Source organism: Syngnathus scovelli, unplaced genomic scaffold (genome assembly GCF_024217435.2).
Source record: "Syngnathus scovelli strain Florida unplaced genomic scaffold, RoL_Ssco_1.2 HiC_scaffold_46, whole genome shotgun sequence".
Classification (NCBI taxonomy): Eukaryota; Metazoa; Chordata; class Actinopteri; order Syngnathiformes; family Syngnathidae; genus Syngnathus; species Syngnathus scovelli.
In genome coordinates, this window is record NW_026061560.1 from 146,938 (window position 1) to 219,026 (window position 72,089).

At 47.5% G+C, this 72,089-nt stretch overlaps 3 protein-coding genes, 1 long non-coding RNA gene and 1 pseudogene across 4 annotated transcripts; all 5 read left to right on the top strand.

Moving 5' to 3' along the window:
* The first annotated feature begins 6,388 nt into the window (after positions 1-6,388).
* On the top strand, positions 6,389-7,559 carry LOC125968179 (janus kinase and microtubule-interacting protein 3-like). The gene is made up of 4 exons (XM_068649846.1): positions 6,389-6,463; positions 6,520-6,751; positions 6,831-6,956; positions 7,326-7,559. The coding sequence occupies exons 1-4, from the start codon at positions 6,389-6,391 to the stop codon at positions 7,409-7,411; spliced, it is 519 nt and encodes a 172-aa protein (XP_068505947.1). The 3' UTR covers positions 7,412-7,559.
* An 8,442-nt stretch (positions 7,560-16,001) lies between these two features.
* On the top strand, positions 16,002-24,303 carry LOC125968180 (janus kinase and microtubule-interacting protein 3-like; annotated as a pseudogene).
* Positions 24,304-27,588: 3,285 nt separating this feature from the next.
* On the top strand, positions 27,589-30,052 carry LOC125968187 (uncharacterized). The gene is made up of 3 exons (XR_007481109.2): positions 27,589-27,748; positions 27,872-27,949; positions 29,818-30,052. It is a non-coding gene; the product is annotated as an uncharacterized lncRNA (long non-coding RNA).
* Positions 30,053-41,556: 11,504 nt separating this feature from the next.
* Positions 41,557-42,727, top strand: LOC125968181 (janus kinase and microtubule-interacting protein 3-like). Its single transcript, XM_068649849.1, has 4 exons — positions 41,557-41,631; positions 41,688-41,919; positions 41,999-42,124; positions 42,494-42,727. Exons 1-4 carry the CDS (start codon positions 41,557-41,559, stop codon positions 42,577-42,579), a joined length of 519 nt encoding a protein of 172 aa, XP_068505950.1. The 3' UTR covers positions 42,580-42,727.
* Positions 42,728-60,543: 17,816 nt separating this feature from the next.
* Positions 60,544-61,661, top strand: LOC125968184 (janus kinase and microtubule-interacting protein 3-like). Its single transcript, XM_049719275.2, has 4 exons — positions 60,544-60,618; positions 60,675-60,906; positions 60,986-61,111; positions 61,481-61,661. The coding sequence occupies exons 1-4, from the start codon at positions 60,544-60,546 to the stop codon at positions 61,564-61,566; spliced, it is 519 nt and encodes a 172-aa protein (XP_049575232.2). The 3' UTR covers positions 61,567-61,661.
* Positions 61,662-72,089: the final 10,428 nt, after the last annotated feature.

A 72,089-nucleotide genomic window follows, 5' to 3' on the forward strand; every position in this document is an offset into this window, starting at 1 on the left:
GGGAATGTGCAAGTCATCTGGCTGGGGTCATCACAGACATTTTTAACACCTCGCTGGGCCAAGCCACAGTGCCGGCGTGCTTTAAGACTGCCTCCATCATTCCGGTGCCGAAGAAACCTCAAATCACCTCATTTAATGATTACCGGCCTGTTGCACTGACTCCGGTTATGATGAAGTGCTTCGAAAGGCTGCTTAAAGGTCACATCGTTTCCAGACTCCCCCTATTATTTGACCCGTTCCAGTTTGCCGACCGGCAAAACCGCTCCACTCAGGAAGCCATCTCCTCCGTTCTTCACCTGAGCCTGGCTCACCTGGAGGAGAAGAACACCCATGTGCGGAGGCTGTTCCTGGACTTCAGCTCAGCGTTTAACACCATCATCCCACAGCATCTGGTAGGAAAATTGGAACACCTGGGCTTCAACACCCCCCTTCGCAACTGGCTGCTAGACTTCCTCACCAACAGACCTCAGTCAGTCCGGGTCGGACAGAACACCTCTGATGTCATCACCCTCAGCACAGGCTCCCTTCAGGGCTGCGTCCTGAGCCCCCTGCTGTGCACCCTGATGACACACGACTGCGTCCTCAGGTTCACCACCAATCACATCGTGAAGTCAGCAGACGACACAACGGTGGTGGGGCTCATCAGAGACAACAACGACCTGGACTACAGAGAGGAGGTGGAGCAGCTGGTGGGCTGGTGCAGAGAAAACAGCCTGATCCTGAATGAGGAGAAGATGAAGGAGATCATCGTCGACTTCAGGAAAAAACAGCCTCACCACGCTCCACTGATCATCAACAGCTCAGCTGTGGAGGTGGTCAGCAGCACCAAATTCCTGGGGGTCCACATCACAAAAGACCTCACCTGGACTATGAACACTACGGCACTGGTCAAGAGGGCACAGAAGCGCTTGTACTTCCTGCGGAGGATGAGGAGAGCCCACCTGCCCCCACCCATCATGAGGACGTTCTACAGGAGCACCATAGAGAGCATTCTGACAAGCTGTCTCTCTGTGTGGTGTGGAGGCTGCACCGCCTCCGATTGGAAGAACGTGAGGAGAGTGGTGAGGACAGCAGAGAGGATCATAGGGGCTCCTCTTCCCTCCATTCAGGACATTTCATCTCAGCGCTGCATGTCCCGTGCCCGTAACATCATCAATGACCCATCACACCCCCACCATGGACTGTTCTCCCTGCTGCCCTCTGGGAAGAGGTTTGCAGCATCCGCTGCAGGTCCACCAGGTTCTGCAACAGCTTTTTCCCTGCTGTCATCAGACTGTTGAACACTAGAACTGTTGAGCTCTAAACTGAACTCTGCATCACACATTCACAGAACTGTACTTTATGACACTACGGACCTCTATCTTGCACTATCTCGCACTACCAACTTTACTGAACTTGTATAAACCCTTTAAATAGAAGTTTAATACATGGTTTAGCATTCCTCTGCACACTCTTGAATACTGTTTTGCCTACTTGCACTATTGCATAATTATCACTGCTGCACTTTATACTTATTTTTAATATATATATATATATATATATATATATATATATATATATAGTATATGTATATATATACATTTTCATAGGATATGTTACTTCTATTCAACTGCAATATCACTACTTTGTTGTAAGACGTATGCAACGGAATTTCGTTTTGTATGCACCATGTGCAAGATGACAATAAAGTTTGTCTAAGTCTAAGTCTAAGTCATGTCAGGTCAGCTGTCTGGAGAGAGAGAGAAGTCAGGACCTGCGGGCGGAGCACCACCGTGCCACCGCCGCCATGACGGAACTCAAAAGCAAACTCCATGAGGAGAAGCAGAAAGAGTTAGCCATTACCAGGGAGACATTACTGCGGCAGAATGAAATGGAGCTGATGAGAGTGATCAAAATCGAAGATGGAGAGATCCAGCGACTGAATGCCTTGGTCCTCAGCCTGAGGGACGGCTCCATGGACAAGGTGATCCGCTCTATCCGTGTCTGACTATCCGCACGCCACGTCGGGCTTCGATGCGGCCGCTACCGTATTGTGTAGCTTGTCCCCAGTAAGCGTCGCGGCGCTCCGTTGCGGTCTCAACGGCCCGGTGTGGCGCAATGTCTGCTCAGGTGAGGAGGGGGGGCGCTTTGCTGGCGGAGGTGGAGGAGACGCGGCGGTGTCGGGAGACCGAGCGGTGTCGCCTCCACCAGGAGCGCGGAAGAAGCCCTGGCAGCGGCCCAGCAGGCCTGGCAGTCCCGAGCGGCCGAGCTCCGATCGGCTCATCACCAGCATCGGGAGGAGCTGAGCCAAACCAAGAGAGACTGCGAGAGGGAGATCCGCCGACTGGTAGGACTGATCAGATGCGCGGTGCGTGGCTATGTTCCCAATTTCGTTGTATACCTGCAGTGCAATGACACCTAAGGCATTCTATTCTATTCTATTTCACAAGAAGAAAATGTCCGGTTGCTCGCTTCGCTTTTGTCACAGCAAAGGTGTTCTAGTCGATTCAAGAAAAAAATTGGCCGGTTGCTCTCTTTGTTTTTGTCACAATTCTGGCAAATGAGTTTGCCCGCCTGCCTGAGCGCTCCCCGTTTGTACATCCAGACGGATGAGATCAAGCTGAAAGACAGAGCGGTTAGTGTTTTGGATGAAGCCCTGGGGCCGGCCACGTCCACCGCCTTCAGCTGCAGACTCAGGCTGCCGAGCAGCAGATCGCTGCCCTGAGGGATTCCCAAAGGGCGGGCCTAAACTACCCTGGAAGTGGGGTCAACGCCGCTACTAGCAATCCTCTTCATTGCATAAGCCACCTCATCACACACTTGCAGTACGCATGACTTAGTTCGTTGCTGGAGGAAGGTAGCACAAAAACAGTTTTGAACTTTGAACGAGTGCTTGTGTGTGTGTGTTGCGGGGCGTTTTCAGTCTCAGGAGGATCGGGACACGCGACGGTTTCATCTGAAAATCGCTGAGCTCAGCGCAGTCATCAGGAAACTGGAGGATCGAAACGCCCTGCTTTCTGAAGAGCGCAATGAACTGGTAATTTATTGACGGCACGCTTGAAGGTTTGCGCTACGTTTGATGCGCGCCATCCAGCGAGGCACCCATTGCGCTTGCTTATTAGTTGAGCGGCGCGGCGAGTCGGTTGCCTGGTAGATGTCTTTTATTGGGAGCCAAAGCCACGATTCCGTTCAAACCGATGCAAAAGGAATGGATACGTTCCGGCCCGCGTGTTGTGCGTCTTTCACATCCCGCACTTCATGCTTGCAGCTAAAGCGACTGAGAGAAACAGAAAGCCAGTTTCTGCCACTCCTGTACAAAAACAAACGCCTGAGCAGGAAGAATGAAGAACTCTCGCTGGTGCTGTGTCGCCTTGAAAACAAAGTGCGCTTTGTCACCCAGGAGAACGAGGAGATGGCAAGCTTGGTAAGTCGACGCGGACAACGGCGGCGTGCCAACAGAGTCCACTGCATTTGTGTTCCACAGAGAAGGCCTAGTTCGCTCAATGACCTGGACCGCGGTTGCGGCCAGCAGGACGGTGAAATGGAGTTCCTTCAAGTTGTGGAGCAGCGGCACATCATCGACGACTTGTCCAAGGTCTTCAGGCAGGCGACTCGGTGCACGTACGGCAGCGCCGCGCTCGCTCGCTGTCGCCAGGAAACCTTTTCCGTCCAAAGCTTGGCCGGCGGCCGCCATCCAAAAAATTGGCCCCTTAAATTCCGACCTTTCAAGCAGGAGCATTGTGCGCACGCGTTTGAACACGCTTTAGACTTGTTTTGCCGTTTTCAGCAGCTCAAAGCTCCCGTTTTGTCAGCGCCTTTGCCACTCGCTGTGCGCTGAAAACGACGGACTTGCCCGGCTGCTCAGCCCGTCAACCATGAGCCGCGAGCGCGACGTCATTGTCCGTAGGCAGCTAGTGGCAAAATGCACCCTGTTAGAGTTGCGCTCGCTCCAACTTATTTTGCAAGAACCACACGGGAGACAAGTAAGTTCTTTTGGACACCTGCAGGTGGAGAGTCCATCCGTTGTACGAATGAAGTCTGACTCTCGGCTCCTGCACGAGCATTTTAATTAAGAGAAACAGGGTGGGTGTAAGAGTGGATTGAATAGAGGAAGCCCTTGACCTCTAGTCAAAACATAGCAAGGGGTGTTTTACGACTTTGTGTAGGAAGGGATAAGCGATAGGGATAAATAAGGGATAAATAATATTATTTATTACAGGTCGCAGTCAAAGTCAAAGCAACACAATGATACGATAAAGATAATCTGGAAAACCCTGACACACCCTGTAGTTGTCACTTTTGGAAAAGACGAGCGTCCCTCCAATCATCGCCGGTGACGTGTTTTTCAGGCTCTGGAGACAGGAGCTCATGTCAGAAATGTCATTGTGAGTCGCGTTTGTTTCTGCGCCGGAGCCGTTCGTTCCCTTTGCATCCAAAGAATCTCAAAGGCGGATTATTTGTGTCGACAGGAGAGAGATTTGCTGCTACGATACCGACGTCGAGAATCTCTGAGGAGGAACAAAGCGTGAGGTCCTGCAAGGTGAGTCTGTTTGTTTGCGGCTGCTTGGTGTTGCGCAAGATGAAATGGCCTTTTTCTCGCTATCGTTCCTCTCGTCGATTCATCGTGAGGTGTCGCTTCAGTTTGTTCAGAGAGATGTTTGCTTCCGCGCCCGCAGGTCATCGAAACATTTTACGGCTACGACGAAGACGTGTTGGTGGACCCGGACGGATCGTCCTTGTCTTTTCACACCGACAGAACCCCCGACACGGAACCCGAAGAGGTAGCCCGCCATTTCTGCCAGCGTATTGGCACCAAACATTCCTCTTCAGCCTGGAATCGGACTCGTCTTTGCGTCGCGGGTGCTTTGTCGCCGGTCTGACTGATTCTGGTACTAGTGCTGTGTTGCATTGGTGTGCGCATGAAGAGGCGGAGCTTCGCTACCGCCAGCTGACGCAAGAATATCAAGCGCTGCAACGAGCCTACGCTCTGCTAGCCCAGACCAGCGAAGGGGACTACGACGCCGAGAAGGAGATCAAGGTGGCGCCCCTTCCCGCAACCCCCGGCCGGGTCGCAGCCTCCCCGTTCTCACCCAGCCTCGGGTGTTCTCTGGTCTGAAAGGAGGAGGAGGAGCCTCCCTCCTCCTCCTTTCAGACCAGAGAAAAGCTGATGGTAGAAATGGGTCACTATCAAAGCAGAGTAGCAGATCTGGAGTCAGCGCTGAAGCAACAAGGACAGGTAAGCTCATCAATGAGCACACCTTTTTCTCAGACAAAATAGCTACATTCTTCAGTCACTCATTCGTCTGGCATTACTGGACCAACCCCCCCCCCCGAACGTGGCTGGGAAAACGCGGAGAAAAGCAAATGTCATTTTCCAGTCAACCAAAGAATTTGTGGATGAAAATGACACAACATTCCAAAGCTGTCCACGCGTTTGTCTCTTCTAGAATGTCAAGTGGGTGGAGGAGAAGCAGCTGCTGCGTCAGAGCAATCAGCAGTTGGCCAAAAAGGTGACGGAAAGAAAGGCGCTGGGCGGAGTCGCTTGGCGTCACACCCGTCGGGAAGCCCCGCAGATGAGGTCTGACTGTCTTTTCAGGTCAGGCGGATGGAGGCGGAAGAAGCGCGTCTGAAAGAGGACATCCAGGATATCCGAGACCAAAACGAACTGCTTGAGTTCCGCATCCTGGAGCTGGAGGTGGGAAGACTCGCACAAGCGTGTTGAGGCCAGAGATGTGACGGACGGACGGACGGACGGACGGATGCATGCCTCTGCCTTTCAGGAGAGGGAGTGGCGCTCCCCCGTCTTGAAGTTTCTGCAAGTCCTTTTCCCAGACGGCCTCAGCCCTTTGCAGATCTACTGCGAGGCCGAGGGCGTGAGCGTACGTAAGGCGTCCCTCGCAACCCTAACCTTAACCCGAGGTCCCAGAACACCTTACATTGCTCCTTGCGCCTTTCCCCCGGACATCGTCATCAGTGATCTGATGAAGAAGCTGGACATCCTGGGCTATAACGCCGTAAGTGTATGTCGAACTCCTTATGTTCGCACTCCACGAGACTCGGCGGCTCAAATGTGACTTTTGGAAGGCTTTGCGCTGAAAGAAGCTTGTTGACGCTGTGCCTTTGGGCTCTTGCAGAATCTCACCAACGAGGAGCAGGTGGTCGTGATTCACGCCAGGACCCTTCTCACCCTAGCCGAGAAGGTAACGCGCACGTCCACGCACGCTCTCGCATTCTGCTTATGTGACAGCAGCCTTTCCTCAGTGGTTAGAATACATCAAAGTGACCAAGTCAGCACTTCAACAGAAGATGTTGGACATTGAAAGTGAGAAGGTAGACAGACACGCGACATCAGCCAAGGGGAACTCCGGCAATGTGCCCCAACAATTCTGACCTTGAGCTGTGCTAGGATATGTTCTGCAAGCAGAAGGGCTACCTGGATGAAGAGTTGGACTTCAGGAAGTGTTCCATGGACCAGGCTCATAAGGTAAGCCGCCCTCAAATCTCCCGCCGGACCACTGATGGACGAGGATTGCGGCCCAGAGGATCCTGGAGCTGGAGGCCATGTTGTACGAGGCGCTACCGCAGCGGGACTGCCCCGCCACGGACGGCGAAAAAGCCAGCCACGCTGGCGTGAATGACGTGCTGACGGCGGATCAGAGAGAAGAGCTTAGGAGCGCCGTGGACCAATGGAAGCGAGCCCTGATGTGCGAGTTGAGGGAGCGCGACGCTTGCATCCTCCGAGAGAATGGATCTGCTGCACAGCGCGCAACAGGTAAGGGCCCAAAGCCAGCCCGGCACTTACTTGCACGCTTACTGGCTTTTGAATGCCACTTTCCATTTGTCCGTCCTAGAGGAACAAAGAGCTGAAAGAATTCATCGAAGCTCAGAAGAGACAAATCAAACAATTGGAGGAGAAGTTTCTGTTTCTCTTTCTATTCTTCTCCTTGGCCTTCATTCTGTGGCCCTAACACCAGCTGGTGAGTGAGCTCCAGCGGCACCGCACTCGACACCTCCGATACACTGCCAGCCGGTCTCAGACGTTGGCAGACGCTCCGATGCCAACGTATACCCCCCGCCACGGTGACAAAGGCACCGCGTCACACCGGCGCTCATCCAATCAGAAGGCAGGAAAAGCAAATTCACATGCAGGGCACTTTTGAACCAGAAGAGAGCGCCACAAAAAACGGTTGTTGCCCCAAACGCGCACTAAAAAGGGTCAGAATAACAAGAGTCCCACTGGCCAGCCGGGGCCACCCGTCCAGCTGTTTCTTCAGGGGGGAAAAAAATTGGAGTCACCGGTGAGTACATTTTGCATTTAGCTCTGCTTTTCTGCTTCTGTCTTCAAGTGTGTGGCATCCTGCGATCAAAGATTCAGCCAACCCCAAAGCGGTTGACCTCAACGTCCCACCACCATGCCTACCAGAGCAGGTGACGTGATGCTTTGGACATCCTTCCGTCTCAGATGCCCAAAAGTACTCTTTGCCACATCTGCGGCAATACGGTGTCTTTTCAAAGGTGCAAATAAATCCAGCGTGGGCGGAACACGCACGTCTTCGGTTTTTCCCGCTTTGTTTGTGTGACAGCTGTTGTGAAAATTTTATACAAATAAAGTTGTATAGTACAGGTTTGGCCAAGCCGCAACTCCCGAACCGCATGCGGCTCTTTTATGTTCATATCAACATTTGTGTGTGTGTGTGTGTGTGTGTGTGGGGGGGGGGGGTTGTGCGTGTTGGCTTCACTTGAGTTCAATTTGGTATTTTGGTCAAAAGCGCATGTGGTGAAATTCCACAAAGTAGGATGGGCAAACACATTTCTTTAAACTATGAGTGTCAATTGGGCTCTCGAAATGGCAGGGAAAAGATGCACAGCAAAACGAAAATACGTAGATGAACACAGGACGTTTTAATCAGAGTGGGAAAGTTTCTATTTTTTGTTGAACGTGATGGCAAACCATTCTGCCTGATATGTCAGACCTCAGCGCATTTCAAAGATTCAAATCTTCAGCGCCATGCACTTCAGCTCACTCCATGCTAACATTGATCAGGCGTCGAACCCGCAACATCATGCTTAAGAGGTGGCCATGCTAACCAGTGCGCCATTATGTCAACGCATAATAACTAAGTCTACTGATCAAAACAGCGGTTACTATATGACGTCGCTACGTCGTGGTCACGTGACGCAGACAAGACGTCAATGGACGTGGGCAGAGTTAACTTGTTTAAAAGGGAGTGGGCAGAAGAAATATTTAATTTATTTAAATCTATTTTGAGTGCACACCATTATGCCAATGCATAACAACTGTAAATCTACTAAACAAAACAGCGGTTGCTATATGACATCTGCCACGTCGTGGTCACGTGACATACGTGACGTCGATGGGCGTAACTTTCGCCGGAATTAAAATCCGCGGGGAGAGTTAACTTGTTTAAAAGAGAGTGGGCAGAAGAATTATTTAATTTATTTAAATCTATTTGGTGTGTGCGCCATTATGTCAATGCATAACAACTGTAAGTCTACTAAACAAAACAGCGGTGGCTATATGACGTCTGCCACGTCGTGGTCACGTGACGCGGACGTGACGTCGACGCCTACTTTACATCCCACCGATCACAGGACCCCTCGGCTGCATAACCGTGCCCCCTTCCCAACCAATCGGATTTGCTATACGCGAAAACGACGCCAATGGAAAGAGCTTCCGCCCAAATTTAAATCCGTGGGCGTGGCTCGCAGCAGGAAGTAGGAAAATGGCGGCGATGTTGACAAAGACACAGCGGATGGTAACATACGACTAACAAGAGAAATATTTTTATTTTCTGCTTGCAACTGGACCGTCCAGAGCGTACACGGTAAGTACAACTCATCGTTTTTAAAAAGAAGTACTTTTGTTGCCCTGAAAAGCGAGTGAGCGTGGCGTTTGTGGGGGACGTCGAATTTCGACGATTCTTTCTGGTCAACGGTTGTAAATGATTGTGTTGATTAAAAAAGAAAACTTGATGTAACTCTACTTTTAACTGCCGTTTCAGATAGATTTGGAATTGCATCACATCCAATTTTGCCTAGAGCGTACACGGTAAGTAACACTCGTTGTGTTTAAGGAGATTTACGTTTGTAATAGCAGAAGTGTAGCCGCGTTGCGTTGTACGTGTGAATGTTTGTCCAGGCGAAATGTTAATGTTTAATTTCATTCCTTTAGGTTCCACGGTGTTTGTTGGCTGCAAGTTTTCCACTGCAAGAAGAGGCTCATATCATTGACCAGGAGCGAGCTACAATGGTGAGTAGCCATAACATTTATGTTAAACACTTCCTATTTCATGTCTAACAGTACTTGATTTAACAAATAACCATAAATAAATACAGTATGGGCACTGAAGTTAACATATGTGATTATACTGCCTAATCTGTCACCGAGTAGAATGTTGCAAAGTAATATAAGATCCAAAGTTGTAATTCAGAATAGTTTTCAAAAGAAGGCCATTAGAATTATATACAAGTCTGATTACCCTGAACAAGCTATTAATTAAATCACAAATTCTTCAATTCAAAGATTTGGTAGATTATCAGACAAATAATGTCTAACAGTAATTGATTTAACACATCACGATAAGTAGATTGAGTGTGGGCACTCTCAAGTTAACATATGTGATTATACTGCCTAATCTGTTACAGAGTATGTTGTTGCCAAGTAATGTAGAATAGATCCAAAGTAGTAATCCAGAATAGTTTTGAAGAGGCCATTAGAATGATAAACAAATCTGATTACCTTGAACATAATAACAAGCTAAGTGTTTAATATGTCCTATGAAGTCAAATTTGGGCACCATCATGTGGTGAAATTTGGAATTGCATCACATCCAATTTTGCCTGGGAACAAACAGATTACATAAATCTTAGTTTTGAATAAGCCACTCCTTCTCAAACAAGTAAACTCTGCCCATTTCGCGCAGTAGATGTTCTGTTAATATCTAGTATTTATACAAAGTCATAATTTAAATTGCTTTCAACCTTCATTCATCGGTTCAACCAACATTACTCGCTCTTATTACCAACTTGTATTGATTTAACTAAGCGTTTAATACTTCCTATCAGGTCTCAAATCGAGATTTGGCAAAATACAATTTCAGCAAATCCAATTTTGCCAGGGAACAAAAATAGATTAAATAAACTAAATAAGTCCTCTTCCCATTAAATAAATCAGAAAAGTCTGTCTTGTAACCAGTCCTCTTCAAACAAGTAAAGTCTGCCCATTTTGTGCCGTAGATTTTGTGTCCATGCCTAGTATTTAAACAAAATCATAATTTAAACGACTTCTTGCCTTCATTCACTTTGGAAATTTGGAATTGCAGCAAATCGAATTTTGCCAGGGAACAAAAATAGATCAATTAAACTAAGTCTTCTTCCCATTAAATAAATTAAAAAAGTCTGTCTTGTAACCAGTCCTTTTCAAACAAGTAAAGTCTGCCCATTTTGTGCCGTCGATTTTGTGTTAATGCCTAGTATTTATACAAAATCATAATTTAAAGGACTTCATTCCTTCATTCACTTTGGAAATTTGGAATTGCAGCACATCAAATTTTGCCTGGGAAGAAAAGTAGATTAAATAAATTTAATAAGTCTTACTACTTCCCATTAAATAAATTAAATACGTCTTACTTGTTCCCACTCCTTTTCAAAACAGTAGTTTAAAACGAGGGCCCTTCACTCAACCTTTAACCCTATTTATTCACCTTCTAGGCTAAGTGTTAAAGGCTAAGTGTTAAAGGCTAAGTGTTAAAGGCTAAGTGTTAAAGGCTAAGTGTTAAAGGCTAAGTGTTAGAGGCTAAGTGCCAGAGGCTAGGCGCCAGAGGCGAGTTTTTGTGGGCTGAAGTTTTAGTGGGGTTAGTGTGAATACAATCCAAAAGAATACAACAGAATACAATACAATAGAATATAATACATAGATTAAATTCAATAGCTCTTACTACTTCCCATTAAATAAATTAAATACGTCTTACTTGTTCCCAATCCTTTTCAAAAAAGTAGTTTAAAACGAGGGCCCTTCACTCAACCTTTAACCTCAACCCCGCACGTCACATTGTGTTGTATCTGTGAATGTTGGTTGTGGCCAAATGATAGTTTTCTTTCATTCGTTTAGGTTCCACGGTGTTTGTTGGCTATGTTTTCCACTGTCAGAAGGATGAAAATACAAAGTACAACGCTTGGACGTGGGCGAAGACGTCACCGGTGAGTCCTTCCTTCCTATTTATTTACCTTCTAGATGCTAGAGGCTAAGTGTTAGAGGCTAAGTGTTAGAGGCTAAGTGTTAGAGGCTAAGTGTTAGAGGCTAAGTGTTAAAGGCAACACAATACGAACAACACAACACAATACGAACAACTCAACACAATATGAAAAACACAATATGAACAACACAACACAATACGAACAACACAACACAATACGAACAACACAACACAATACGAACAACACAACACATTACGAACAACACAACACAATACGAACAACACAACGATACTGCACTGAACAACACGATACCGCACTGAGAAACACGATACCGCACTGAACAACACGATACCGCACTGAACAACACCATGCCGCACTGAACACCATGCCACACTGAACAACACCATCCCGCACTGAACAACACCATGCCGCACTAAACAACACCATGCCGCACTGAACAACACCATGCCTCACTGAACGACACCATGCCGCACTGAAAGACACCATGCCGCACTGAACGACACCATGCCGCACTGAAAGACACCATCCCGCACTGAACACCATGCCGCACTGAACAACACCATCCTGCACTGAACAACACCATCCCGCACTGAACAACACCATGCCGCACTGAACAACATTATGCCGCACTGAACAACATTATGCCGCACTGAACATTATGCCGCACTGAACAACACCATGCCGCACTGAACAACACCATGCCGCACTGAACAACACCATGCCGCACTGAACAACACCATGCCGCACTGAACAACATTATGCCGCACTGAACAACACCATGCCGCACTGAACAACACCATCCTGCACTGAACAACACCATTCCGCATTGAACACCATGCCGCACTGAACAACACCATCCCGCACTGAACAACACCATCCCGCACTGAACAACATTATGCCGCACTGAACAACATTATGCCGCACTGAACAACACCATGCCGCACTGAACAACACCATGCCGCACTGAACAACACCATGCCGCACTGAACAACATTATAACGCACTGAACAACACCATCCCGCACTGAACAACACCATGCCGCACTAAACAACATTATGCCGCACTGAACAACATTATGCCGAAATGAACAACACCATGCCGCACTGAACAACACCATGCCGCACTGAACAACACCATGCCGCACTGAACAACACCATGCCGCACTGAACAACACGATCCCGCATTGAACACCATCCCGCACTGAACAACACCATGCTGCACTGAACAACACGATGCCGCACTGAACAACACCATGCCGCACTGAACAACACCATGCCGCACTGAACAACACCATTCCGCACTGAACAACACCATTCCGCACTGAACAACACCATGCCGCACTGAACAACATTATGCTGCACTGAACAACACCATGCCGCACTGAACAACAACATGCCGCACTGAAAAACATTATGCCGCACTGAACAACACCATGCCGCACTGAACAACACCATCCCGAACTGAACAACACCATGCCGCATTGAACAACACCATGCCGCACTGAACAACACCATCCTGCACTGAACAACACCATCCCGCACTGAACAACACCATGCCGCACTGAACAACACCATGCCGCACTGAACAACACCATGCCGCAATGAATAACACCATCCCGCACTGAACAACATTATGCCGCACTGAACAACATTATGCCGCACTGAACAACATTATGCCGCACTGAACAACATTATGCCGCACTGAACAACATTATGCCGCACTGAACAACATTATGCCGCACTGAACAACATTATGCCGCACTGAACAACACCATGCTGCACTGAACAACACCATGCCGCACTGAACAACACCATGCCGCACTGAACAACACCATGCCGCACTGAACAACACGATCCCGCATTGAACAACACCATGCCGCACTGAACAACACCATCCCGCACTGAACAACACCATGCCGCACTGAACAACATTATGGCGCACTGAACAACATTATGCCGCACTGAACAACACCATGCCGCACTGAACAACACCATGCCGCACTGAACAACACCATGCCGCACTGAACAACACCATGCCGCACTGAACAACACGATCCCGCATTGAACAACACCATGCCGCACTGAACAACACCATCCTGCACTGAACAACACCATGCCGCACTGAACAACACCATGCCGCACTGAACAACACCATGCCGCACTGAACAACACGATCCCGCATTGAACAACACCATGCCGCACTGAACAACACCATCCTGCACTGAACAACACCATGCCGCACTGAACAACATTATGGCGCACTGAACAACATTATGCCGCACTGAACAACACCATGCCGCACTGAACAACACCATGCCGCACTGAACAACACCATGCCGCATTGAACAACACCATGCCGCACTGAACAACACCATCCTGCACTGAACAACACCATGCCGCATTGAACAACACCATGCCGCACTGAACAACACCATCCTGCACTGAACAACACCATGCCGCACTGAACAACACCATGCCGCATTGAACAACACCATGCTGCACTGAACAACACCATCCTGCACTGAACAACACCATGCCGCATTGAACAACACCATGCCGCACTGAACAACACCATCCTGCACTGAACAACACCATCCCGCACTGAACAACACCATCCCGCATTGAACAACACCATCCTGCACTGAACAACACCATGCCGCACTGAACAACACCATGCCGCACTGAACAACACCATGCCGCACTGAACAACACCATGCCGCACTGAACAACACCATGCCGCACTGAACAACACCATCCTGCACTGAACAACACCATCCCGCACTGAACAACACCATGCCGCATTGAACAACACCATCCTGCACTGAACAACACCATCCTGCACTGAACAACACCATGCTGCACTGAACAACATTATGCCGCACTGAAAAACACCATGCCGCACTGAACAACACCATCCCGCACTGAACAACACCATGCCGCATTGAACAACACCATGCCGCACTGAACAACACCATGCTGCACTGAACAACACCATGCTGCACTGAACAACACGATCCTGCATTGAACAACACCATGCCGCACTGAACAACACCATCCTGCACTGAACAACACCATCCTGCACTGAACAACACCACCCCGTACTGAACAACACGATCCCGCATTGAACAACACCATCCCACACTGAACAACACCATGCCGCACTGAACAACACCATTCCGCACTGAACAACACCATGCCGCACTGAACAACATTATGGCTTACTGAACAACATTATGCCGCACTGAACAACACCATGCCGCACTGAACAACACCATGCCGCACTGAACAACACCATGCCGCACTGAACAACATTATGCCGCACTGAACAACATTATGCCGCACTGAACAACACCATGCCGCACTGAACAACACCATGCCGCACTGAACAACACCATGCCGCACTGAACAACACCATGCCGCACTGAACAACACGACGCCGCACAGAACAACACGACGCCGCACAGAATAACACAATACCGCACAGAACAACACAATACCGCACAAACAGTTTTAGATAATATTACGTCGCAGTCATGTGACGCGGACATGACGTCAATAGGCGGAACTCACGGCAAAATTATAATCCGTGGGCGTGGCTTGCAACAGGAAGTAGGAAAGCGGCAATTCTGGCAAACAAGACACAGCGGTTAGTAACACGATGACTTACAAGGCAAATATTTTTTTTTTCAGCTTGCAACTTGACCGTCTAGAGCGTACAAGGTAATTACAACTGTTTTTTTTTAGCCCTGAAAAGCGAGGGAGTGTGGCGTTTGGGAGGAATGTCGAACTCGGCGTCTGCTTCCAGCCACAGACGCCAAATTTCGACGATTATTTCGACTGGTCAACGGTTGTAAATTATTGCGTTGACTAAAAACTTTATTTAACTCTACTCTTAACTTTGCCGTTTCAGATATGCGGGTATTACACCGCGGAAATGACGTCAATAGGCTGAACTCTCGCCAAAATTCAAATCTGTGGGCGCAATGGCCTTGAGCGAGACACCGGATACAAACACGACGATTATCAACAGAAATATCTTTATTTTCTGCTTGCAAGTGGACCGTCTAGAGCGTACACGGTAAGTACAACTCATTGTGTTTAAAAAGATTTACGTTTGTGTAGTTTGCGTTGCGTTGTATCTGTGAATGTTGGTTTAGGCTAAATGTTAATGTTTAATTTCATTCCTTTAGGTTCCACGGTGTTTGTTGGCTGTATGTTTTCCACTGCAAGAAGAGGCTCGTATCATTGACCAGCAGGAGCTACAATGGTGAGTACCCCTTTCGTCTTCCATTTATGTTAAACACTTCCTATTTCATGTCTAACAGTACTCGATTTAACAAATAACCATAAATAAATACAGTGTGGGCAGTCACGTTAACATATGTGATTATCCTGCCTAATATGTTTATCACAAATATGTCACTAATCACTAATATGTTTATTTGTTTATCACAACACCTTTGGACCTTCAGCAATCGATTATTTCCCTTCATCTACATAGAGACAGAACGATGGTGTCTTAAACATCTCATTCATTTCACCAAATAACTTCACGCAGGTGGATAACGGCCGTCTCGGTCACGCTATGTTGCGTGATGCAGTTTTGAAGAACCAAATGCATTTATTCAATGAATAAGTCAAGCTAGTTCTATGTTTATGATGTTGTAAGTTACGGTACCGATTGAAGTTGAGTTCGAAGCCAGTGGAAAACAGCGCTGCGTTTGTGCTCTCCAGGTACAAATGTTGTGATCTCTGACTGACGACCGGGCGAGACTCGAGTAAGAGATGTCCAAACGAGCTCCGGCAGGGCGGGCCAAGGCGGAGCGAACGGACGCCCTTCAGGCCGCCAATGACGAGCTGAGAACCAAACTGATGGACGTCCAGTTAGAACTTCAGCAGGAGAAGAACAAGGTGAAAACCTCAACAGACAGACACTGCCTGCCTCCCTGCCTGCCTCCCTGCCTGCCTCCCTCCCTCCCAGTTTTCCCGATGTAGATTAGACATGCGTGTGCCATGACTGTGTCAGCCTACATCAACAAATGCACCGAGGACGTCAGCACCACTAAGAATATCATCACCCGGGGCAACCAACGACCCTGGATGACTGAGGAGGTACGTCAAACGCTACGAGCGCGGAACTCTGCCTTCAAGTCTGGCGACAAGGAGACACTGAGGACAGCGAGAGCCAACTTGAACCGTGCCATCAGAATAGCGAAGCGAGACCGCAGTCGAAAATTTCAGGATCGTTTCCACGACGTCAAAAACATCAGGAGTATGTGGCAAGGCATACGGGCGATTACAGACGACAACTCACCCTCCCCCCCCCCCCGGTGGGTGTAGTTGATGCTGACTTTCTAAATGGTCTAAATAACTTCTTTGGGAGGTTCGAGGCACTAAACGGCACTCCAGCAGTTAAAACTGTCCCCCATCAGGAAGAGGAGGTACTCTGCCTTGACTCCGCCGATGTGTTGAAGACCCTGAGGAGAGTCAACCCCTGTAAGGCCCCTGGCCCGGACAACATTCCTGGGCGTGTGTTCAGGGAATGTGCAAGTCATCTGGCTGGGGTCATCACAGACATTTTTAACACCTCGCTGGGCCAAGCCACAGTGCCGGCGTGCTTTAAGACTGCCTCCATCATTCCGGTGCCGAAGAAACCTCAAATCACCTCATTTAATGATTACCGGCCTGTTGCACTGACTCCGGTTATGATGAAGTGCTTCGAAAGGCTGCTTAAAGGTCACATTGTTTCCAGACTCCCCCTATTATTTGACCCGTTCCAGTTTGCCGACCGGCAAAACCGCTCCACTCAGGAAGCCATCTCCTCCGTTCTTCACCTGAGCCTGGCTCACCTGGAGGAGAAGAACACCCATGTGCGGAGGCTGTTCCTGGACTTCAGCTCAGCGTTTAACACCATCATCCCACAGCATCTGGTAGGAAAATTGGAACACCTGGGCTTCAACACCCCCCTTCGCAACTGGCTGCTAGACTTCCTCACCAACAGACCTCAGTCAGTCCGGGTCGGACAGAACACCTCTGATGTCATCACCCTCAGCACAGGCTCCCTTCAGGGCTGCGTCCTGAGCCCCCTGCTGTGCACCCTGATGACACACGACTGCGTCCTCAGGTTCACCACCAATCACATCGTGAAGTCAGCAGACGACACAACGGTGGTGGGGCTCATCAGAGACAACAACGACCTGGACTACAGAGAGGAGGTGGAGCAGCTGGTGGGCTGGTGCAGAGAAAACAGCCTGATCCTGAATGAGGAGAAGATGAAGGAGATCATCGTCGACTTCAGGAAAAAACAGCCTCACCACGCTCCACTGATCATCAACAGCTCAGCTGTGGAGGTGGTCAGCAGCACCAAATTCCTGGGGGTCCACATCACAGAAGACCTCACCTGGACTATGAACACTACGGCACTGGTCAAGAGGGCACAGAAGCGCTTGTACTTCCTGCGGAGGATGAGGAGAGCCCACCTGCCCCCACCCATCATGAGGACGTTCTACAGGAGCACCATAGAGAGCATTCTGACAAGCTGTCTCTCTGTGTGGTGTGGAGGCTGCACCGCCTCCGATTGGAAGAACGTGAGGAGAGTGGTGAGGACAGCAGAGAGGATCATAGGGGCTCCTCTTCCCTCCATTCAGGACATTTCATCTCAGCGCTGCATGTCCCGTGCCCGTAACATCATCAATGACCCATCACACCCCCACCATGGACTGTTCTCCCTGCTGCCCTCTGGGAAGAGGTTTGCAGCATCCGCTGCAGGTCCACCAGGTTCTGCAACAGCTTTTTCCCTGCTGTCATCAGACTGTTGAACACTAGAACTGTTGAGCTCTAAACTGAACTCTGCATCACACATTCACAGAACTGTACTTTATGACACTACGGACCTCTATCTTGCACTATCTCGCACTACCAACTTTACTGAACTTGTATAAACCCTTTAAATAGAAGTTTAATACATGGTTTAGCATTCCTCTGCACACTCTTGAATACTGTTTTGCCTACTTGCACTATTGCATAATTATCACTGCTGCACTTTATACTTATTTTTAATATATATATATATATATATATATAGTATATGTATATATATACATTTTCATAGGATATGTTACTTCTATTCAACTGCAATATCACTACTTTGTTGTAAGACGTATGCAACGGAATTTCGTTTTGTATGCACCATGTGCAGACAAGATGACAATAAAATTTGTCTAAGTCTAAGTCATGTCAGGTCAGCTGTCTGGAGAGAGAGAGAAGTCAGGACCTGCGGGCGGAGCACCACCGTGCCACCGCCGCCATGACGGAACTCAAAAGCAAACTCCATGAGGAGAAGCAGAAAGAGTTAGCCATTACCAGGGAGACATTACTGCGGCAGCATGAAATGGAGCTGATGAGAGTGATCAAAATCAAAGATGGAGAGATCCAGCGACTGAATGCCTTGGTCCTCAGCCTGAGGGACGGCTCCATGGACAAGGTGATCCGCTCTATCCGTGTCTGACTATCCGCACGCCACGTCGGGCTTCGATGCGGCCGCTACCGTATTGTGTAGCTTGTCCCCAGTAAGCGTCGCGGCGCTCCGTTGCGGTCTCAACGGCCCGGTGTGGCGCAATGTCTGCTCAGGTGAGGAGGGGGGGCGCTTTGCTGGCGGAGGTGGAGGAGACGCGGCGGTGTCGGGAGACCGAGCGGTGTCGCCTCCACCAGGAGCGCGGAAGAAGCCCTGGCAGCGGCCCAGCAGGCCTGGCAGTCCCGAGCGGCCGAGCTCCGATCGGCTCATCACCAGCATCGGGAGGAGCTGAGCCGAACCAAGAGAGACTGCGAGAGGGAGATCCGCCGACTGGTAGGACTGATCAGATGCGCGGTGCGTGGCTATGTTCCCAATTTCGTTGTATACCTGCAGTGCAATGACACCTAAGGCATTCTATTCTATTTCACAAGAAGAAAATGTCCGGTTGCTCGCTTCGCTTTTGTCACAGCAAAGGTGTTCTAGTCGATTCAAGAAAAAAATTGGCCGGTTGCTCTCTTTGTTTTTGTCACAATTCTGGCAAATGAGTTTGCCCGCCTGCCTGAGCGCTCCCCGTTTGTACATCCAGACGGATGAGATCAAGCTGAAAGACAGAGCGGTTAGTGTTTTGGATGAAGCCCTGGGGCCGGCCACGTCCACCGCCTTCAGCTGCAGACTCAGGCTGCCGAGCAGCAGATCGCTGCCCTGAGGGATTCCCAAAGGGCGGGCCTAAACTACCCTGGAAGTGGGGTCAACGCCGCTACTAGCAATCCTCTTCATTGCGTAAGCCACCTCATCACACACTTGCAGTACGCATGACTTAGTTCGTTGCTGGAGGAAGGTAGCACAAAAACAGTTTTGAACTTTGAACGAGTGCTTGTGTGTGTGTGTTGCGGGGCGTTTTCAGTCTCAGGAGGATCGGGACACGCGACGGTTTCATCTGAAAATCGCTGAGCTCAGCGCAGTCATCAGGAAACTGGAGGATCGAAACGCCCTGCTTTCTGAAGAGCGCAATGAACTGGTAATTTATTGACGGCACGCTTGAAGGTTTGCGCTACGTTTGATGCGCGCCATCCAGCGAGGCACCCATTGCGCTTGCTTATTAGTTGAGCGGCGCGGCGAGTCGGTTGCCTGGTAGATGTCTTTTATTGGGAGCCAAAGCCACGATTCCGTTCAAACCGATGCAAAAGAAATGGATACGTTCCGGCCCGCGTGTTGTGCGTCTTTCACATCCCGCACTTCATGCTTGCAGCTAAAGCGACTGAGAGAAACAGAAAGCCAGTTTCTGCCACTCCTGTACAAAAACAAACGCCTGAGCAGGAAGAATGAAGAACTCTCGCTGGTGCTGTGTCGCCTTGAAAACAAAGTGCGCTTTGTCACCCAGGAGAACGAGGAGATGGCAAGCTTGGTAAGTCGACGCGGACAACGGCGGCGTGCCAACAGAGTCCACTGCATTTGTGTTCCACAGAGAAGGCCTAGTTCGCTCAATGACCTGGACCGCGGTTGCGGCCAGCAGGACGGTGAAATGGAGTTCCTTCAAGTTGTGGAGCAGCGGCACATCATCGACGACTTGTCCAAGGTCTTCAGGCAGGCGACTCGGTGCACGTACGGCAGCGCCGCGCTCGCTCGCTGTCGCCAGGAAACCTTTTCCGTCCAAAGCTTGGCCGGCGGCCGCCATCCAAAAAATTGGCCCCTTAAATTCCGACCTTTCAAGCAGGAGCATTGTGCGCACGCGTTTGAACACGCTTTAGACTTGTTTTGCCGTTTTCAGCAGCTCAAAGCTCCCGTTTTGTCAGCGCCTTTGCCACTCGCTGTGCGCTGAAAACGACGGACTTGCCCGGCTGCTCAGCCCGTCAACCATGAGCCGCGAGCGCGACGTCATTGTCCGTAGGCAGCTAGTGGCAAAATGCACCCTGTTAGAGTTGCGCTCGCTCCAACTTATTTTGCAAGAACCACACGGGAGACAAGTAAGTTCTTTTGGACACCTGCAGGTGGAGAGTCCATCCGTTGTACGAATGAAGTCTGACTCTCGGCTCCTGCACGAGCATTTTAATTAAGAGAAACAGGGTGGGTGTAAGAGTGGATTGAATAGAGGAAGCCCTTGACCTCTAGTCAAAACATAGCAAGGGGTGTTTTACGACTTTGTGTAGGAAGGGATAAGCGATAGGGATAAATAAGGGATAAATAATATTATTTATTACAGGTCGCAGTCAAAGTCAAAGCAACACAATGATACGATAAAGATAATCTGGAAAACCCTGACACACCCTGTAGTTGTCACTTTTGGAAAAGACGAGCGTCCCTCCAATCATCGCCGGTGACGTGTTTTTCAGGCTCTGGAGACAGGAGCTCATGTCAGAAATGTCATTGTGAGTCGCGTTTGTTTCTGCGCCGGAGCCGTTCGTTCCCTTTGCATCCAAAGAATCTCAAAGGCGGATTATTTGTGTCGACAGGAGAGAGATTTGCTGCTACGATACCGACGTCGAGAATCTCTGAGGAGGAACAAAGCGTGAGGTCCTGCAAGGTGAGTCGGTTTGTTTGCGGCTGCTTGGTGTTGCGCAAGATGAAATGGCCTTTTTCTCGCTATCGTTCCTCTCGTCGATTCATCGTGAGGTGTCGCTTCAGTTTGTTCAGAGAGATGTTTGCTTCCGCGCCCGCAGGTCATCGAAACATTTTACGGCTACGACGAAGACGTGTTGGTGGACCCGGACGGATCGTCCTTGTCTTTTCACACCGACAGAACCCCCGACACGGAACCCGAAGAGGTAGCCCGCCATTTCTGCCAGCGTATTGGCACCAAACATTCCTCTTCAGCCTGGAATCGGACTCGTCTTTGCGTCGCGGGTGCTTTGTCGCCGGTCTGACTGATTCTGGTACTAGTGCTGTGTTGCATTGGTGTGTGCATGAAGAGGCGGAGCTTCGCTACCGCCAGCTGACGCAAGAATATCAAGCGCTGCAACGAGCCTACGCTCTGCTAGCCCAGACCAGCGAAGGGGACTACGACGCCGAGAAGGAGATCAAGGTGGCGCCCCTTCCCGCAACCCCCGGCCGGGTCGCAGCCTCCCCGTTCTCACCCAGCCTCGGGTGTTCTCTGGTCTGAAAGGAGGAGGAGGAGCCTCCCTCCTCCTCCTCTCAGACCAGAGAAAAGCTGATGGTAGAAATGGGTCACTATCAAAGCAGAGTAGCAGATCTGGAGTCAGCGCTGAAGCAACAAGGACAGGTAAGCTCATCAATGAGCACACCTTTTTCTCAGACAAAATAGCTACATTCTTCAGTCACTCATCCGTCTGGCATTACTGGACCAACCCCCCCCCCCCCCCCGAACGTGGCTGGGAAAATGCGGAGAAAAGCAAATGTCATTTTCCAGTCAACCAAAGAATTTGTGGATGAAAATGACACAACATTCCAAAGCTGTCCACGCGTTTGTCTCTTCTAGAATGTCAAGTGGGTGGAGGAGAAGCAGCTGCTGCGTCAGAGCAATCAGCAGTTGGCCGAAAAGGTGACGGAAAGAAAGGCGCTGGGCGGAGTCGCTTGGCGTCACACCTGACGGGAAGCCCCGCAGATGAGGTCTGACTGTCTTTTCAGGTCAGGCGGATGGAGGCGGAAGAAGCGCGTCTGAAAGAGCACATCCAGGATATCCGAGACCAAAACGAACTGCTTGAGTTCCGCATCCTGGAGCTGGAGGTGGGAAGACTCGCACAAGCGTGTTGAGGCCAGAGATGTGACGGACGGACGGACGGACGGACGGACGGACGGACGGACGGATGCATGCCTCTGCCTTTCAGGAGAGGGAGTGGCGCTCCCCCGTCTTGAAGTTTCTGCAAGTCCGTTTCCCAGACGGCCTCAGCCCTTTGCAGATCTACTGCGAGGCCGAGGGCGTGAGCGTACGTAAGGCGTCCCTCGCAACCCTAACCTTAACCCGAGGTCCCAGAACACCTTACATTGCTCCTTGCGCCTTTCCCCCGGACATCGTCATCAGTGATCTGATGAAGAAGCTGGACATCCTGGGCTATAACGCCGTAAGTGTATGTCGAACTCCTTATGTTCGCACTCCACGAGACTCGGCGGCTCAAATGTGACTTTTGGAAGGCTTTGCGCTGAAAGAAGCTTGTTGACGCTGTGCCTTTGGGCTCTTGCAGAATCTCACCAACGAGGAGCAGGTGGTCGTGATTCACGCCAGGACCCTTCTCACCCTAGCCGAGAAGGTAACGCGCACGTCCACGCACGCTCTCGCATTCTGCTTATGTGACAGCAGCCTTTCCTCAGTGGTTAGAATACATCAAAGTGACCAAGTCAGCACTTCAACAGAAGATGTTGGACATTGAAAGTGAGAAGGTAGACAGACACGCGACATCAGCCAAGGGGAACTCCGGCAATGTGCCCCAACAATTCTGACCTTGAGCTGTGCTAGGATATGTTCTGCAAGCAGAAGGGCTACCTGGATGAAGAGTTGGACTTCAGGAAGTGTTCCATGGACCAGGCTCATAAGGTAAGCCGCCCTCAAATCTCCCGCCGGACCACTGATGGACGAGGATTGCGGCCCAGAGGATCCTGGAGCTGGAGGCCATGTTGTACGAGGCGCTACCGCAGCGGGACTGCCCCGCCACGGACGGCGAAAAAGCCAGCCACGCTGGCGTGAATGACGTGCTGACGGCGGATCAGAGAGAAGAGCTTAGGAGCGCCGTGGACCAATGGAAGCGAGCCCTGATGTGCGAGTTGAGGGAGCGCGACGCTTGCATCCTCCAAGAGAGAATGGATCTGCTGCACAGCGCGCAACAGGTAAGGGCCCAAAGCCAGCCCGGCACTTACTTGCACGCTTACTGGCTTTTGAATGCCACTTTCCATTTGTCCGTCCTAGAGGAACAAAGAGCTGAAAGAATTCATCGAAGCTCAGAAGAGACAAATCAAACAATTGGAGGAGAAGTTTCTGTTTCTCTTTCTATTCTTCTCCTTGGCCTTCATTCTGTGGCCCTAACACCAGCTGGTGAGTGAGCTCCAGCGGCACCGCACTCGACACCTCCGATACACTGCCAGCCGGTCTCAGACGTTGGCAGACGCTCCGATGCCAACGTATACCCCCCGCCACGGTGACAGAGGCACCGCGTCACACCGGCGCTCATCCAATCAGAAGGCAGGAAAAGCAAATTCACATGCAGGGCACTTTTGAACCAGAAGAGAGCGCCACAAAAAACGGTTGTTGCCCCAAACGCGCACTAAAAAGGGTCAGAATAACAAGAGTCCCACTGGCCAGCCGGGGCCACCCGTCCAGCTGTTTCTTCAGGGGGGAAAAAAATTGGAGTCACCGGTGAGTACATTTTGCATTTAGCTCTGCTTTTCTGCTTCTGTCTTCAAGTGTGTGGCATCCTGCGATCAAAGATTCAGCCAACCCCAAAGCGGTTGACCTCAACGTCCCACCACCATGCCTACCAGAGCAGGTGACGTGATGCTTTGGACATCCTTCCGTCTCAGATGCCCAAAAGTACTCTTTGCCACATCTGCGGCAATACGGTGTCTTTTCAAAGGTGCAAATAAATCCAGCGTGGGCGGAACACGCACGTCTTCGGTTTTTCCCGCTTTGTTTGTGTGACAGCTGTTGTGAAAATTTTATACAAATAAAGTTGTATAGTACAGGTTTGGCCAAGCCGCAACTCCCGAACCGCATGCGGCTCTTTTATGTTCATATCAACATTTGTGTGTGTGTGTGTGTGTGTGTGGGGGGGGGGGGGGGGGGGGTTTGTGCGTGTTGGCTTCACTTGAGTTCAATTTGGTATTTTGGTCAAAAGCGCATGTGGTGAAATTCCACAAAGTAGGATGGGCAAACACATTTCTTTAAACTATGAGTGTCAATTGGGCTCTCGAAATGGCAGGGAAAAGATGCACAGCAAAACGAAAATACGTAGATGAACACAGGACGTTTTAATCAGAGTGGGAAAGTTTCTATTTTTTGTTGAACGTGATGGCAAACCATTCTGCCTGATATGTCAGACCTCAGCGCATTTCAAAGATTCAAATCTTCAGCGCCATGCACTTCAGCTCACTCCATGCTAACATTGATCAGGCGTCGAACCCGCAACATCATGCTTAAGAGGTGGCCATGCTAACCAGTGCGCCATTATGTCAACGCATAATAACTGTAAGTCTACTGATCAAAACAGCGGTTACTATATGACGTCGCTACGTCGTGGTCACGTGACGCAGACAAGACGTCAATGGACGTGGGCAGAGTTAACTTGTTTAAAAGGGAGTGGGCAGAAGAAATATTAAATTTATTTAAATCTATTTTGAGTGCACACCATTATGCCAATGCATAACAACTGTAAATCTACTAAACAAAACAGCGGTTGCTATATGACATCTGCCACGTCGTGGTCACGTGACATACGTGACGTCGATGGGCGTAACTTTCGCCGGAATTCAAATCCGCGGGGAGAGTTAACTTGTTTAAAAGAGAGTGGGCAGAAGAATTATTTAATTTATTTAAATCTATTTGGTGTGTGCGCCATTATGTCAATGCATAACAACTGTAAGTCTACTAAACAAAACAGCGGTTGCTATATGACGTCTGCCACGTCGTGGTCACGTGACGCGGACGTGACGTCGACGCCTACTTTACATCCCACCGATCACAGGACCCCTCGGCTGCATAACCGTGCCCCCTTCCCAACCAATCGGATTTGCTATACGCGAAAACGACGCCAATGGAAAGAGCTTCCGCCCAAATTTAAATCCGTGGGCGTGGCTCGCAGCAGGAAGTAGGAAAATGGCGGCGATGTTGACAAAGACACAGCGGATGGTAACATACGACTAACAAGAGAAATATTTTTATTTTCTGCTTGCAACTGGACCGTCCAGAGCGTACACGGTAAGTACAACTCATCGTTTTTAAAAAGAAGTACTTTTGTTGCCCTGAAAAGCGAGTGAGCGTGGCGTTTGTGGGGGACGTCGAATTTCGACGATTCTTTCTGGTCAACGGTTGTAAATGATTGTGTTGATTAAAAAAGAAAACTTGATGTAACTCTACTTTTAACTGCCGTTTCAGATAGATTTGGAATTGCATCACATCCAATTTTGCCTAGAGCGTACACGGTAAGTAACACTCGTTGTGTTTAAGGAGATTTACGTTTGTAATAGCAGAAGTGTAGCCGCGTTGCGTTGTACGTGTGAATGTTGGTCCAGGCGAAATGTTAATGTTTAATTTCATTCCTTTAGGTTCCACGGTGTTTGTTGGCTGCAAGTTTTCCACTGCAAGAAGAGGCTCATATCATTGACCAGGAGCGAGCTACAATGGTGAGTAGCCATAACATTTATGTTAAACACTTCCTATTTCATGTCTAACAGTACTTGATTTAACAAATAACCATAAATAAATACAGTATGGGCACTGAAGTTAACATATGTGATTATACTGCCTAATCTGTCACCGAGTAGATTGTTGCAAAGTAATATAAGATCCAAAGTTGTAATTCAGAATAGTTTTCAAAAGAAGGCCATTAGAATTATATACAAGTCTGATTACCCTGAACAAGCTATTAATTAAATCACAAATTCTTCAATTCAAAGATTTGGTAGATTATCAGACAAATAATGTCTAACAGTAATTGATTTAACACATCACGATAAGTAGATTGAGTGTGGGCACTCTCAAGTTAACATATGTGATTATACTGCCTAATCTGTTACAGAGTATGTTGTTGCCAAGTAATGTAGAATAGATCCAAAGTAGTAATCCAGAATGGTTTTGAAGAGGCCATTAGAATGATAAACAAATCTGATTACCTTGAACATAATAACAAGCTAAGTGTTTAATATGTCCTATGAAGTCAAAATTGGGCACCATCATGTGGTGAAATTTGGAATTGCATCACATCCAATTTTGCCTGGGAACAAACAGATTACATAAATCTTAGTTTTGAATAAGCCACTCCTTCTCAAACAAGTAAACTCTGCCCATTTTGCGCAGTAGATGTTCTGTTAATATCTAGTATTTATACAAAGTCATAATTTAAATTGCTTTCAACCTTCATTCATCGGTTCAACCAACATTACTCGCTCTTATTACCAACTTGTATTGATTTAACTAAGCGTTTAATACTTCCTATCAGGTCTCAAATCGAGATTTGGCAAAATACAATTTCAGCAAATACAATTTTGCCAGGGAACAAAAATAGATTAAATAAACTAAATAAGTCCTCTTCCCATTAAATAAATCAGAAAAGTCTGTCTTGTAACCAGTCCTCTTCAAACAAGTAAAGTCTGCCCATTTTGTGCCGTAGATTTTGTGTCTATGCCTAGTATTTAAACAAAATCATAATTTAAACGACTTCTTTCCTTCATTCACTTTGGAAATTTGGAATTGCAGCAAATCGAATTTTGCCAGGGAACAAAAATAGATCAATTAAACTAAATAAGTCTTCTTCCCATTAAATAAATTAAAAAAGTCTGTCTTGTAACCAGTCCTTTTCAAACAAGTAAAGTCTGCCCATTTTGTGCCGTCGATTTTGTGTTTATGCCTAGTATTTATACAAAATCATAATTTAAAGGACTTCATTCCTTCATTCACTTTGGAAATTTGGAATTGCAGCACATCAAATTTTGCCTGGGAAGAAAAGTAGATTAAATAAATTTAATAAGTCTTACTACTTCCCATTAAATAAATTAAATACGTCTTACTTGTTTCCACTCCTTTTCAAAACAGTAGTTTAAAACGAGGGCCCTTCACTCAATCTTTAACCTCAACCCCGCACGTTGTGTTGTATCTGTGAATGTTGGTTGTGGCCAAATGATAGTTTTCTTTCATTCGTTTAGGTTCCAAGAAAACTTGATGTAACTCTACTTTTAACTGCCGTTTCAGATAAGCGGGTATTACGTCGCAGTCATGTGCCGCGGATATGACGTAATTGCCGGAACCTCCGCCAAAATTCAAATCTGTTGGCGCAATGGCCGTGAGCCACTGAGCAGCGACGATTATCAACAGAAATATCTTTATTTTCTGCTTGCAACTGGACCGTCTAGAGCGTACACGGTAAGTAACACTCATTGTGTTTAAGGAGATTTACGTTTGTAATAGCAGAAGTGTAGCCGCGTTGCGTTGTACGTGTGAAAATTGGTCGAGGCGAAATGTTAATGTTTAATTTCATTCCTTTAGGTTCCACGGTGTTTGTTGGCTGCAAGTTTTCCACTGCAAGAAGAGGCTCGTATCATTGACCAGGAGCGAGCTACAATGGTGAGTAGCCATTACATTTATGTTAAACACTTCCTATTTCATGTCTAACAGTACTTGATTTAACAAATAACCATAAATAAATACAGTGTGGGCACTGAAGTTAACATATGTGATTATACTGCCTAATCTGTCACCGAGTAGATTGTTGCAAAGTAATATAAGATCCAAAGTTGTAATTCAGAATAGTTTTCAAAAGAAGGCCATTAGAATTATATACAAGTCTGATTACCCTGAACATAACAACAAGCTATTAATTAAATCACAAATTCTTCAATTCAAAGATATGGTAGATTATCAGACAAATAATGTCTAACAGTAATTGATTTAACACATCACGATAAGTAGATTGAGTGTGGGCACTCTCAAGTTAACATATATGATTATACTGCCTAATCTGTTACAGAGTATGTTGTTGCCAAGTAATGTAGAATAGATCCAAAGTAGTAATCCAGAATAGTTTTGAAGAGGCCATTAGAATAATAAACAAATCTGATTACCTTGAACATAATAACAAGCTAAGTGTTTAATATGTCCTATGAAGTCGAAATTGGGCACCGTCATGTGGTGAAATTTGGAATTGCATCACATCCAATTTTGCCTGGGAACAAACAGATTAAATAAATCTTAGTTTTGAATAAGCCACTCCTTCTCAAACAAGTAAACTCTGCCCATTTCGCGCAGTAGATGTTCTGTTAATATCTAGTATTTATACAAAGTCATAATTTAAATTGCTTTCAACCTTCATTCATCGGTTCAACCAACATTACTCGCTCTTACTACCAACTTGTATTGATTTAACTAAGCGTTTAATACTTCCTATCAGGTCTCAAGGCAAGATTTGGCAAAATACAGTTTCAGCAAATCCAATTTTGCCAGGGAACAAAAATAGATTAAATAAACTAAATAAGTCTTCTTCCCAATAAATAAATCAGAAAAGTCTGTCTTGTAACCAGTCCTCTTCAAACAAGTAAAGTCTGCCCATTTTGTGCCGTAGATTTTGTGTCCATGCCTAGTATTTAAACAAAATCATAATTTAAACGACTTCTTGCCTTCATTCACTTTGGAAATTTGGAATTGCAGCAAATCGAATTTTGCCAGGGAACAAAAATAGATCAATTAAACTAAGTCTTCTTCCCATTAAATAAATTAAAAAAGTCTGTCTTGTAACCAGTCCTTTACAAACAAGTAAAGTCTGGCCATTTTGTGCCGTCGATTTTGTGTTAATGCCTAGTATTTATACAAAATCATAATTTAAAGGACTTCATTCCTTCATTCACTTTGGAAATTTGGAATTGCAGCACATCAAATTTTGCCTGGGAAGAAAAGTAGATTAAATAAATTTAATAAGTCTTACTACTTCCCATTAAATAAATTAAATACGTCTTACTTGTTCCCACTCCTTTTCAAAACAGTAGTTTAAAACGAGGGCCCTTCACTCAACCTTTAACCCTATTTATTCACCTTCTAGGCTAAGTGTTAAAGGCTAAGTGTTAAAGGCTAAGTGTTAAAGGCTAAGTGTTAAAGGCTAAGTGTTAAAGGCTAAGTGTTAGAGGCTAAGTGCCAGAGGCTAGGCGCCAGAGGCGAGTTTTTGTGGGCTGAAGTTTTAGTGGGGTTAGTGTGAATACAATCCAAAAGAATACAACAGATTACAATACAAAAGAATATAATACATAGATTAAATTCAATAGCTCTTACTACTTCCCATTAAATAAATTAAATACGTCTTACTTGTTCCCAATCCTTTTCAAAAAAGTAGTTTAAAACGAGGGCCCTTCACTCAACCTTTAACCTCAACCCCGCACGTCACATTGTGTTGTATCTGTGAATGTTGGTTGTGGCCAAATGATAGTTTTCTTTCATTCGTTTAGGTTCCACGGTGTTTGTTGGTTATGTTTTCCACTGTCAGAAGGATGAAAATACAAAGTACAACGCTTGGACGTGGGCGAAGACGTCACCGGTGAGTCCTTCCTTCCTCTTTATTTACCTTCTAGATGCTAGAGGCTAAGTGTTAGAGGCTAAGTGTTAGAGGCTAAGTGTTAAAGGCAACACAATACGAACAACACAACACAATACGAACAACTCAACACAATATGAACAACACAATATGAACAACACAACACAATACGAACAACACAACACAATACGAACAACACAACACAATACGAACAACACAACACATTACGAACAACACAACACAATACGAACAACACAACGATACTGCACTGAACAACACGATACCGCACTGAGAAACACGATACCGCACTGAACAACACGATACCGCACTGAACAACACCATGCCGCACTGAACACCATGCCACACTGAACAACACCATCCCGCACTGAACAACACCATGCCGCACTAAACAACACCATGCCGCACTGAACAACACCATGCCTCACTGAACGACACCATGCCGCACTGAAAGACACCATGCCGCACTGAACGACACCATGCCGCACTGAAAGACACCATCCCGCACTGAACACCATGCCGCACTGAACAACACCATCCTGCACTGAACAACACCATCCCGCACTGAACAACACCATGCCGCACTGAACAACATTATGCCGCACTGAACAACATTATGCCGCACTGAACATTATGCCGCACTGAACAACACCATGCCGCACTGAACAACACCATGCCGCACTGAACAACACCATGCCGCACTGAACAACACCATGCCGCACTGAACAACATTATGCCGCACTGAACAACACCATGCCGCACTGAACAACACCATCCTGCACTGAACAACACCATTCCGCATTGAACACCATGCCGCACTGAACAACACCATCCCGCACTGAACAACACCATCCCGCACTGAACAACATTATGCCGCACTGAACAACATTATGCCGCACTGAACAACACCATGCCGCACTGAACAACACCATGCCGCACTGAACAACACCATGCCGCACTGAACAACATTATAACGCACTGAACAACACCATCCCGCACTGAACAACACCATGCCGCACTAAACAACATTATGCCGCACTGAACAACATTATGCCGAAATGAACAACACCATGCCGCACTGAACAACACCATGCCGCACTGAACAACACCATGCCGCACTGAACAACACCATGCCGCACTGAACAACACGATCCCGCATTGAACACCATCCCGCACTGAACAACACCATGCTGCACTGAACAACACGATGCCGCACTGAACAACACCATGCCGCACTGAACAACACCATGCCGCACTGAACAACACCATTCCGCACTGAACAACACCATGCCGCACTGAACAACATTATGCTGCACTGAACAACACCATGCCGCACTGAACAACAACATGCCGCACTGAAAAACATTATGCCGCACTGAACAACACCATGCCGCACTGAACAACACCATCCCGAACTGAACAACACCATGCCGCATTGAACAACACCATGCCGCACTGAACAACACCATCCTGCACTGAACAACACCATCCCGCACTGAACAACACCATGCCGCACTGAACAACACCATGCCGCACTGAACAACACCATGCCGCAATGAACAACACCATCCCGCACTGAACAACATTATGCCACACTGAACAACATTATGCCGCACTGAACAACATTATGCCGCACTGAACAACATTATGCCGCACTGAACAACATTATGCCGCACTGAACAACATTATGCCGCACTGAACAACACCATGCCGCACTGAACAACACCATGCCGCACTGAACAACACCATGCCGCACTGAACAACACCATGCCGCACTGAACAACACGATCCCGCATTGAACAACACCATGCCGCACTGAACAACACCATCCCGCATTGAACAACACCATGCCGCACTGAACAACACCATCCTGCACTGAACAACACCATGCCGCATTGAACAACACCATGCCGCACTGAACAACACCATCCTGCACTGAACAACACCATGCCGCACTGAACAACACCATGCCGCATTGAACAACACCATGCTGCACTGAACAACACCATCCTGCACTGAACAACACCATGCCGCATTGAACAACACCATGCCGCACTGAACAACACCATCCTGCACTGAACAACACCATCCCGCACTGAACAACACCATCCCGCATTGAACAACACCATCCTGCACTGAACAACACCATGCCGCACTGAACAACACCATGCCGCACTGAACAACACCATGCCGCACTGAACAACACCATGCCGCACTGAACAACACCATGCCGCACTGAACAACACCATCCTGCACTGAACAACACCATCCCGCACTGAACAACACCATGCCGCATTGAACAACACCATCCTGCACTGAACAACACCATCCTGCACTGAACAACACCATGCTGCACTGAACAACATTATGCCGCACTGAAAAACACCATGCCGCACTGAACAACACCATCCCGCACTGAACAACACCATCCCGCACTGAACAACACCATGCCGCACTGAACAACACCATGCTGCACTGAACAACACCATGCTGCACTGAACAACACGATCCTGCATTGAACAACACCATGCCGCACTGAACAACACCATCCTGCACTGAACAACACCATCCTGCACTGAACAACACCATCCCGTACTGAACAACACGATCCCGCATTGAACAACACCATCCCACACTGAACAACACCATGCCGCACTGAACAACACCATTCCGCACTGAACAACACCATGCCGCACTGAACAACACCATGCCACACTGAACAACACCATGCCGCACTGAACAACACCATGCCGCATTGAACAACACCATGCCGCACTGAACAACACCATCCTGCACTGAACAACACCATCCCGCACTGAACAACACCATGCCGCATTGAACAACACCATGCCGCACTGAACAACACCATCCCGCACTGAACAACACCATGCCGCACTGAACAACATTATGGCTTACTGAACAACATTATGCCGCACTGAACAACACCATGCCGCACTGAACAACACCATGCCGCACTGAACAACACCATGCCGCACTGAACAACATTATGCCGCACTGAACAACATTATGCCGCACTGAACAACACCATGCCGCACTGAACAACACCATGCCGCACTGAACAACACCATGCCGCACTGAACAACACCATGCCGCACAGAACAACACGACGCCGCACAGAATAACACAATACCGCACAGAACAACACAATACCGCACAAACAGTTTTAGATAATATTACGTCGCAGTCATGTGACGCGGACATGACGTCAATAGGCGGAACTCACGGCAAAATTATAATCCGTGGGCGTGGCTTGCAACAGGAAGTAGGAAAGCGGCAATTCTGGCAAACAAGACACAGCGGTTAGTAACACGATGACTTACAAGGCAAATATTTTTTTTTTCAGCTTGCAACTTGACCGTCTAGAGCGTACAAGGTAATTACAACTGTTTTTTTTTAGCCCTGAAAAGCGAGGGAGTGTGGCGTTTGGGAGGAATGTCGAACTCGGCGTCTGCTTCCAGCCACAGACGCCAAATTTCGACGATTATTTCGACTGGTCAACGGTTGTAAATTATTGCGTTGACTAAAAACTTTATTTAACTCTACTCTTAACTTTGCCGTTTCAGATATGCGGGTATTACACCGCGGAAATGACGTCAATAGGCTGAACTCTCGCCAAAATTCAAATCTGTGGGCGCAATGGCCTTGAGCGAGACACCGGATACAAACACGACGATTATCAACAGAAATATCTTTATTTTCTGCTTGCAAGTGGACCGTCTAGAGCGTACACGGTAAGTACAACTCATTGTGTTTAAAAAGATTTACGTTTGTGTAGTTTGCGTTGCGTTGTATCTGTGAATGTTGGTTTAGGCTAAATGTTAATGTTTAATTTCATTCCTTTAGGTTCCACGGTGTTTGTTGGCTGTATGTTTTCCACTGCAAGAAGAGGCTCGTATCATTGACCAGCAGGAGCTACAATGGTGAGTACCCCTTTCGTCTTCCATTTATGTTAAACACTTCCTATTTCATGTCTAACAGTACTCGATTTAACAAATAACCATAAATAAATACAGTGTGGGCAGTCACGTTAACATATGTGATTATCCTGCCTAATATGTTTATCACAAATATGTCACTAATCACTAATATGTTTATTTGTTTATCACAACACCTTTGGACCTTCAGCAATCGATTATTTCCCTTCATCTACATAGAGACAGAACGATGGTGTCTTAAACATCTCATTCATTTCACCAAATAACTTCACGCAGGTGGATAACGGCCGTCTCGGTCACGCTATGTTGCGTGATGCAGTTTTGAAGAACCAAATGCATTTATTCAATGAATAAGTCAAGCTAGTTCTATGTTTATGATGTTGTAAGTTACGGTACCGATTGAAGTTGAGTTCGAAGCCAGTGGAAAACAGCGCTGCGTTTGTGCTCTCCAGGTACAAATGTTGTGATCTCTGACTGACGACCGGGCGAGACTCGAGTAAGAGATGTCCAAACGAGCTCCGGCAGGGCGGGCCAAGGCGGAGCGAACGGACGCCCTTCAGGCCGCCAATGACGAGCTGAGAACCAAACTGATGGACGTCCAGTTAGAACTTCAGCAGGAGAAGAACAAGGTGAAAACCTCAACAGACAGACACTGCCTGCCTCCCTGCCTGCCTCCCTGCCTGCCTCCCTCCCTCCCAGTTTTCCCGATGTAGATTAGACATGCGTGTGCCATGACTGTGTCAGCCTACATCAACAAATGCACCGAGGACGTCAGCACCACTAAGAATATCATCACCCGGGGCAACCAACGACCCTGGATGACTGAGGAGGTACGTCAAACGCTACGAGCGCGGAACTCTGCTTTCAAGTCTGGCGACAAGGAGACACTGAGGACAGCGAGAGCCAACTTGAACCGTGCCATCAGAATAGCGAAGCGAGACCGCAGTCGAAAATTTCAGGATCGTTTCCACGACGTCAAAAACATCAGGAGTATGTGGCAAGGCATACGGGCGATTACAGACGACAACTCACCCTCCCCCCCCCCCCCCCGGTGGGTGTAGTTGATGCTGACTTTCTAAATGGTCTAAATAACTTCTTTGGGAGGTTCGAGGCACTAAACGGCACTCCAGCAGTTAAAACTGTCCCCCATCAGGAAGAGGAGGTACTCTGCCTTGACTCCGCCGATGTGTTGAAGACCCTGAGGAGAGTCAACCCCTGTAAGGCCCCTGGCCCGGACAACATTCCTGGGCGTGTGTTCAGGGAATGTGCAAGTCATCTGGCTGGGGTCATCACAGACATTTTTAACACCTCGCTGGGCCAAGCCACAGTGCCGGCGTGCTTTAAGACTGCCTCCATCATTCCGGTGCCGAAGAAACCTCAAATCACCTCATTTAATGATTACCGGCCTGTTGCACTGACTCCGGTTATGATGAAGTGCTTCGAAAGGCTGCTTAAAGGTCACATCGTTTCCAGACTCCCCCTATTATTTGACCCGTTCCAGTTTGCCGACCGGCAAAACCGCTCCACTCAGGAAGCCATCTCCTCCGTTCTTCACCTGAGCCTGGCTCACCTGGAGGAGAAGAACACCCATGTGCGGAGGCTGTTCCTGGACTTCAGCTCAGCGTTTAACACCATCATCCCACAGCATCTGGTAGGAAAATTGGAACACCTGGGCTTCAACACCCCCCTTCGCAACTGGCTGCTAGACTTCCTCACCAACAGACCTCAGTCAGTCCGGGTCGGACAGAACACCTCTGATGTCATCACCCTCAGCACAGGCTCCCTTCAGGGCTGCGTCCTGAGCCCCCTGCTGTGCACCCTGATGACACACGACTGCGTCCTCAGGTTCACCACCAATCACATCGTGAAGTCAGCAGACGACACAACGGTGGTGGGGCTCATCAGAGACAACAACGACCTGGACTACAGAGAGGAGGTGGAGCAGCTGGTGGGCTGGTGCAGAGAAAACAGCCTGATCCTGAATGAGGAGAAGATGAAGGAGATCATCGTCGACTTCAGGAAAAAACAGCCTCACCACGCTCCACTGATCATCAACAGCTCAGCTGTGGAGGTGGTCAGCAGCACCAAATTCCTGGGGGTCCACATCACAAAAGACCTCACCTGGACTATGAACACTACGGCACTGGTCAAGAGGGCACAGAAGCGCTTGTACTTCCTGCGGAGGATGAGGAGAGCCCACCTGCCCCCACCCATCATGAGGACGTTCTACAGGAGCACCATAGAGAGCATTCTGACAAGCTGTCTCTCTGTGTGGTGTGGAGGCTGCACCGCCTCCGATTGGAAGAACGTGAGGAGAGTGGTGAGGACAGCAGAGAGGATCATAGGGGCTCCTCTTCCCTCCATTCAGGACATTTCATCTCAGCGCTGCATGTCCCGTGCCCGTAACATCATCAATGACCCATCACACCCCCACCATGGACTGTTCTCCCTGCTGCCCTCTGGGAAGAGGTTTGCAGCATCCGCTGCAGGTCCACCAGGTTCTGCAACAGCTTTTTCCCTGCTGTCATCAGACTGTTGAACACTAGAACTGTTGAGCTCTAAACTGAACTCTGCATCACACATTCACAGAACTGTACTTTATGACACTACGGACCTCTATCTTGCACTATCTCGCACTACCAACTTTACTGAACTTGTATAAACCCTTTAAATAGAAGTTTAATACATGGTTTAGCATTCCTCTGCACACTCTTGAATACTGTTTTGCCTACTTGCACTATTGCATAATTATCACTGCTGCACTTTATACTTATTTTTAATATATATATATATATATATATATATATATATATATATATATATATATATAGTATATGTATATATATACATTTTCATAGGATATGTTACTTCTATTCAACTGCAATATCACTACTTTGTTGTAAGACGTATGCAACGGAATTTCGTTTTGTATGCACCATGTGCAGACAAGATGACAATAAAGTTTGTCTAAGTCTAAGTCTAAGTCATGTCAGGTCAGCTGTCTGGAGAGAGAGAGAAGTCAGGACCTGCGGGCGGAGCACCACCGTGCCACCGCCGCCATGACGGAACTCAAAAGCAAACTCCATGAGGAGAAGCAGAAAGAGTTAGCCATTACTTTACATTACCAGGGAGACATTACTGCGGCAGCATGAAATGGAGCTGATGAGAGTGATCAAAATCAAAGATGGAGAGATCCAGCGACTGAATGCCTTGGTCCTCAGCCTGAGGGACGGCTCCATGGACAAGGTGATCCGCTCTATCCGTGTCTGACTATCCGCACGCCACGTCGGGCTTCGATGCGGCCGCTACCGTATTGTGTAGCTTGTCCCCAGTAAGCGTCGCGGCGCTCCGTTGCGGTCTCAACGGCCCGGTGTGGCGCAATGTCTGCTCAGGTGAGGAGGGGGGGCGCTTTGCTGGCGGAGGTGGAGGAGACGCGGCGGTGTCGGGAGACCGAGCGGTGTCGCCTCCACCAGGAGCGCGGAAGAAGCCCTGGCAGCGGCCCAGCAGGCCTGGCAGTCCCGAGCGGCCGAGCTCCGATCGGCTCATCACCAGCATCGGGAGGAGCTGAGCCGAACCAAGAGAGACTGCGAGAGGGAGATCCGCCGACTGGTAGGACTGATCAGATGCGCGGTGCGTGGCTATGTTCCCAATTTCGTTGTATACCTGCAGTGCAATGACACCTAAGGCATTCTATTCTATTCTATTTCACAAGAAGAAAATGTCCGGTTGCTCGCTTCGCTTTTGTCACAGCAAAGGTGTTCTAGTCGATTCAAGAAAAAAATTGGCCGGTTGCTCTCTTTGTTTTTGTCACAATTCTGGCAAATGAGTTTGCCCGCCTGCCTGAGCGCTCCCCGTTTGTACATCCAGACGGATGAGATCAAGCTGAAAGACAGAGCGGTTAGTGTTTTGGATGAAGCCCTGGGGCCGGCCACGTCCACCGCCTTCAGCTGCAGACTCAGGCTGCCGAGCAGCAGATCGCTGCCCTGAGGGATTCCCAAAGGGCGGGCCTAAACTACCCTGGAAGTGGGGTCAACGCCGCTACTAGCAATCCTCTTCATTGCGTAAGCCACCTCATCACACACTTGCAGTACGCATGACTTAGTTCGTTGCTGGAGGAAGGTAGCACAAAAACAGTTTTGAACTTTGAACGAGTGCTTGTGTGTGTGTGTTGCGGGGCGTTTTCAGTCTCAGGAGGATCGGGACACGCGACGGTTTCATCTGAAAATCGCTGAGCTCAGCGCAGTCATCAGGAAACTGGAGGATCGAAACGCCCTGCTTTCTGAAGAGCGCAATGAACTGGTAATTTATTGACGGCACGCTTGAAGGTTTGCGCTACGTTTGATGCGCGCCATCCAGCGAGGCACCCATTGCGCTTGCTTATTAGTTGAGCGGCGCGGCGAGTCGGTTGCCTGGTAGATGTCTTTTATTGGGAGCCAAAGCCACGATTCCGTTCAAACCGATGCAAAAGGAATGGATACGTTCTGGCCCGCGTGTTGTGCGTCTTTCACATCCCGCACTTCATGCTTGCAGCTAAAGCGACTGAGAGAAACAGAAAGCCAGTTTCTGCCACTCCTGTACAAAAACAAACGCCTGAGCAGGAAGAATGAAGAACTCTCGCTGGTGCTGTGTCGCCTTGAAAACAAAGTGCGCTTTGTCACCCAGGAGAACGAGGAGATGGCAAGCTTGGTAAGTCGACGCGGACAACGGCGGCGTGCCAACAGAGTCCACTGCATTTGTGTTCCACAGAGAAGGCCTAGTTCGCTCAATGACCTGGACCGCGGTTGCGGCCAGCAGGACGGTGAAATGGAGTTCCTTCAAGTTGTGGAGCAGCGGCACATCATCGACGACTTGTCCAAGGTCTTCAGGCAGGCGACTCGGTGCACGTACGGCAGCGCCGCGCTCGCTCGCTGTCGCCAGGAAACCTTTTCCGTCCAAAGCTTGGCCGGCGGCCGCCATCCAAAAAATTGGCCCCTTAAATTCCGACCTTTCAAGCAGGAGCATTGTGCGCACGCGTTTGAACACGCTTTAGACTTGTTTTGCCGTTTTCAGCAGCTCAAAGCTCCCGTTTTGTCAGCGCCTTTGCCACTCGCTGTGCGCTGAAAACGACGGACTTGCCCGGCTGCTCAGCCCGTCAACCATGAGCCGCGAGCGCGACGTCATTGTCCGTAGGCAGCTAGTGGCAAAATGCACCCTGTTAGAGTTGCGCTCGCTCCAACTTATTTTGCAAGAACCACACGGGAGACAAGTAAGTTCTTTTTGACACCTGCAGGTGGAGAGTCCATCCGTTGTACGAATGAAGTCTGACTCTCGGCTCCTGCACGAGCATTTTAATTAAGAGAAACAGGGTGGGTGTAAGAGTGGATTGAATAGAGGAAGCCCTTGACCTCTAGTCAAAACATAGCAAGGGGTGTTTTACGACTTTGTGTAGGAAGGGATAAGCGATAGGGATAAATAAGGGATAAATAATATTATTTATTACAGGTCGCAGTCAAAGTCAAAGCAACACAATGATACGATAAAGATAATCTGGAAAACCCTGACACACCCTGTAGTTGTCACTTTTGGAAAAGACGAGCGTCCCTCCAATCATCGCCGGTGACGTGTTTTTCAGGCTCTGGAGACAGGAGCTCATGTCAGAAATGTCATTGTGAGTCGCGTTTGTTTCTGCGCCGGAGCCGTTCGTTCCCTTTGCATCCAAAGAATCTCAAAGGCGGATTATTTGTGTCGACAGGAGAGAGATTTGCTGCTACGATACCGACGTCGAGAATCTCTGAGGAGGAACAAAGCGTGAGGTCCTGCAAGGTGAGTCTGTTTGTTTGCGGCTGCTTGGTGTTGCGCAAGATGAAATGGCCTTTTTCTCGCTATCGTTCCTCTCGTCGATTCATCGTGAGGTGTCGCTTCAGTTTGTTCAGAGAGATGTTTGCTTCCGCGCCCGCAGGTCATCGAAACATTTTACGGCTACGACGAAGACGTGTTGGTGGACCCGGACGGATCGTCCTTGTCTTTTCACACCGACAGAACCCCCGACACGGAACCCGAAGAGGTAGCCCGCCATTTCTGCCAGCGTATTGGCACCAAACATTCCTCTTCAGCCTGGAATCGGACTCGTCTTTGCGTCGCGGGTGCTTTGTCGCCGGTCTGACTGATTCTGGTACTAGTGCTGTGTTGCATTGGTGTGCGCATGAAGAGGCGGAGCTTCGCTACCGCCAGCTGACGCAAGAATATCAAGCGCTGCAACGAGCCTACGCTCTGCTAGCCCAGACCAGCGAAGGGGACTACGACGCCGAGAAGGAGATCAAGGTGGCGCCCCTTCCCGCAACCCCCGGCCGGGTCGCAGCCTCCCCGTTCTCACCCAGCCTCGGGTGTTCTCTGGTCTGAAAGGAGGAGGAGGAGCCTCCCTCCTCCTCCTTTCAGACCAGAGAAAAGCTGATGGTAGAAATGGGTCACTATCAAAGCAGAGTAGCAGATCTGGAGTCAGCGTTGAAGCAACAAGGACAGGTAAGCTCATCAATGAGCACACCTTTTTCTCAGACAAAATAGCTACATTCTTCAGTCACTCATTCGTCTGGCATTACTGGACCAACCACCCCCCCCGAACGTGGCTGGGAAAACGCGGAGAAAAGCAAATGTCATTTTCCAGTCAACCAAAGAATTTGTGGATGAAAATGACACAACATTCCAAAGCTGTCCACGCGTTTGTCTCTTCTAGAATGTCAAGTGGGTGGAGGAGAAGCAGCTGCTGCGTCAGAGCAATCAGCAGTTGGCCGAAAAGGTGACGGAAAGAAAGGCGCTGGGCGGAGTCGCTTGGCGTCACACCTGTCGGGAAGCCCCGCAGATGAGGTCTGACTGTCTTTTCAGGTCAGGCGGATGGAGGCGGAAGAAGCGCGTCTGAAAGAGCACATCCAGGATATCCGAGACCAAAACGAACTGCTTGAGTTCCGCATCCTGGAGCTGGAGGTGGGAAGACTCGCACAAGCGTGTTGAGGCCAGAGATGTGACGGACGGACGGACGGACGGACGGACGGACGGATGCATGCCTCTGCCTTTCAGGAGAGGGAGTGGCGCTCCCCCGTCTTGAAGTTTCTGCAAGTCCGTTTCCCAGACGGCCTCAGCCCTTTGCAGATCTACTGCGAGGCCGAGGGCGTGAGCGTACGTAAGGCGTCCCTCGCAACCCTAACCTTAACCCGAGGTCCCAGAACACCTTACATTGCTCCTTGCGCCTTTCCCCCGGACATCGTCATCAGTGATCTGATGAAGAAGCTGGACATCCTGGGCTATAACGCCGTAAGTGTATGTCGAACTCCTTATGTTCGCACTCCACGAGACTCGGCGGCTCAAATGTGACTTTTGGAAGGCTTTGCGCTGAAAGAAGCTTGTTGACGCTGTGCCTTTGGGCTCTTGCAGAATCTCACCAACGAGGAGCAGGTGGTCGTGATTCACGCCAGGACCCTTCTCACCCTAGCCGAGAAGGTAACGCGCACGTCCACGCACGCTCTCGCATTCTGCTTATGTGACAGCAGCCTTTCCTCAGTGGTTAGAATACATCAAAGTGACCAAGTCAGCACTTCAACAGAAGATGTTGGACATTGAAAGTGAGAAGGTAGACAGACACGCGACATCAGCCAAGGGGAACTCCGGCAATGTGCCCCAACAATTCTGACCTTGAGCTGTGCTAGGATATGTTCTGCAAGCAGAAGGGCTACCTGGATGAAGAGTTGGACTTCAGGAAGTGTTCCATGGACCAGGCTCATAAGGTAAGCCGCCCTCAAATCTCCCGCCGGACCACTGATGGACGAGGATTGCGGCCCAGAGGATCCTGGAGCTGGAGGCCATGTTGTACGAGGCGCTACCGCAGCGGGACTGCCCCGCCACGGACGGCGAAAAAGCCAGCCACGCTGGCGTGAATGACGTGCTGACGGCGGATCAGAGAGAAGAGCTTAGGAGCGCCGTGGACCAATGGAAGCGAGCCCTGATGTGCGAGTTGAGGGAGCGCGACGCTTGCATCCTCCGAGAGAATGGATCTGCTGCACAGCGCGCAACAGGTAAGGGCCCAAAGCCAGCCCGGCACTTACTTGCACGCTTACTGGCTTTTGAATGCCACTTTCCATTTGTCCGTCCTAGAGGAACAAAGAGCTGAAAGAATTCATCGAAGCTCAGAAGAGACAAATCAAACAATTGGAGGAGAAGTTTCTGTTTCTCTTTCTATTCTTCTCCTTGGCCTTCATTCTGTGGCCCTAACACCAGCTGGTGAGTGAGCTCCAGCGGCACTGCACTCGACACCTCCGATACACTGCCAGCCGGTCTCAGACGTTGGCAGACGCTCCGATGCCAACGTATACCCCCCGCCACGGTGACAAAGGCACCGCGTCACACCGGCGCTCATCCAATCAGAAGGCAGGAAAAGCAAATTCACATGCAGGGCACTTTTGAACCAGAAGAGAGCGCCACAAAAAACGGTTGTTGCCCCAAACGCGCACTAAAAAGGGTCAGAATAACAAGAGTCCCACTGGCCAGCCGGGGCCACCCGTCCAGCTGTTTCTTCAGGGGGGAAAAAAATTGGAGTCACCGGTGAGTACATTTTGCATTTAGCTCTGCTTTTCTGCTTCTGTCTTCAAGTGTGTGGCATCCTGCGATCAAAGATTCAGCCAACCCCAAAGCGGTTGACCTCAACGTCCCACCACCATGCCTACCAGAGCAGGTGACGTGATGCTTTGGACATCCTTCCGTCTCAGATGCCCAAAAGTACTCTTTGCCACATCTGCGGCAATACGGTGTCTTTTCAAAGGTGCAAATAAATCCAGCGTGGGCGGAACACGCACGTCTTCGGTTTTTCCCGCTTTGTTTGTGTGACAGCTGTTGTGAAAATTTTATACAAATAAAGTTGTATAGTACAGGTTTGGCCAAGCCGCAACTCCCGAACCGCATGCGGCTCTTTTATGTTCATATCAACATTTGTGTGTGTGTGTGTGTGTGTGTGTGTGTGGGGGGGGGGGGGTTGTGCGTGTTGGCTTCACTTGAGTTCAATTTGGTATTTTGGTCAAAAGCGCATGTGGTGAAATTCCACAAAGTAGGATGGGCAAACACATTTCTTTAAACTATGAGTGTCAATTGGGCTCTCGAAATGGCAGGGAAAAGATGCACAGCAAAACGAAAATACATAGATGAACACAGGACGTTTTAATCAGAGTGGGAAAGTTTCTATTTTTTGTTGAACGTGATGGCAAACCATTCTGCCTGATATGTCAGACCTCAGCGCATTTCAAAGATTCAAATCTTCAGCGCCATGCACTTCAGCTCACTCCATGCTAACATTGATCAGGCGTCGAACCCGCAACATCATGCTTAAGAGGTGGCCATGCTAACCAGTGCGCCATTATGTCAACGCATAATAACTAAGTCTACTGATCAAAACAGCGGTTACTATATGACGTCGCTACGTCGTGGTCACGTGACGCAGACAAGACGTCAATGGACGTGGGCAGAGTTAACTTGTTTAAAAGGGAGTGGGCAGAAGAAATATTTAATTTATTTAAATCTATTTTGAGTGCACACCATTATGCCAATGCATAACAACTGTAAATCTACTAAACAAAACAGCGGTTGCTATATGACATCTGCCACGTCGTGGTCACGTGACATACGTGACGTCGATGGGCGTAACTTTCGCCGGAATTCAAATCCGCGGGGAGAGTTAACTTGTTTAAAAGAGAGTGGGCAGAAGAATTATTTAATTTATTTAAATCTATTTGGTGTGTGCGCCATTATGTCAATGCATAACAACTGTAAGTCTACTAAACAAAACAGCGGTTGCTATATGACGTCTGCCACGTCGTGGTCACGTGACGCGGACGTGACGTCGACGCCTACTTTACATCCCACCGATCACAGGACCCCTCGGCTGCATAACCGTGCCCCCTTCCCAACCAATCGGATTTGCTATACGCGAAAACGACGCCAATGGAAAGAGCTTCCGCCCAAATTTAAATCCGTGGGCGTGGCTCGCAGCAGGAAGTAGGAAAATGGCGGCGATGTTGACAAAGACACAGCGGATGGTAACATACGACTAACAAGAGAAATATTTTTATTTTCTGCTTGCAACTGGACCGTCCAGAGCGTACACGGTAAGTACAACTCATCGTTTTTAAAAAGAAGTACTTTTGTTGCCCTGAAAAGCGAGTGAGCGTGGCGTTTGTGGGGGACGTCGAATTTCGACGATTCTTTCTGGTCAACGGTTGTAAATGATTGTGTTGATTAAAAAAGAAAACTTGATGTAACTCTACTTTTAACTGCCGTTTCAGATAGATTTGGAATTGCATCACATCCAATTTTGCCTAGAGCGTACACGGTAAGTAACACTCGTTGTGTTTAAGGAGATTTACGTTTGTAATAGCAGAAGTGTAGCCGCGTTGCGTTGTACGTGTGAATGTTGGTCCAGGCGAAATGTTAATGTTTAATTTCATTCCTTTAGGTTCCACGGTGTTTGTTGGCTGCAAGTTTTCCACTGCAAGAAGAGGCTCATATCATTGACCAGGAGCGAGCTACAATGGTGAGTAGCCATAACATTTATGTTAAACACTTCCTATTTCATGTCTAACAGTACTTGATTTAACAAATAACCATAAATAAATACAGTATGGGCACTGAAGTTAACATATGTGATTATACTGCCTAATCTGTCACCGAGTAGATTGTTGCAAAGTAATATAAGATCCAAAGTTGTAATTCAGAATAGTTTTCAAAAGAAGGCCATTAGAATTATATACAAGTCTGATTACCCTGAACAAGCTATTAATTAAATCACAAATTCTTCAATTCAAAGATTTGGTAGATTATCAGACAAATAATGTCTAACAGTAATTGATTTAACACATCACGATAAGTAGATTGAGTGTGGGCACTCTCAAGTTAACATATGTGATTATACTGCCTAATCTGTTACAGAGTATGTTGTTGCCAAGTAATGTAGAATAGATCCAAAGTAGTAATCCAGAATGGTTTTGAAGAGGCCATTAGAATGATAAACAAATCTGATTACCTTGAACATAATAACAAGCTAAGTGTTTAATATGTCCTATGAAGTCAAAATTGGGCACCATCATGTGGTGAAATTTGGAATTGCATCACATCCAATTTTGCCTGGGAACAAACAGATTACATAAATCTTAGTTTTGAATAAGCCACTCCTTCTCAAACAAGTAAACTCTGCCCATTTTGCGCAGTAGATGTTCTGTTAATATCTAGTATTTATACAAAGTCATAATTTAAATTGCTTTCAACCTTCATTCATCGGTTCAACCAACATTACTCGCTCTTATTACCAACTTGTATTGATTTAACTAAGCGTTTAATACTTCCTATCAGGTCTCAAATCGAGATTTGGCAAAATACAATTTCAGCAAATCCAATTTTGCCAGGGAACAAAAATAGATTAAATAAACTAAATAAGTCCTCTTCCCATTAAATAAATCAGAAAAGTCTGTCTTGTAACCAGTCCTCTTCAAACAAGTAAAGTCTGCCCATTTTGTGCCGTAGATTTTGTGTCTATGCCTAGTATTTAAACAAAATCATAATTTAAACGACTTCTTTCCTTCATTCACTTTGGAAATTTGGAATTGCAGCAAATCGAATTTTGCCAGGGAACAAAAATAGATCAATTAAACTAAATAAGTCTTCTTCCCATTAAATAAATTAAAAAAGTCTGTCTTGTAACCAGTCCTTTTCAAACAAGTAAAGTCTGCCCATTTTGTGCCGTCGATTTTGTGTTTATGCCTAGTATTTATACAAAATCATAATTTAAAGGACTTCATTCCTTCATTCACTTTGGAAATTTGGAATTGCAGCACATCAAATTTTGCCTGGGAAGAAAAGTAGATTAAATAAATTTAATAAGTCTTACTACTTCCCATTAAATAAATTAAATACGTCTTACTTGTTTCCACTCCTTTTCAAAACAGTAGTTTAAAACGAGGGCCCTTCACTCAATCTTTAACCTCAACCCCGCACGTTGTGTTGTATCTGTGAATGTTGGTTGTGGCCAAATGATAGTTTTCTTTCATTCGTTTAGGTTCCAAGAAAACTTGATGTAACTCTACTTTTAACTGCCGTTTCAGATAAGCGGGTATTACGTCGCAGTCATGTGCCGCGGATATGACGTAATTGCCGGAACCTCCGCCAAAATTCAAATCTGTTGGCGCGATGGCCGTGAGCCACTGAGCAGCGACGATTATCAACAGAAATATCTTTATTTTCTGCTTGCAACTGGACCGTCTAGAGCGTACACGGTAAGTAACACTCATTGTGTTTAAGGAGATTTACGTTTGTAATAGCAGAAGTGTAGCCGCGTTGCGTTGTACGTGTGAAAATTGGTCGAGGCGAAATGTTAATGTTTAATTTCATTCCTTTAGGTTCCACGGTGTTTGTTGGCTGCAAGTTTTCCACTGCAAGAAGAGGCTCGTATCATTGACCAGGAGCGAGCTACAATGGTGAGTAGCCATTACATTTATGTTAAACACTTCCTATTTCATGTCTAACAGTACTTGATTTAACAAATAACCATAAATAAATACAGTGTGGGCACTGAAGTTAACATATGTGATTATACTGCCTAATCTGTCACCGAGTAGATTGTTGCAAAGTAATATAAGATCCAAAGTTGTAATTCAGAATAGTTTTCAAAAGAAGGCCATTAGAATTATATACAAGTCTGATTACCCTGAACATAACAACAAGCTATTAATTAAATCACAAATTCTTCAATTCAAAGATTTGGTAGATTATCAGACAAATAATGTCTAACAGTAATTGATTTAACACATCACGATAAGTAGATTGAGTGTGGGCACTCTCAAGTTAACATATATGATTATACTGCCTAATCTGTTACAGAGTATGTTGTTGCCAAGTAATGTAGAATAGATCCAAAGTAGTAATCCAGAATAGTTTTGAAGAGGCCATTAGAATAATAAACAAATCTGATTACCTTGAACATAATAACAAGCTAAGTGTTTAATATGTCCTATGAAGTCGAAATTGGGCACCGTCATGTGGTGAAATTTGGAATTGCATCACATCCAATTTTGCCTGGGAACAAACAGATTAAATAAATCTTAGTTTTGAATAAGCCACTCCTTCTCAAACAAGTAAACTCTGCCCATTTCGCGCAGTAGATGTTCTGTTAATATCTAGTATTTATACAAAGTCATAATTTAAATTGCTTTCAACCTTCATTCATCGGTTCAACCAACATTACTCGCTCTTACTACCAACTTGTATTGATTTAACTAAGCGTTTAATACTTCCTATCAGGTCTCAAGGCAAGATTTGGCAAAATACAGTTTCAGCAAATCCAATTTTGCCAGGGAACAAAAATAGATTAAATAAACTAAATAAGTCTTCTTCCCAATAAATAAATCAGAAAAGTCTGTCTTGTAACCAGTCCTCTTCAAACAAGTAAAGTCTGCCCATTTTGTGCCGTAGATTTTGTGTCCATGCCTAGTATTTAAACAAAATCATAATTTAAACGACTTCTTGCCTTCATTCACTTTGGAAATTTGGAATTGCAGCAAATCGAATTTTGCCAGGGAACAAAAATAGATCAATTAAACTAAGTCTTCTTCCCATTAAATAAATTAAAAAAGTCTGTCTTGTAACCAGTCCTTTTCAAACAAGTAAAGTCTGCCCATTTTGTGCCGTCGATTTTGTGTTAATGCCTAGTATTTATACAAAATCATAATTTAAAGGACTTCATTCCTTCATTCACTTTGGAAATTTGGAATTGCAGCACATCAAATTTTGCCTGGGAAGAAAAGTAGATTAAATAAATTTAATAAGTCTTACTACTTCCCATTAAATAAATTAAATACGTCTTACTTGTTCCCACTCCTTTTCAAAACAGTAGTTTAAAACGAGGGCCCTTCACTCAACCTTTAACCCTATTTATTCACCTTCTAGGCTAAGTGTTAAAGGCTAAGTGTTAAAGGCTAAGTGTTAAAGGCTAAGTGTTAAAGGCTAAGTGTTAAAGGCTAAGTGTTAAAGGCTAAGTGTTAGAGGCTAAGTGCCAGAGGCTAGGCGCCAGAGGCGAGTTTTTGTGGGCTGAAGTTTTAGTGGGGTTAGTGTGAATACAATCCAAAAGAATACAACAGAATACAATACAATAGAATATAATACATAGATTAAATTCAATAGCTCTTACTACTTCCCATTAAATAAATTAAATACGTCTTACTTGTTCCCAATCCTTTTCAAAAAAGTAGTTTAAAACGAGGGCCCTTCACTCAACCTTTAACCTCAACCCCGCACGTCACATTGTGTTGTATCTGTGAATGTTGGTTGTGGCCAAATGATAGTTTTCTTTCATTCGTTTAGGTTCCACGGTGTTTGTTGGCTATGTTTTCCACTGTCAGAAGGATGAAAATACAAAGTACAACGCTTGGACGTGGGCGAAGACGTCACCGGTGAGTCCTTCCTTCCTATTTATTTACCTTCTAGATGCTAGAGGCTAAGTGTTAGAGGCTAAGTGTTAGAGGCTAAGTGTTAAAGGCAACACAATACGAACAACACAACACAATACGAACAACTCAACACAATATGAACAACACAATATGAACAACACAACACAATACGAACAACACAACACAATACGAACAACACAACACAATACGAACAACACAACACAATACGAACAACACAACACATTACGAACAACACAACACAATACGAACAACACAACGATACTGCACTGAACAACACGATACCGCACTGAGAAACACGATACCGCACTGAACAACACGATACCGCACTGAACAACACCATGCCGCACTGAACACCATGCCACACTGAACAACACCATCCCGCACTGAACAACACCATGCCGCACTAAACAACACCATGCCGCACTGAACAACACCATGCCTCACTGAACGACACCATGCCGCACTGAAAGACACCATGCCGCACTGAACGACACCATGCCGCACTGAAAGACACCATCCCGCACTGAACACCATGCCGCACTGAACAACACCATCCTGCACTGAACAACACCATCCCGCACTGAACAACACCATGCCGCACTGAACAACATTATGCCGCACTGAACAACATTATGCCGCACTGAACATTATGCCGCACTGAACAACACCATGCCGCACTGAACAACACCATGCCGCACTGAACAACACCATGCCGCACTGAACAACACCATGCCGCACTGAACAACACCATGCCGCACTGAACAACACCATGCCGCATTGAACAACATTATGCCGCACTGAACAACACCATGCCGCACTGAACAACACCATCCTGCACTGAACAACACCATTCCGCATTGAACACCATGCCGCACTGAACAACACCATCCCGCACTGAACAACACCATCCCGCACTGACCAACATTATGCCGCACTGAACAACATTATGCCGCACTGAACAACACCATGCCGCACTGAACAACACCATGCCGCACTGAACAACACCATGCCGCACTGAACAACATTATAACGCACTGAACAACACCATCCCGCACTGAACAACACCATGCCGCACTAAACAACATTATGCCGCACTGAACAACATTATGCCGAAATGAACAACACCATGCCGCACTGAACAACACCATGCCGCACTGAACAACACCATGCCGCACTGAACAACACCATGCCGCACTGAACAACACGATCCCGCATTGAACACCATCCCGCACTGAACAACACCATGCCGCACTGAACAACACCATGCCGCACTGAACAACACCATGCCGCACTGAACAACACCATGCCGCACTGAACAACACCATTCCGCACTGAACAACACCATGCCGCACTGAACAACATTATGCTGCACTGAACAACACCATGCCGCACTGAACAACAACATGCCGCACTGAAAAACATTATGCCGCACTGAACAACACCATGCCGCACTGAACAACACCATCCCGAACTGAACAACACCATGCCGCATTGAACAACACCATGCCGCACTGAACAACACCATCCTGCACTGAACAACACCATCCCGCACTGAACAACACCATGCCGCACTGAACAACACCATGCCGCACTGAACAGCACTGAACAACACCATGCCGCACTGAACAACACCATGCCGCAATGAACAACACCATCCCGCACTGAACAACATTATGCCGCACTGAACAACATTATGCCGCACTGAACAACATTATGCCGCACTGAACAACATTATGCCGCACTGAACAACATTATGCCGCACTGAACAACATTATGCCGCACTGAACAACACCATGCCGCACTGAACAACACCATGCCGCACTGAACAACACCATGCCGCACTGAACAACACCATGCCGCACTGAACAACACGATCCCGCATTGAACAACACCATGCCGCACTGAACAACACCATCCTGCACTGAACAACACCATCCCGCACTGAACAACACCATGCCGCACTGAACAACATTATGGCGCACTGAACAACATTATGCCGCACTGAACAACACCATGCCGCACTGAACAACACCATGCCGCACTGAACAACACCATGCCGCACTGAACAACACCATCCTGCACTGAACAACACCATGCCGCACTGAACAACACCATGCCGCACTGAACAACACCATCCTGCACTGAACAACACCATGCCGCATTGAACAACACCATGCCGCACTGAACAACACCATGCCGCACTGAACAACATTACGCTGCACTGAACAACACCATGCCGCACTGAACAACACCATGCCGCACTGAACAACACCATGCCGCACTGAACAACACCATGCCGCATTGAACAACACCATGCCGCACTGAACAACACCATCCTGCACTGAACAACACCATGCCGCATTGAACAACACCATGCCGCACTGAACAACACCATCCTGCACTGAACAACACCATGCCGCATTGAACAACACCATGCCGCACTGAACAACACCATCCTGCACTGAACAACACCATCCCGCACTGAACAACACCATCCCGCATTGAACAACACCATCCTGCACTGAACAACACCATGCCGCACTGAACAACACCATGCCGCACTGAACAACACCATGCCGCACTGAACAAGACCATGCCGCACTGAACAACACCATGCCGCACTGAACAACACCATCCTGCACTGAACAACACCATCCCGCACTGAACAACACCATGCCGCATTGAACAACACCATCCTGCACTGAACAACACCATCCTGCACTGAACAACACCATGCCGCACTGAACAACACCATGCCGCACTGAACAACACCATGCCGCACTGAACAACACCATGCCGCACTGAACAACATTATGCCGCACTGAACAACATTATGTCGCACTGAACAACACCATGCCGCACTGAACAACACCATGCTGCACTGAACAACATTATGCCGCACTGAAAAACACCATGCCGCACTGAACAACACCATCCCGCACTGAACAACACCATGCCGCATTGAACAACACCATGCCGCACTGAACAACACCATGCCGCACTGAACAACACCATGCTGCACTGAACAACACCATGCTGCACTGAACAACACGATCCTGCATTGAACAACACCATGCCGCACTGAACAACACCATCCTGCACTGAACAACACCATCCTGCACTGAACAACACCACCCCGTACTGAACAACACGATCCCGCATTGAACAACACCATCCCACACTGAACAACACCATGCCGCACTGAACAACACCATTCCGCACTGAACAACACCATGCCGCACTGAACAACACCATGCCGCACTGAACAACACCATGCCGCATTGAACAACACCATGCCGCACTGAACAACACCATGCCGCACTGAACAACACCATCCTGCACTGAACAACACCATGCCGCATTGAACAACACCATGCCGCACTGAACAACACCATCCTGCACTGAACAACACCATCCCGCACTGAACAACACCATGCCGCACTGAACAACATTATGGCTTACTGAACAACATTATGCCGCACTGAACAACACCATGCCGCACTGAACAACACCATGCCGCACTGAACAACACCATGCCGCACTGAACAACATTATGCCGCACTGAACAACATTATGCCGCACTGAACAACACCATGCCGCACTGAACAACACCATGCCGCACTGAACAACACCATGCCGCACTGAACAACACGACGTCGCACTGAACAACACGACGCCGCACAGAACAACACGACGCCGCACAGAATAACACAATACCGCACAGAACAACACAATACCGCACAAACAGTTTTAGATAATATTACGTCGCAGTCATGTGACGCGGACATGACGTCAATAGGCGGAACTCACGGCAAAATTATAATCCGTGGGCGTGGCTTGCAACAGGAAGTAGGAAAGCGGCAATTCTGGCAAACAAGACACAGCGGTTAGTAACACGATGACTTACAAGGCAAATATTTTTGTTTTCAGCTTGCAACTTGACCGTCTAGAGCGTACAAGGTAATTACAACTGTTTTTTTTTAGCCCTGAAAAGCGAGGGAGTGTGGCGTTTGGGAGGAATGTCGAACTCGGCGTCTGCTTCCAGCCACAGACGCCAAATTTCGACGATTATTTCGACTGGTCAACGGTTGTAAATTATTGCGTTGACTAAAAACTTTATTTAACTCTACTCTTAACTTTGCCGTTTCAGATATGCGGGTATTACACCGCGGAAATGACGTCAATAGGCTGAACTCTCGCCAAAATTCAAATCTGTGGGCGCAATGGCCTTGAGCGAGACACCGGATACAAACACGACGATTATCAACAGAAATATCTTTATTTTCTGCTTGCAAGTGGACCGTCTAGAGCGTACACGGTAAGTACAACTCATTGTGTTTAAAAAGATTTACGTTTGTGTAGTTTGCGTTGCGTTGTATCTGTGAATGTTGGTTTAGGCTAAATGTTAATGTTTAATTTCATTCCTTTAGGTTCCACGGTGTTTGTTGGCTGTATGTTTTCCACTGCAAGAAGAGGCTCGTATCATTGACCAGCAGGAGCTACAATGGTGAGTACCCCTTTCGTCTTCCATTTATGTTAAACACTTCCTATTTCATGTCTAACAGTACTCGATTTAACAAATAACCATAAATAAATACAGTGTGGGCAGTCACGTTAACATATGTGATTATCCTGCCTAATATGTTTATCACAAATATGTCACTAATCACTAATATGTTTATTTGTTTATCACAACACCTTTGGACCTTCAGCAATCGATTATTTCCCTTCATCTACATAGAGACAGAACGATGGTGTCTTAAACATCTCATTCATTTCACCAAATAACTTCACGCAGGTGGATAACGGCCGTCTCGGTCACGCTATGTTGCGTGATGCAGTTTTGAAGAACCAAATGCATTTATTCAATGAATAAGTCAAGCTAGATCTATGTTTATGATGTTGTACGTTACGGTACCGATTGAAGTTGAGTCCGAAGCCAGTGGAAAACAGCGCTGCGTTTGTGCTCTCCAGGTACAAATGTTGTGATCTCTGACTGACGACCGGGCGAGACTCGAGTAAGAGATGTCCAAACGAGCTCCGGCAGGGCGGGTCAAGGCGGAGCGAACGGACGCCTTTCAGGCCGCCAATGACGAGCTGAGAGCCAAACTGATGGACGTCCAGTTAGAACTTCAGCAGGAGAAGAACAAGGTGAAAACCTCAACAGACAGACACTGCCTTCCTCCCTGCCTGCTTCCCTGCCTGCCTCCCTGCCTGCCTCCCTGCCTGCCTCCCTGCTTGCCTCCCTCCCGCCCTCCCTCCCTCCCTCCCTCCCAGTTTCCCCGATGTAGATTTGACATGCGTGTGCCATGACTGTGTCAGCCTACGTCAACAAATGCACCGAGGACGTCAGCACCACTAAGAATATCATCACCCCGGGCAACCAACGACCCTGGATGACTGAGGAGGTACGTCAAACGCTACGAGCGCGGAACTCTGCCTTCAAGTCTGGCGACAAGGAGACACTGAGGACAGCGAGAGCCAACTTGAACCGTGCCATCAGGGTAGCGAAGCGAGACCACAGTCGAAAAATTCAGGATCGTTTCCACGACGCCAACAACACCAGGAGTATGTGGCAAGGCATACGGGCGATTACAGACTACAACTCACCCTCCCCCCCCCCGGTGGGTGAAGTTGATGCTGACTTTCTAAATGGTCTAAATAACTTCTTTGGGAGGTTCGAGGCACTAAACGGCACTCCAGCAGTTAAAACTGTCCCCCATCAGGAAGAGGAGGTACTCTGCCTTGACTCCGCCGATGTGTTGAAGACCCTGAGGAGAGTCAACCCCCGTAAGGCCCCTGGCCCCGACAACATTCCTGGGCGTGTGTTCAGGGAATGTGCAAGTCAGCTGGCTGGGGTCATCACAGACATTTTCTCGCTGGGCCAAGCCACAGTGCCAGCGTGCTTTAAGACTGCCTCCATCATTCCGGTGCCGAAGAAACCTCAAATCACCTCATTTAATGATTACCGGCCTGTTGCACTGACTCCGGTCATGATGAAGTGCTTCGAAAGGCTGCTTAAAGATCACATCGTTTCCAGACTCCCCCCATTATTTGACCCGTTCCAGTTTGCCGACCGGCAAAACCGCTCCACTCAGGACGCCATCTCCTCCGTTCTTCACCTGAGCCTGGCTCACCTGGAGGAGAAGAACACCCATGTTCGGATGCTGTTCCTGGACTTCAGCTCAGCGTTTAACACCATCATCCCACAGCATCTAGTAGGAAAATTGGAACACCTGGGCTTCAACACCCCCCTTCGCAACTGGCTGCTAGACTTCCTCACCAACAGACCTCAGTCAGTCCGGGTCGGACAGAACACCTCTGATGTCATCACCCTCAGCACAGGCTCCCCTCAGTGCTGCGTCCTGAGCCCCCTGCTGTTCACCCTGATGACACACGACTGCGTCCCCAGGTTCACCACCAATCACATCGTGAAGTCAGCAGACGACACAACGGTGGTGGGGCTCATCAGAGACAACAACGACCTGGACTACAGAGAGGAGGTGGAGCAGCTGGTGGGCTGGTGCAGAGACAACAGCCTGATCCTGAATGTGGAGAAGATGGAGATCATCGTCGACTTCAGGAAAAACCAGCCTCACCACGCTCCACTGATCATCAACAGCTCAGCTGTGGAGGTGGTCAGCAGCACCAAATTCCTGGGGGTCCACATCACAGAAGACCTCACCTGGACTATGAACACTACGGCACTGATCAAGAGGGCACAGAAGCGCTTGTACTTCCTGCGGAGGATGAGGAGAGCCCACCTGCCCCCACCCATCATGAGGACGTTCTACAGGAGCACCATAGAGAGCATTCTGACAAGCTGACTCTCTGTGTGGTGTGGAGGCTGCACCGCCTCCGATTGGAAGAACGTGAGGAGAGTGGTGAGGACAGCAGAGAGGATCATAGGGGCTCCTCTTCCCTCCATTCAGGACATTTCATCTCAGCGCTGCATGTCCCGTGCCCGTAACATCATCAATGACCCATCACACCCCCACCATGGACTGTTCTCCCTGCTGCCCTCTGGGAAGAGGTTTCGCACAATCCGCTGCAGGTCCACCAGGTTCTGCAACAGCTTTTTCCCTGCTGTCATCAGACTGTTGAACATTAGAACTGTTGAGCTCTAAACTGAACTCTGCATCACACATTCACAGAACTGTACTTTATGACACTACGGACCTCTATCTTGCACTATCTCGCACTACCAACTTTACTGAACTTGTGTAAACCCTTTAAATAGAAGTTTAATACATGGTTTAGCATTCCTCTGCACACTCTTGAATACTGTTTTGCCTACTTGCACTATTGCATAATTAGCACTGCTGCACTTTATACTTATTTGTAATATATATATATATACAGTATATGTATATATATATATTTTCATAGGATATGTTACTTCTATTCAACTGCAATATCACTACTTTGTTGTAAGACGTATGCAACGGAATTTCGTTTTGTATGCACCATGTGCAGACAAGATGACAATAAAGTTTGTCTAAGTCTAAGTCTAAGTCATGTCAGGTCAGCTGTCTGGAGAGAGAGAGAAGTCAGGACCTGCGGGCGGAGCACCACCGTGCCACCGCCGCCATGACGGAACTCAAAAGCAAACTCCATGAGGAGAAGCAGAAAGAGTTAGCCATTACCAGGGAGACATTACTGCGGCAGCATGAAATGGAGCTGATGAGAGTGATCAAAATCAAAGATGGAGAGATCCAGCGACTGAATGCCTTGGTCCTCAGCCTGAGGGACGGCTCCATGGACAAGGTGATCCGCTCTATCCGTGTCTGACTATCCGCACGCCACGTCGGGCTTCGATGCGGCCGCTACCGTATTGTGTAGCTTGTCCCCAGTAAGCGTCGCGGCGCTCCGTTGCGGTCTCAACGGCCCGGTGTGGCGCAATGTCTGCTCAGGTGAGGAGGGGGGGCGCTTTGCTGGCGGAGGTGGAGGAGACGCGGCGGTGTCGGGAGACCGAGCGGTGTCGCCTCCACCAGGAGCGCGGAAGAAGCCCTGGCAGCGGCCCAGCAGGCCTGGCAGTCCCGAGCGGCCGAGCTCCGATCGGCTCATCACCAGCATCGGGAGGAGCTGAGCCGAACCAAGAGAGACTGCGAGAGGGAGATCCGCCGACTGGTAGGACTGATCAGATGCGCGGTGCGTGGCTATGTTCCCAATTTCGTTGTATACCTGCAGTGCAATGACACCTAAGGCATTCTATTCTATTTCACAAGAAGAAAATGTCCGGTTGCTCGCTTCGCTTTTGTCACAGCAAAGGTGTTCTAGTCGATTCAAGAAAAAAATTGGCCGGTTGCTCTCTTTGTTTTTGTCACAATTCTGGCAAATGAGTTTGCCCGCCTGCCTGAGCGCTCCCCGTTTGTACATCCAGACGGATGAGATCAAGCTGAAAGACAGAGCGGTTAGTGTTTTGGATGAAGCCCTGGGGCCGGCCACGTCCACCGCCTTCAGCTGCAGACTCAGGCTGCCGAGCAGCAGATCGCTGCCCTGAGGGATTCCCAAAGGGCGGGCCTAAACTACCCTGGAAGTGGGGTCAACGCCGCTACTAGCAATCCTCTTCATTGCGTAAGCCACCTCATCACACACTTGCAGTACGCATGACTTAGTTCGTTGCTGGAGGAAGGTAGCACAAAAACAGTTTTGAACTTTGAACGAGTGCTTGTGTGTGTGTGTTGCGGGGCGTTTTCAGTCTCAGGAGGATCGGGACACGCGACGGTTTCATCTGAAAATCGCTGAGCTCAGCGCAGTCATCAGGAAACTGGAGGATCGAAACGCCCTGCTTTCTGAAGAGCGCAATGAACTGGTAATTTATTGACGGCACGCTTGAAGGTTTGCGCTACGTTTGATGCGCGCCATCCAGCGAGGCACCCATTGCGCTTGCTTATTAGTTGAGCGGCGCGGCGAGTCGGTTGCCTGGTAGATGTCTTTTATTGGGAGCCAAAGCCACGATTCCGTTCAAACCGATGCAAAAGAAATGGATACGTTCCGGCCCGCGTGTTGTGCGTCTTTCACATCCCGCACTTCATGCTTGCAGCTAAAGCGACTGAGAGAAACAGAAAGCCAGTTTCTGCCACTCCTGTACAAAAACAAACGCCTGAGCAGGAAGAATGAAGAACTCTCGCTGGTGCTGTGTCGCCTTGAAAACAAAGTGCGCTTTGTCACCCAGGAGAACGAGGAGATGGCAAGCTTGGTAAGTCGACGCGGACAACGGCGGCGTGCCAACAGAGTCCACTGCATTTGTGTTCCACAGAGAAGGCCTAGTTCGCTCAATGACCTGGACCGCGGTTGCGGCCAGCAGGACAGTGAAATGGAGTTCCTTCAAGTTGTGGAGCAGCGGCACATCATCGACGACTTGTCCAAGGTCTTCAGGCAGGCGACTCGGTGCACGTACGGCAGCGCCGCGCTCGCTCGCTGTCGCCAGGAAACCTTTTCCGTCCAAAGCTTGGCCGGCGGCCGCCATCCAAAAAATCGGCCCCTTAAATTCCGACCTTTCAAGCAGGAGCATTGTGCGCACGCGTTTGAACACGCTTTAGACTTGTTTTGCCGTTTTCAGCAGCTCAAAGCTCCCGTTTTGTCAGCGCCTTTGCCACTCGCTGTGCGCTGAAAACGACGGACTTGCCCGGCTGCTCAGCCCGTCAACCATGAGCCGCGAGCGCGACGTCATTGTCCGTAGGCAGCTAGTGGCAAAATGCACCCTGTTAGAGTTGCGCTCGCTCCAACTTATTTTGCAAGAACCACACGGGAGACAAGTAAGTTCTTTTGGACACCTGCAGGTGGAGAGTCCATCCGTTGTACGAATGAAGTCTGACTCTCGGCTCCTGCACGAGCATTTTAATTAAGAGAAACAGGGTGGGTGTAAGAGTAGATTGAATAGAGGAAGCCCTTGACCTCTAGTCAAAACATAGCAAGGGGTGTTTTACGACTTTGTGTAGGAAGGGATAAGCGATAGGGATAAATAAGGGATAAATAATATTATTTATTACAGGTCGCAGTCAAAGTCAAAGCAACACAATGATACGATAAAGATAATCTGGAAAACCCTGACACACCCTGTAGTTGTCACTTTTGGAAAAGACGAGCGTCCCTCCAATCATCGCCGGTGACGTGTTTTTTCAGGCTCTGGAGACAGGAGCTCATGTCAGAAATGTCATTGTGAGTCGCGTTTGTTTCTGCGCCGGAGCCGTTCGTTCCCTTTGCATCCAAAGAATCTCAAAGGCGGATTATTTGTGTCGACAGGAGAGAGATTTGCTGCTACGATACCGACGTCGAGAATCTCTGAGGAGGAACAAAGCGTGAGGTCCTGCAAGGTGAGTCTGTTTGTTTGCGGCTGCTTGGTGTTGCGCAAGATGAAATGGCCTTTTTCTCGCTATCGTTCCTCTCGTCGATTCATCGTGAGGTGTCGCTTCAGTTTGTTCAGAGAGATGTTTGCTTCCGCGCCCGCAGGTCATCGAAACATTTTACGGCTACGACGAAGACGTGTTGGTGGACCCGGACGGATCGTCCTTGTCTTTTCACACCGACAGAACCCCCGACACGGAACCCGAAGAGGTAGCCCGCCATTTCTGCCAGCGTATTGGCACCAAACATTCCTCTTCAGCCTGGAATCGGACTCGTCTTTGCGTCGCGGGTGCTTTGTCGCCGGTCTGACTGATTCTGGTACTAGTGCTGTGTTGCATTGGTGTGTGCATGAAGAGGCGGAGCTTCGCTACCGCCAGCTGACGCAAGAATATCAAGCGCTGCAACGAGCCTACGCTCTGCTAGCCCAGACCAGCGAAGGGGACTACGACGCCGAGAAGGAGATCAAGGTGGCGCCCCTTCCCGCAACCCCCGGCCGGGTCGCAGCCTCCCCGTTCTCACCCAGCCTCGGGTGTTCTCTGGTCTGAAAGGAGGAGGAGGAGCCTCCCTCCTCCTCCTTTCAGACCAGAGAAAAGCTGATGGTAGAAATGGGTCACTATCAAAGCAGAGTAGCAGATCTGGAGTCAGCGCTGAAGCAACAAGGACAGGTAAGCTCATCAATGAGCACACCTTTTTCTCAGACAAAATAGCTACATTCTTCAGTCACTCATCCGTCTGGCATTACTGGACCAACCCCCCCCCCCCCCGAACGTGGCTGGGAAAATGCGGAGAAAAGCAAATGTCATTTTCCAGTCAACCAAAGAATTTGTGGATGAAAATGACACAACATTCCAAAGCTGTCCACGCGTTTGTCTCTTCTAGAATGTCAAGTGGGTGGAGGAGAAGCAGCTGCTGCGTCAGAGCAATCAGCAGTTGGCCGAAAAGGTGACGGAAAGAAAGGCGCTGGGCGGAGTCGCTTGGCGTCACACCTGACGGGAAGCCCCGCAGATGAGGTCTGACTGTCTTTTCAGGTCAGGCGGATGGAGGCGGAAGAAGCGCGTCTGAAAGAGCACATCCAGGATATCCGAGACCAAAACGAACTGCTTGAGTTCCGCATCCTGGAGCTGGAGGTGGGAAGACTCGCACAAGCGTGTTGAGGCCAGAGATGTGACGGACGGACGGACGGACGGACGGACGGATGCATGCCTCTGCCTTTCAGGAGAGGGAGTGGCGCTCCCCCGTCTTGAAGTTTCTGCAAGTCCGTTTCCCAGACGGCCTCAGCCCTTTGCAGATCTACTGCGAGGCCGAGGGCGTGAGCGTACGTAAGGCGTCCCTCGCAACCCTAACCTTAACCCGAGGTCCCAGAACACCTTACATTGCTCCTTGCGCCTTTCCCCCGGACATCGTCATCAGTGATCTGATGAAGAAGCTGGACATCCTGGGCTATAACGCCGTAAGTGTATGTCGAACTCCTTATGTTCGCACTCCACGAGACTCGGCGGCTCAAATGTGACTTTTGGAAGGCTTTGCGCTGAAAGAAGCTTGTTGACGCTGTGCCTTTGGGCTCTTGCAGAATCTCACCAACGAGGAGCAGGTGGTCGTGATTCACGCCAGGACCCTTCTCACCCTAGCCGAGAAGGTAACGCGCACGTCCACGCACGCTCTCGCATTCTGCTTATGTGACAGCAGCCTTTCCTCAGTGGTTAGAATACATCAAAGTGACCAAGTCAGCACTTCAACAGAAGATGTTGGACATTGAAAGTGAGAAGGTAGACAGACACGCGACATCAGCCAAGGGGAACTCCGGCAATGTGCCCCAACAATTCTGACCTTGAGCTGTGCTAGGATATGTTCTGCAAGCAGAAGGGCTACCTGGATGAAGAGTTGGACTTCAGGAAGTGTTCCATGGACCAGGCTCATAAGGTAAGCCGCCCTCAAATCTCCCGCCGGACCACTGATGGACGAGGATTGCGGCCCAGAGGATCCTGGAGCTGGAGGCCATGTTGTACGAGGCGCTACCGCAGCGGGACTGCCCCGCCACGGACGGCGAAAAAGCCAGCCACGCTGGCGTGAATGACGTGCTGACGGCGGATCAGAGAGAAGAGCTTAGGAGCGCCGTGGACCAATGGAAGCGAGCCCTGATGTGCGAGTTGAGGGAGCGCGACGCTTGCATCCTCCGAGAGAATGGATCTGCTGCACAGCGCGCAACAGGTAAGGGCCCAAAGCCAGCCCGGCACTTACTTGCACGCTTACTGGCTTTTGAATGCCACTTTCCATTTGTCCGTCCTAGAGGAACAAAGAGCTGAAAGAATTCATCGAAGCTCAGAAGAGACAAATCAAACAATTGGAGGAGAAGTTTCTGTTTCTCTTTCTATTCTTCTCCTTGGCCTTCATTCTGTGGCCCTAACACCAGCTGGTGAGTGAGCTCCAGCGGCACCGCACTCGACACCTCCGATACACTGCCAGCCGGTCTCAGACGTTGGCAGACGCTCCGATGCCAACGTATACCCCCCGCCACGGTGACAAAGGCACCGCGTCACACCGGCGCTCATCCAATCAGAAGGCAGGAAAAGCAAATTCACATGCAGGGCACTTTTGAACCAGAAGAGAGCGCCACAAAAAACGGTTGTTGCCCCAAACGCGCACTAAAAAGGGTCAGAATAACAAGAGTCCCACTGGCCAGCCGGGGCCACCCGTCCAGCTGTTTCTTCAGGGGGGAAAAAAATTGGAGTCACCGGTGAGTACATTTTGCATTTAGCTCTGCTTTTCTGCTTCTGTCTTCAAGTGTGTGGCATCCTGCGATCAAAGATTCAGCCAACCCCAAAGCGGTTGACCTCAACGTCCCACCACCATGCCTACCAGAGCAGGTGACGTGATGCTTTGGACATCCTTCCGTCTCAGATGCCCAAAAGTACTCTTTGCCACATCTGCGGCAATACGGTGTCTTTTCAAAGGTGCAAATAAATCCAGCACGTCTTCGGTTTTTCCCGCTTTGTTTGTGTGACAGCTGTTGTGAAAATTTTATACAAATAAAGTTGTATAGTACAGGTTTGGCCAAGCCGCAACTCCCGAACCGCATGCGGCTCTTTTATGTTCATATCAACATTTGTGTGTGTGTGTGTGTGTGTGTGTGTGTGTGGGGGGGGGGGGGGGGGGGGGGTTGTGCGTGTTGGCTTCACTTGAGTTCAATTTGGTATTTTGGTCAAAAGCGCATGTGGTGAAATTCCACAAAGTAGGATGGGCAAACACATTTCTTTAAACTATGAGTGTCAATTGGGCTCTCGAAATGGCAGGGAAAAGATGCACAGCAAAACGAAAATACGTAGATGAACACAGGACGTTTTAATCAGAGTGGGAAAGTTTCTATTTTTTGTTGAACGTGATGGCAAACCATTCTGCCTGATATGTCAGACCTCAGCGCATTTCAAAGATTCAAATCTTCAGCGCCATGCACTTCAGCTCACTCCATGCTAACATTGATCAGGCGTCGAACCCGCAACATCATGCTTAAGAGGTGGCCATGCTAACCAGTGCGCCATTATGTCAACGCATAATAACTAAGTCTACTGATCAAAACAGCGGTTACTATATGACGTCGCTACGTCGTGGTCACGTGACGCAGACAAGACGTCAATGGACGTGGGCAGAGTTAACTTGTTTAAAAGGGAGTGGGCAGAAGAAATATTTAATTTATTTAAATCTATTTTGAGTGCACACCATTATGCCAATGCATAACAACTGTAAATCTACTAAACAAAAGAGCGGTTGCTATATGACATCTGCCACGTCGTGGTCACGTGACATACGTGACGTCGATGGGCGTAACTTTCGCCGGAATTCAAATCCGCGGGGAGAGTTAACTTGTTTAAAAGAGAGTGGGCAGAAGAATTATTTAATTTATTTAAATCTATTTGGTGTGTGCGCCATTATGTCAATGCATAACAACTGTAAGTCTACTAAACAAAACAGCGGTTGCTATATGACGTCTGCCACGTCGTGGTCACGTGACGCGGACGTGACGTCGACGCCTACTTTACATCCCACCGATCACAGGACCCCTCGGCTGCATAACCGTGCCCCCTTCCCAACCAATCGGATTTGCTATACGCGAAAACGACGCCAATGGAAAGAGCTTCCGCCCAAATTTAAATCCGTGGGCGTGGCTCGCAGCAGGAAGTAGGAAAATGGCGGCGATGTTGACAAAGACACAGCGGATGGTAACATACGACTAACAAGAGAAATATTTTTATTTTCTGCTTGCAACTGGACCGTCCAGAGCGTACACGGTAAGTACAACTCATCGTTTTTAAAAAGAAGTACTTTTGTTGCCCTGAAAAGCGAGTGAGCGTGGCGTTTGTGGGGGACGTCGAATTTCGACGATTCTTTCTGGTCAACGGTTGTAAATGATTGTGTTGATTAAAAAAGAAAACTTGATGTAACTCTACTTTTAACTGCCGTTTCAGATAGATTTGGAATTGCATCACATCCAATTTTGCCTAGAGCGTACACGGTAAGTAACACTCGTTGTGTTTAAGGAGATTTACGTTTGTAATAGCAGAAGTGTAGCCGCGTTGCGTTGTACGTGTGAATGTTGGTCCAGGCGAAATGTTAATGTTTAATTTCATTCCTTTAGGTTCCACGGTGTTTGTTGGCTGCAAGTTTTCCACTGCAAGAAGAGGCTCATATCATTGACCAGGAGCGAGCTACAATGGTGAGTAGCCATAACATTTATGTTAAACACTTCCTATTTCATGTCTAACAGTACTTGATTTAACAAATAACCATAAATAAATACAGTATGGGCACTGAAGTTAACATATGTGATTATACTGCCTAATCTGTCACCGAGTAGATTGTTGCAAAGTAATATAAGATCCAAAGTTGTAATTCAGAATAGTTTTCAAAAGAAGGCCATTAGAATTATATACAAGTCTGATTACCCTGAACAAGCTATTAATTAAATCACAAATTCTTCAATTCAAAGATTTGGTAGATTATCAGACAAATAATGTCTAACAGTAATTGATTTAACACATCACGATAAGTAGATTGAGTGTGGGCACTCTCAAGTTAACATATGTGATTATACTGCCTAATCTGTTACAGAGTATGTTGTTGCCAAGTAATGTAGAATAGATCCAAAGTAGTAATCCAGAATGGTTTTGAAGAGGCCATTAGAATGATAAACAAATCTGATTACCTTGAACATAATAACAAGCTAAGTGTTTAATATGTCCTATGAAGTCAAAATTGGGCACCATCATGTGGTGAAATTTGGAATTGCATCACATCCAATTTTGCCTGGGAACAAACAGATTACATAAATCTTAGTTTTGAATAAGCCACTCCTTCTCAAACAAGTAAACTCTGCCCATTTTGCGCAGTAGATGTTCTGTTAATATCTAGTATTTATACAAAGTCATAATTTAAATTGCTTTCAACCTTCATTCATCGGTTCAACCAACATTACTCGCTCTTATTACCAACTTGTATTGATTTAACTAAGCGTTTAATACTTCCTATCAGGTCTCAAATCGAGATTTGGCAAAATACAATTTCAGCAAATACAATTTTGCCAGGGAACAAAAATAGATTAAATAAACTAAATAAGTCCTCTTCCCATTAAATAAATCAGAAAAGTCTGTCTTGTAACCAGTCCTCTTCAAACAAGTAAAGTCTGCCCATTTTGTGCCGTAGATTTTGTGTCTATGCCTAGTATTTAAACAAAATCATAATTTAAACGACTTCTTTCCTTCATTCACTTTGGAAATTTGGAATTGCAGCAAATCGAATTTTGCCAGGGAACAAAAATAGATCAATTAAACTAAATAAGTCTTCTTCCCATTAAATAAATTAAAAAAGTCTGTCTTGTAACCAGTCCTTTTCAAACAAGTAAAGTCTGCCCATTTTGTGCCGTCGATTTTGTGTTTATGCCTAGTATTTATACAAAATCATAATTTAAAGGACTTCATTCCTTCATTCACTTTGGAAATTTGGAATTGCAGCACATCAAATTTTGCCTGGGAAGAAAAGTAGATTAAATAAATTTAATAAGTCTTACTACTTCCCATTAAATAAATTAAATACGTCTTACTTGTTTCCACTCCTTTTCAAAACAGTAGTTTAAAACGAGGGCCCTTCACTCAATCTTTAACCTCAACCCCGCACGTTGTGTTGTATCTGTGAATGTTGGTTGTGGCCAAATGATAGTTTTCTTTCATTCGTTTAGGTTCCAAGAAAACTTGATGTAACTCTACTTTTAACTGCCGTTTCAGATAAGCGGGTATTACGTCGCAGTCATGTGCCGCGGATATGACGTAATTGCCGGAACCTCCGCCAAAATTCAAATCTGTTGGCGCGATGGCCGTGAGCCACTGAGCAGCGACGATTATCAACAGAAATATCTTTATTTTCTGCTTGCAACTGGACCGTCTAGAGCGTACACGGTAAGTAACACTCATTGTGTTTAAGGAGATTTACGTTTGTAATAGCAGAAGTGTAGCCGCGTTGCGTTGTACGTGTGAAAATTGGTCGAGGCGAAATGTTAATGTTTAATTTCATTCCTTTAGGTTCCACGGTGTTTGTTGGCTGCAAGTTTTCCACTGCAAGAAGAGGCTCGTATCATTGACCAGGAGCGAGCTACAATGGTGAGTAGCCATTACATTTATGTTAAACACTTCCTATTTCATGTCTAACAGTACTTGATTTAACAAATAACCATAAATAAATACAGTGTGGGCACTGAAGTTAACATATGTGATTATACTGCCTAATCTGTCACCGAGTAGATTGTTGCAAAGTAATATAAGATCCAAAGTTGTAATTCAGAATAGTTTTCAAAAGAAGGCCATTAGAATTATATACAAGTCTGATTACCCTGAACATAACAACAAGCTATTAATTAAATCACAAATTCTTCAATTCAAAGATTTGGTAGATTATCAGACAAATAATGTCTAACAGTAATTGATTTAACACATCACGATAAGTAGATTGAGTGTGGGCACTCTCAAGTTAACATATATGATTATACTGCCTAATCTGTTACAGAGTATGTTGTTGCCAAGTAATGTAGAATAGATCCAAAGTAGTAATCCAGAATAGTTTTGAAGAGGCCATTAGAATAATAAACAAATCTGATTACCTTGAACATAATAACAAGCTAAGTGTTTAATATGTCCTATGAAGTCGAAATTGGGCACCGTCATGTGGTGAAATTTGGAATTGCATCACATCCAATTTTGCCTGGGAACAAACAGATTAAATAAATCTTAGTTTTGAATAAGCCACTCCTTCTCAAACAAGTAAACTCTGCCCATTTCGCGCAGTAGATGTTCTGTTAATATCTAGTATTTATACAAAGTCATAATTTAAATTGCTTTCAACCTTCATTCATCGGTTCAACCAACATTACTCGCTCTTACTACCAACTTGTATTGATTTAACTAAGCGTTTAATACTTCCTATCAGGTCTCAAGGCAAGATTTGGCAAAATACAGTTTCAGCAAATCCAATTTTGCCAGGGAACAAAAATAGATTAAATAAACTAAATAAGTCTTCTTCCCAATAAATAAATCAGAAAAGTCTGTCTTGTAACCAGTCCTCTTCAAACAAGTAAAGTCTGCCCATTTTGTGCCGTAGATTTTGTGTCCATGCCTAGTATTTAAACAAAATCATAATTTAAACGACTTCTTGCCTTCATTCACTTTGGAAATTTGGAATTGCAGCAAATCGAATTTTGCCAGGGAACAAAAATAGATCAATTAAACTAAGTCTTCTTCCCATTAAATAAATTAAAAAAGTCTGTCTTGTAACCAGTCCTTTTCAAACAAGTAAAGTCTGCCCATTTTGTGCCGTCGATTTTGTGTTAATGCCTAGTATTTATACAAAATCATAATTTAAAGGACTTCATTCCTTCATTCACTTTGGAAATTTGGAATTGCAGCACATCAAATTTTGCCTGGGAAGAAAAGTAGATTAAATAAATTTAATAAGTCTTACTACTTCCCATTAAATAAATTAAATACGTCTTACTTGTTCCCACTCCTTTTCAAAACAGTAGTTTAAAACGAGGGCCCTTCACTCAACCTTTAACCCTATTTATTCACCTTCTAGGCTAAGTGTTAAAGGCTAAGTGTTAAAGGCTAAGTGTTAAAGGCTAAGTGTTAAAGGCTAAGTGTTAAAGGCTAAGTGTTAAAGGCTAAGTGTTAGAGGCTAAGTGCCAGAGGCTAGGCGCCAGAGGCGAGTTTTTGTGGGCTGAAGTTTTAGTGGGGTTAGTGTGAATACAATCCAAAAGAATACAACAGAATACAATACAATAGAATATAATACATAGATTAAATTCAATAGCTCTTACTACTTCCCATTAAATAAATTAAATACGTCTTACTTGTTCCCAATCCTTTTCAAAAAAGTAGTTTAAAACGAGGGCCCTTCACTCAACCTTTAACCTCAACCCCGCACGTCACATTGTGTTGTATCTGTGAATGTTGGTTGTGGCCAAATGATAGTTTTCTTTCATTCGTTTAGGTTCCACGGTGTTTGTTGGCTATGTTTTCCACTGTCAGAAGGATGAAAATACAAAGTACAACGCTTGGACGTGGGCGAAGACGTCACCGGTGAGTCCTTCCTTCCTATTTATTTACCTTCTAGATGCTAGAGGCTAAGTGTTAGAGGCTAAGTGTTAGAGGCTAAGTGTTAAAGGCAACACAATACGAACAACACAACACAATACGAACAACTCAACACAATATGAACAACACAATATGAACAACACAACACAATACGAACAACACAACACAATACGAACAACACAACACAATACGAACAACACAACACAATACGAACAACACAACACATTACGAACAACACAACACAATACGAACAACACAACGATACTGCACTGAACAACACGATACCGCACTGAGAAACACGATACCGCACTGAACAACACGATACCGCACTGAACAACACCATGCCGCACTGAACACCATGCCACACTGAACAACACCATCCCGCACTGAACAACACCATGCCGCACTAAACAACACCATGCCGCACTGAACAACACCATGCCTCACTGAACGACACCATGCCGCACTGAAAGACACCATGCCGCACTGAACGACACCATGCCGCACTGAAAGACACCATCCCGCACTGAACACCATGCCGCACTGAACAACACCATCCTGCACTGAACAACACCATCCCGCACTGAACAACACCATGCCGCACTGAACAACATTATGCCGCACTGAACAACATTATGCCGCACTGAACATTATGCCGCACTGAACAACACCATGCCGCACTGAACAACACCATGCCGCACTGAACAACACCATGCCGCACTGAACAACACCATGCCGCACTGAACAACACCATGCCGCACTGAACAACACCATGCCGCATTGAACAACATTATGCCACACTGAACAACACCATGCCGCACTGAACAACACCATCCTGCACTGAACAACACCATTCCGCATTGAACACCATGCCGCACTGAACAACACCATCCCGCACTGAACAACACCATCCCGCACTGAACAACATTATGCCGCACTGAACAACATTATGCCGCACTGAACAACACCATGCCGCACTGAACAACACCATGCCGCACTGAACAACACCATGCCGCACTGAACAACATTATAACGCACTGAACAACACCATCCCGCACTGAACAACACCATGCCGCACTAAACAACATTATGCCGCACTGAACAACATTATGCCGAAATGAACAACACCATGCCGCACTGAACAACACCATGCCGCACTGAACAACACCATGCCGCACTGAACAACACCATGCCGCACTGAACAACACGATCCCGCATTGAACACCATCCCGCACTGAACAACACCATGCCGCACTGAACAACACCATGCCGCACTGAACAACACCATGCCGCACTGAACAACACCATGCCGCACTGAACAACACCATTCCGCACTGAACAACACCATGCCGCACTGAACAACATTATGCTGCACTGAACAACACCATGCCGCACTGAACAACAACATGCCGCACTGAAAAACATTATGCCGCACTGAACAACACCATGCCGCACTGAACAACACCATCCCGAACTGAACAACACCATGCCGCATTGAACAACACCATGCCGCACTGAACAACACCATCCTGCACTGAACAACACCATCCCGCACTGAACAACACCATGCCGCACTGAACAACACCATGCCGCACTGAACAACACCATGCCGCAATGAACAACACCATCCCGCACTGAACAACATTATGCCGCACTGAACAACATTATGCCGCACTGAACAACATTATGCCGCACTGAACAACATTATGCCGCACTGAACAACATTATGCCGCACTGAACAACATTATGCCGCACTGAACAACACCATGCCGCACTGAACAACACCATGCCGCACTGAACAACACCATGCCGCACTGAACAACACCATGCCGCACTGAACAACACGATCCCGCATTGAACAACACCATGCCGCACTGAACAACACCATCCTGCACTGAACAACACCATCCCGCACTGAACAACACCATGCCGCACTGAACAACATTATGGCGCACTGAACAACATTATGCCGCACTGAACAACACCATGCCGCACTGAACAACACCATGCCGCACTGAACAACACCATGCCGCACTGAACAACACCATCCTGCACTGAACAACACCATCCTGCACTGAACAACACCATGCCGCATTGAACAACACCATGCCGCACTGAACAACACCATCCTGCACTGAACAACACCATGCCGCATTGAACAACACCATGCCGCACTGAACAACACCATGCCGCACTGAACAACATTACGCTGCACTGAACAACACCATGCCGCACTGAACAACACCATGCCGCACTGAACAACACCATGCCGCACTGAACAACACCATGCCGCATTGAACAACACCATGCCGCACTGAACAACACCATCCTGCACTGAACAACACCATGCCGCATTGAACAACACCATGCCGCACTGAACAACACCATCCCGCACTGAACAACACCATCCCGCACTGAACAACACCATCCCGCATTGAACAACACCATCCTGCACTGAACAACACCATGCCGCACTGAACAACACCATGCCGCACTGAACAACACCATGCCGCACTGAACAACACCATGCCGCACTGAACAAGACCATGCCGCACTGAACAACACCATGCCGCACTGAACAACACCATCCTGCACTGAACAACACCATCCCGCACTGAACAACACCATGCCGCATTGAACAACACCATCCTGCACTGAACAACACCATCCTGCACTGAACAACACCATGCCGCACTGAACAACACCATGCCGCACTGAACAACACCATGCCGCACTGAACAACACCATGCCGCACTGAACAACATTATGCCGCACTGAACAACATTATGTCGCACTGAACAACACCATGCCGCACTGAACAACACCATGCTGCACTGAACAACATTATGCCGCACTGAAAAACACCATGCCGCACTGAACAACACCATCCCGCACTGAACAACACCATGCCGCATTGAACAACACCATGCCGCACTGAACAACACCATGCCGCACTGAACAACACCATGCTGCACTGAACAACACCATGCTGCACTGAACAACACGATCCTGCATTGAACAACACCATGCCGCACTGAACAACACCATCCTGCACTGAACAACACCATCCTGCACTGAACAACACCACCCCGTACTGAACAACACGATCCCGCATTGAACAACACCATCCCACACTGAACAACACCATGCCGCACTGAACAACACCATTCCGCACTGAACAACACCATGCCGCACTGAACAACACCATGCCGCACTGAACAACACCATGCCGCACTGAACAACACCATGCCGCATTGAACAACACCATGCCGCACTGAACAACACCATGCCGCACTGAACAACACCATCCTGCACTGAACAACACCATGCCGCATTGAACAACACCATGCCGCACTGAACAACACCATCCTGCACTGAACAACACCATCCCGCACTGAACAACACCATGCCGCACTGAACAACATTATGGCTTACTGAACAACATTATGCCGCACTGAACAACACCATGCCGCACTGAACAACACCATGCCGCACTGAACAACACCATGCCGCACTGAACAACATTATGCCGCACTGAACAACATTATGCCGCACTGAACAACACCATGCCGCACTGAACAACACCATGCCGCACTGAACAACACCATGCCGCACTGAACAACACGACGTCGCACTGAACAACACGACGCCGCACAGAACAACACGACGCCGCACAGAATAACACAATACCGCACAGAACAACACAATACCGCACAAACAGTTTTAGATAATATTACGTCGCAGTCATGTGACGCGGACATGACGTCAATAGGCGGAAGTCACGGCAAAATTATAATCCGTGGGCGTGGCTTGCAACAGGAAGTAGGAAAGCGGCAATTCTGGCAAACAAGACACAGCGGTTAGTAACACGATGACTTACAAGGCAAATATTTTTGTTTTCAGCTTGCAACTTGACCGTCTAGAGCGTACAAGGTAATTACAACTGTTTTTTTTTAGCCCTGAAAAGCGAGGGAGTGTGGCGTTTGGGAGGAATGTCGAACTCGGCGTCTGCTTCCAGCCACAGACGCCAAATTTCGACGATTATTTCGACTGGTCAACGGTTGTAAATTATTGCGTTGACTAAAAACTTTATTTAACTCTACTCTTAACTTTGCCGTTTCAGATATGCGGGTATTACACCGCGGAAATGACGTCAATAGGCTGAACTCTCGCCAAAATTCAAATCTGTGGGCGCAATGGCCTTGAGCGAGACACCGGATACAAACACGACGATTATCAACAGAAATATCTTTATTTTCTGCTTGCAAGTGGACCGTCTAGAGCGTACACGGTAAGTACAACTCATTGTGTTTAAAAAGATTTACGTTTGTGTAGTTTGCGTTGCGTTGTATCTGTGAATGTTGGTTTAGGCTAAATGTTAATGTTTAATTTCATTCCTTTAGGTTCCACGGTGTTTGTTGGCTGTATGTTTTCCACTGCAAGAAGAGGCTCGTATCATTGACCAGCAGGAGCTACAATGGTGAGTACCCCTTTCGTCTTCCATTTATGTTAAACACTTCCTATTTCATGTCTAACAGTACTCGATTTAACAAATAACCATAAATAAATACAGTGTGGGCAGTCACGTTAACATATGTGATTATCCTGCCTAATATGTTTATCACAAATATGTCACTAATCACTAATATGTTTATTTGTTTATCACAACACCTTTGGACCTTCAGCAATCGATTATTTCCCTTCATCTACATAGAGACAGAACGATGGTGTCTTAAACATCTCATTCATTTCACCAAATAA

Bases quoted from the DNA above. Each gene is read 5' to 3' on its own strand.
- LOC125968181 (XM_068649849.1), top strand. From the start codon at position 41,557: ATGTTCTGCAAGCAGAAGGGCTACCTGGATGAAGAGTTGGACTTCAGG. The intron at 41,632-41,687 runs GTAAGCCGCCCT...ATTGCGGCCCAG, and splicing joins CCATGGACCAGGCTCATAAG to AGGATCCTGGAGCTGGAGGC. The intron at 41,920-41,998 runs GTAAGGGCCCAA...TGTCCGTCCTAG, and splicing joins TGCTGCACAGCGCGCAACAG to AGGAACAAAGAGCTGAAAGA.
- LOC125968179 (XM_068649846.1), top strand. From the start codon at position 6,389: ATGTTCTGCAAGCAGAAGGGCTACCTGGATGAAGAGTTGGACTTCAGG. The intron at 6,464-6,519 runs GTAAGCCGCCCT...ATTGCGGCCCAG, and splicing joins CCATGGACCAGGCTCATAAG to AGGATCCTGGAGCTGGAGGC. The intron at 6,957-7,325 runs GTGAGTGAGCTC...TCTGTCTTCAAG, and splicing joins TGTGGCCCTAACACCAGCTG to TGTGTGGCATCCTGCGATCA.
- LOC125968184 (XM_049719275.2), top strand. From the start codon at position 60,544: ATGTTCTGCAAGCAGAAGGGCTACCTGGATGAAGAGTTGGACTTCAGG. The intron at 60,619-60,674 runs GTAAGCCGCCCT...ATTGCGGCCCAG, and splicing joins CCATGGACCAGGCTCATAAG to AGGATCCTGGAGCTGGAGGC. The intron at 60,907-60,985 runs GTAAGGGCCCAA...TGTCCGTCCTAG, and splicing joins TGCTGCACAGCGCGCAACAG to AGGAACAAAGAGCTGAAAGA.